This window comes from Phascolarctos cinereus, unplaced genomic scaffold (genome assembly GCF_003287225.1).
Source record: "Phascolarctos cinereus isolate Bilbo 61053 unplaced genomic scaffold, phaCin_HiC Scaffold_5;HRSCAF=322, whole genome shotgun sequence".
Lineage (NCBI taxonomy): Eukaryota > Metazoa > Chordata > Mammalia > Diprotodontia > Phascolarctidae > Phascolarctos > Phascolarctos cinereus.
The window spans coordinates 138430682-138502770 of NW_027555958.1; positions in this window are offsets into that span (position 1 = coordinate 138430682).

A 72089-nucleotide genomic window follows, 5' to 3' on the forward strand; every position below is an offset into this window, starting at 1 on the left:
TGGTTAACACCTGTCTGTCCTTGCAATAGCCAACACACTTATGGCAAGTCCACACTGAATATCTCAACATTCAACTCTAGCATTTTATTAAACTGCTGATGCTGTGCTGCATTTCGCACAAATATAGTTAATAATACTTATAACTTGTTGCAAAGTGTCACTTAAAATAGCAGCTTTACCACAGAGGTTTTGCTAATGGAAAATATGATGAAAAGAAATGAGAGCATCTAGATCTGTTAATCCTTTTTTTTTTTTATCTGTGAAATAAATCCTTCATGTTTTCCTGCCATGGAAGGTGCATTGTCTGTACATACAGTCACTAAATTTACCAAATTCAGTCCAACTTCACAACATTTATCTTGAAAGTTGTTGAAGATATCTATTTCTTGTGTTCTGTTCGCAAGAGTTCCCAAAGTAACTCTTCCTAGTAAAGAAAATCTTCTGTTATGACCCAAATGAAATGTAAAACCTGTACAGAGTCAGTAGCATCAGTTGACTCATCCAAAGTGATTGAATAATACATATTTCCCTTTTGATGTATTACATGAAGTTATTCTGTTAAGTTGAAGGCTAATTCGTGTTGTGATTGGTTGTGGTTCTCCTTGAAAGAGGCAGTTGTTTGTATTTTGAAACATTGTTGGGGTCTAAACATCCTCTAACTCTGACAATGAATTCTTTTACAATTTCTGCATCACTGAATGGCTTCCTTCCCTCCCCCTCCCCAAATATATAAGCTACTTGATAAGTTACTTGAGTGGCATTATTTCCAGAATTTACCGCTGCTTAAATGAATTGTCTTTGGTTTTACTTTTCATCTTTTAGTTTCTGCAATGCAATCTTTTGTGCCTCTCCTTCTAATTAAAAATATCTGTGGTCCTTATGAGTGTTATAATGCTGATGAACATTGAACTTTAATGTTGATATTGCAGTATCACAAAGCAAGCAAATCATCTTATCTTTAACAGAAACAAGATAATATTGCAATCCCCAATCATCATTAAAAAATCTGGTTTCTTCCTTCAGATTTTTCTTGGTCTTTTTTGACTGATGGGCTATTAAGCAGAGAATTTGAAAATGCTGTTGAGCTGCATAACTATTCACAAATTCCACTTCAAACAGAAACACAGTGTGCCATTTTCAAAAGCAGATAGCAGACTGACATAATGGACCACCATAAACTCTCGCCAACCAGCCTTGTTTGGTAGTTGTGTCACTCAGGCATGGGGAAGTTAGAACTAAATAATGAACATAGCAGCCATAAATTTAGCTCTTATGGCTTACTAATGTTCTAACTATGCTAATCAATCTGAAATTATTATTTTGTTGAAAATTATTTTATTCTTTGGTATTTAAAATACATTCACTTTAAAAATAAAATAACATATAAAAAGAACAATTAAATTAAAATAAATATTCATTAAAATAAAAGGATTTGTTATATAAAATATGGATTCAGTCAAAAGACTACACTTAAGGACCTAGAAGGCTGCATGTGGCCTTAAGGCCATAGGTTCCACACCCCTGTTCTAAAACATGAAAATTTAATAAGCTATTGTCTCTCATTTTCAAAAAGAGATGAAGATTATGTCTATACTTTATATGAAAGAAGTTATGGATAATCAAATACTGAAAACAAAAATTAATGTCTAGGTAAATTCATGAAATTAATTAGGGAATTCCTCCAAACCAAACCCTTTATAGAAAATTAAGAAGTTTTACCCTTTTCCAAAATTGCATAGAAAAGAATAAATAAGGTGTCCTAGAAATAGTGTCAATGAAGGAGAGATTCTAAAATGATAATTCACATAGGAATGAAGCTTAAATTTAGCTCACAAATAAATTTTATCAAATTAGGAGATGATTTTATAATCAACCAAGGTAAAAGGCATTGCATATCCAAAAACCCAATTTGAATTTTACACATAAAAATATTAATAACCAAAGTTAGAATATGATATGCTATAAATCAATATATATGACTTCATCCCAAATCACCTTCCAATGCCAGTTAAGCATTCTTTGAAGACAAAGGATAGTCATTTAATAACACATATGTATTTAAAATTACATAGCAATAAAAAAGGCTTAAAATAGCCTGTGATCTACCAAGAAAAACAAATAACAAAAGAGAAAAGTTGAAAAATATTTGGAAGTTATGGGTCTCAACCTAGGTGCATTAATGAATAAATAGGAAGATAATTTTAAACTGACAAACTAGTTAAAAAACAGATAATAACAAATAAAAATGTGAAAAAATAGAGTAGGGAAATGGTGTGTGTGTGTGTGTGTGTGTGTGTGTGTGTGTGTGTATGTGTGCGCGTGTTTGTGAAAATTCAAAGTAAAACTCTTAGCTTAGAAAGACTATCTTTTTAGTTAAGAGAACCTGCTCTAAAAACTTAAGAGTTCATAGTGAAGTAAGATGGGCTGTGTTTCCTCACAAAAAAAGTGAGTAGAATGATAGAGGAAAAATTTACTTATAACTTTGATTGAGAAGGAATTAAATTTTTTATATAAAAATGAGAAAAAAGTTACTGAATTGATTAAAAGATTGATTAAAAGTATAAGTTGTCTGAAGTAAACAAATTTAATTATATAAATGTGATAGGTTATATTGGAGATAATTTACAACATTGACACAACATATCAAAACTTATGGGATAAAATTAAAGCAATGCTTCAAGCAAAATTTTATCTCTGAATCAGTAAAAAGGGGGGAATTAATTACTTGAGTTTGAAGAAGGCAATGAACAGATTTAGATTTAGGGCATTTTATAGCAGTTTCTTTTTTCAAAATTAATTAATTTACTTTTAGTTGTCAACATTCACTTCCATAAGATTTTAAGCTCCAAATTTTCTCCCCGTCTTGCCCCTCCCCCAACCCAAGGCAGAGTGCATTCTGAATACCCCTTCCCCTAATCTTCTCTCCCTTTTATCACCCCTCCTTCTCTTATTCCCTTCTATTTTTCTATAGGGTAGGATAGATTTCTGTACCCCATTGCTTGTATATCTTATTTCTGAGTTGCATGCAAAAACAGTTTTTAAAACTTGTTTTTAAACTTTAGGTTCCAAATTCTCTCCCTTTCTCCTTCTCCATCCACCCTCATTGAGAAGGCAAGCAACTCAGTACAGGTTATATATGTGTGGTCATGCAAAACACTTCCATAATAGTCATGTCATGAAAAACTAACTATATTTCCCTTCATCCTATCCCCGCTCTGTTCATTCTATTCTCTCCTTTTACCCTATCCCTCCTCAAAAGTGTTTGCTTCTGATTAGCCCAATACCCAATCTGCCCTCTCTTCTATCTATTCCCCCCACTCTGATCCCCTTCTCACTTATTTTCCTGTAGGGTAAGATAGATATTCATACCCAACTGAGTATGTTATTCCCTCCTTAAACCAAATCCAATGAGAATAAGATTCACTCAATCGCTCTCACCTTCCCCCACTTCCCTTCCTCTATAAAAGTTTTTCTTGCCTCTTTTATGTAAGATACTTTACCGTATTCTATGTCTCCCTTTCTCCTTCTCCCAGTACAATCCCCTGTCACCTTTTAAATTTATTTTTTAGATATCATCCCTTCATATTCAACTCACCCTGTGCCCTCTGTCTATATCTATCTATATCAGATTTTGCATGACTACACATATATACATGTACTATAAACTTGTGCATAGGGCACCTTATAGCATTTTCAATGGTCTTGAATTGTATCATGAAAGAAAATGTTACTTTTCAATAACAGTACTTTTCTTGTGATGATGTATAGTTATGGATCTTGGAGCCCATACTATAAGAATATTATGAATCTCAAGTAATCAGACTCAAATAAAGGTTTCCATTATAAGAAAAAGGGAGTATAGTTAAGTGAAACAAGTTAACAAATTAATTACTACTGACAAATTATGCTTCTTAAAGTATCAATAGTCTGTAATATATTTGTTCAATCTTCAGAAGTTTATAGTTCAGTATCTATTTTCTAAAATAAAGATTGGCCATTATATTGTCATGAATTTTTTTTATGTTGTTTTCATTCCACAAGTTGTTACCCAAAATCTGCTCATATTCCTCTGCATTAATTCATTCCAAATATCTTCCAAATTTCTTTAAATACATAATGTATTTGATTTCTTATAATATAGTAATATTTTATTATAGTTATTCTCTAAGTAGTGGGTAGTTATTTTTTTAGTAGGACATTTTTTGACTATCACAAAAAATGCTGCTATAAAATTTTTTTGTCAATTCATCATAGAAGCCTTCCTATTTCTCTGAATTTTTCATATTCTATCTTTATACCTTCATATGATATTATAACATCTTGATAATATTTTATTTAAATTATTTTACATCAATGTTCTTTAAGAACAGTGACTTTCACTTTTCTTTCCCTGTTTTAATACTGCTTGCCTTAGATAGCAAACCATATTTCTTAGATAGAAGGAATTTGATAGGATTCTTTGCAGACAGTTTAATATTAGAATTAATTGTTCTTTACATGTTTTATGGAATCATTTATAAATCAATCTAATCCTGGGTTATTTTTCCTGTTTGGGAATTTGTTTATGAATTAATTCCCCCAAGACATTACATCTTTTAGATGGGATACATTTTTTTCATTTTATTAATCTGGGCAATTACATATTTTTATAAACATTGATAGAGTTCACTTAAGTTGACAGTATTATTGGAATGTAGTTGGGCAAAAAGCTTCTAAGAAGGTAATTTACTTCTTTTTTTGTGATTGTCTTATTTCCAATTTTAATTCTGGAAATTTTTTTTCTTCTTTCTTTTAAAAGTAGTTATTGTTTGGTTGAAAAACATTCCTAGTTGTATTTATTTATTTTTTGCTTCAATTGAAATTGTCCTTTGGTTTTCATGATTTATATTTTGGTGATTAGTCAATTTTTAAAGTTATTGGTTTTCTAGTTGCCTCTTTTTAGTTGAATGTTCATTGATTTGCTCTTCCTTTCTTTTGTTGTTGAAAATGTTTAGAGTTATGTACTTTTTCCTGTGGACTACATTGGCTGCATTTAAAAAAAAATACACATTCTGTCTCATTCTTGTTATTTTCTTTGATGAAATTAGCTATTATTTCTCCAAAGTGTTTTTTGTGCCACAATTTTTTAAAATTTAAAAGTGTCTAATTTTAATCATTTTCCACTGCCTCCATTTATATGATTTATTGACTTTTTTTGTCAGCCAAATATATTTAGTATTTATCCTTTTCTCTGTTTGTAAAGTTTTTAATGATGAAAAGCATGGTCTTTGTTTTTGAAAGCTGACATACACAGTTCAGAACAATGTCTATTTCTTCCTATTATTATTTAATAGTCAATCATCAGATAACTTTCATATTTAACATTTTTTGACATAAATTCACATTCTTAACTTTAATATTTCTTATTTTTTTCTTAGATTTCTCAAGGACTAAAAGGGCTGCATTGAGGTCTCCAATTATTATAGTTTTATTATCTATGTGTCCCTTTAACTCATTTAACTTTAAAATTTTTTTTATTAATTTATTTTGATTTATCAACAATCACTTCCATAAGCTTTTGAGTTTAAAATTTTTCTCCCTCTTCCTCCCCCATCCCTCCCCAAAATGGTTCACGATCTTATATAGGCTATACATATACATTCCTGTTAAACATATTTTCACATTAGTGATGTAAGGAAGAATTAGAACTAATAGGAAGAACCGTTAGAAAGAGGGAACAACAGAAGAAAAAAAAAGAGCAAATAGTATGCTTCGATCTGCATTCAAACTCCATAGTTCTTTCTTTGGATGTGGATAGCATTTTCCATCATGAGACCTTTGGAGATGTCTTAGATCCTTGCATTGCTGAGAAGAGTTAAGTCTATCAACCTTAGTCATCACACAACATGGCTGTTACTGTATACAGTGTTCTCCTGGTTCTGCTCACTTCACTCAGCATCAGTCCATACAAGTCTTTCCAGGTTTTTCTGAAGTCTATCTGCTCATTATTTCTTATAACATTACATTCATATACAAGAATTTCTTCACCCATTCCCCAATTGATGGACATTCCTCAATTTCCAATTCTTTGCCACCACAAAAAGAGCTTCTATAAATATTTTTGTATATGTGGGTACTTTTCCATTTGTGTGATCTCTTTGAGATACAGCAATCGAAGTGCTATTGCTGGCTCATTTAACATCTTTAAAAAAGTATTTAGGTAGGATGATATTTGCTGTCTATGTGCTAATTATTAATCCATTGTCTAGAATTCTTTTAATCATCATATATTTTCTTCTTTGTCTCTTTTAATTAAAACTATTCTTGCAGGGTTTTTTTTTTCCCCTTTATAAGACTTTGGTCACTATTTTTATTCAGGCATGTGTGTGTGTGTGTGTGTGTGTGTGTGTGTGTGTGTGTGTGTGTGTGTGTGTTTAGCATAATGGATTTTGCCCCAGCCTCTTATTTTAATTTCTGTGCAAGTCTATATTTTGATTTTTTCCTTATAAACAATATTTTCTTAGATTCATCTTTCTAATTTAATATTCTTTTTTGTGAGTGAGTTTATCTCATTCACATGTGCTATTAGGATAATTAATTATGTATTTCCTACCATCCTGTTTGCTTATACTTTTTCATCTACCCCCTCTCCCACCCTCTCTTTACAAATAAATTTATGGTGAGAAAGGAGTATGCTCAATGCAAAAGATCTATACTTGAAACATTCAATAGTTCTTAGTAGTTATTACCATTTGTGTATTTTGTGTGTACATTCTTCTAGCTTTGCTTCCTGAATTGGGACTTTTTTTTTAACAATATGGTTCTGCAAATTTCTGGAGAGAATGTCAGGCCTTCTTATCTATTTTAGCTAGGATTCTACCCCTGCTTTTATCTGTTTTTGAGTACCACATTCTCAAGAATTTCAGTTAGGGCATTACCACATTCTCTAAGAATCTCCTTTAGGGACAAGATATGTCAAATTTAAACACATCCCAAGCAGTCTTTTATTTGATCTCCCAGCCTGACTTTTGCAAGTTTCTGGATTTATTTTAGGTCAGAATGACACAGCTGCAGTTTTGCAGTTTAGCTCTAGTAGATAGCAGCTGGTCCTCATTGCAGTAAGCTAGTTGGAAGGCAATGCAGATTAAAAATGGTAGATCTGTAGGATAGCCTCAGATTCACACTCACTCCCTTGGTACCCCACTGCACACCCCAGCCTGAGTCTTTTTTGGAAGGCTTCTTCTCTGGGGTTAGCAACACAACTTTTCCTTTGCCCCTCACCCATTTTTTCCTGTCCTAACTTTAGCCCTGGCTGTATCCAAGACCCCGATCCAGGGTCTGTCTCATTCTGTATCTTGCTACCATGCCTGATCCAAACAAAGCCATAAGCTCTATCTTAGTCCCTGTACTGGATTCCTTAGCATGAAGATTTCTAGCCAAACTTTTTCTTCATGGTCTACATATCTCTGACCATCTTCCTGTGATGAGTAAGCTGTTCAAATGACAATACGTTTTCTGTCTAGCTTTCATTTCCTTATTTGATGTTCTGCCTTGGTATTTGTTAAAGGTATGGGAGAAAGCTGGGTTGTACTGTTCTTTCTTACTGTGCCATCTTTCCAATCTCATCTTCTTCACTTTCTCTTTAAACAAGATACTAATATAACACTGAGTCAGTCAATCTGCCTGTTATCACTTCTCCTTACCACATGACCAGTCTATCTTGTTTTTTGTTTATATATTTTTCTGATAACATTATTTATTTCACATTCCTAATTTTGTATATGGCACAGCCTATTGCACAAGACAAGTGCCTCTATATTGAACTGTTTATGATCCTTATGATTTTTCTAGCTTTTTCTGACTTATACAATCTAACAAAATCTGGCCTCAGAAAATGCTTAAAGAATAAATAATTGCCAACTTACATTTGTAGCAGGAATTTCTTCACTGAGCATTCTTTATAGAAATGAAATTACTTTTAGAACTACCTCCCTTAATTTTTATCTGTTTAAAATTTTTTCATGCAATTAATTTCATGTGATTAATTATGATCATTGATTTTCTAATGTTGATATATTCACATATCCTACTTGATACTTTGTGAATAATTTTTTGACATACTGCTGTAGAATTTTGACAATATTTTAATCAAAATTTTGGCATTAATATTAATTGTTAACAATGGTCTATAATTCTCTTTTTTCTTTTGTCCCTCCTAGGTTTGTGCATTAACAACACATCTTTCTAAGAAAAGGAATTTGATGGTGTGCTTTGTCTAACAACTATTAGGAATTACTTTTATAGCACAGATATTAGGGTTTTTTTTCTTTATAATGATGATAAAATTCACATACAAATCTATATGAACTAGGATTTTCTTTCCCAATGCTCTGTTACTGGTCAATAGAAAAAAGATGTCTTACTTTTTTTCCTTTACTGACTTAAATGCAAATCCTTATATACTTCATTTCTTTAATTCTCTTGTAATGTTTTTATTTCTCCATCTCCCAATTTATCCATAAAAAAACCAATTAAAATTTTGGATGAGTGGATGGGTTGTGGAGGAGGAAGAAATGTGATCTGATTTGTGCCAGTATTGTCTTAGAGTATATGTCCAAAGTCAGACTTGACCCTCATCCCTCCTGACTTCAAGACAGACCCTATACCTGTTTTACTATCTTACTTCTCTGTGATAGAGGAAAATCACTAAGCATAGACCTTGGCAATTCATAACTACTTCCACATAGTGCAATCTAGCTTTTAGGCTCCCAGGGATGTTTAGCAGAACAAGTGAAGATGTGGGCATAACAAATATCTATATTTGATAAATTCCTGGGGGAGTGATCAAGTCAAAAATGAAATTGATCCTACTAGGTCTGTGACCCAAAGAGATCAAAGGAAAATTACCAATATGTACAAACATATTTGCAGCAAATCTTTTTTTTTTTACTTTTCTACTCAATAGTATTTTATTTTTTTTCTGATTACATGTAAAGATAGTTTTCAACATTCACTTTCATAAGATTTCAAATTCCAGTTTTTAATCCTTTCTTTCCTTCCCTCCCCTATTCCTAAGACAGCAAGCAATCTGATATAGGTTATACATGTACAATTATATTAAACATATGTCCACATTAGTCATGTTGTGAAAGAAGAATCAGAACAAAAGGCAAAAACCATGAGAAAGAAAAAAAAGGTGGAAATAGTATGTTTAGATCTGCATTTAGAATTCATAGTTCTTTCTCTGGATGTGAATAGCATTTTCCATCATGAGTCTTTTGGAATCAGCAGCTCTTTTTGTGGTAGCAAAGAATTAGAAATTAAGGGAATTCTCATCAATTGAATAATGACTAAAGAGGTTGTGATATATAGTTGTGATAGAATACTATTGTGCTGTAAGGAATGATTAGCTACATAGTGTCAGAAAAACCTGGGAAGATATATATAAGATACAAAATGAAGTGAACAGAATTAGAACACCGTACACAGTAACAGCAATATTACTATGATGATCAACTGTGAAAGACTTAGCTACTTGATCAGTACAACAATCTAAGTTAATTCCAAAGGATGCATGATCAAAAATGCCATACACTTCCAAAGAGAGAATTGATGAAGTCTGAGTGCAAATTGAAGCAGACTATTTTTCACTTTCTTTTTCTTGCTTATTTTGGCAATATGGCTAATATGGAAATGGTTTGCGTGACTTAAGATTTATGATGGATATCATATTTCTTTTTTTATCAATGGTTAGAGGAGGGACTACAGGGAGGGAGACTATTTGGAACTCTAAATTTAAAAAAAAACAAAGTTAAAAATACATATTCTATCAAAAAAGTTATATAAAATAAAAAATAATCAATAAAAATTAATAGTGAATAAAAATAGGGACAGAAAAAAAGATAGTTGCTATTACTGCCACTTTATTATGCATTGAAAATTTACCTCACTGCTCTGTGATTAGGTGGGCATAATAGGGAGTGGGATAAAAAACAAAACAATCAAACTTAGGGACCAAAATATATGGTTTCCTTGCAGACACTGTCAAAGCATAATTTGAAATTCAAAATTATGGAGTTTCAAAAATTAATAATACCCAATCATCAGCTATGATCTGAGGAGACTATATCAACTCTCAAAGGACTTTATAGAAAGTTGAATTGTGAGAAGGCATATGAAAGGAGATCACTTGTAAGATGGGCATAATAAACAGAGGCAAGAATAAGACAGGGGAACAAAAGAAGTAGATAGAATATGTGCTTGAAATGAATGACAGGAGTGAGATGGATATAGTAGAGGAAAATTAGAGAAACAGTGTAGTCAGGAGCTGAATTGTGGGGATTTGGAGAGTCAGGACAAGAATACAAAAAAGTTACTAAATTATGGTTCATAGCTACAACACCTTTCTCTCCTTTTAGTGTTTTGCATATTTCTGAAGTATTGAAAGTCACTCTGAACATCACCAAAAAAGCAAATCTATACAGTATTTATAGCAGATCTAAAAGTTTTAATATAAACCTAAAAATAATAATTCTATTGTAATTCTAGCAAGGGACTTTTTCTGTGGAATCTTCTCCCATTTATATAGAACATCAGAAAAATGTTTGAATGGATGAATAGACACATACATATGTCATCATTTCAATTTCCAAATTAGTCTAAGTAATTGTTGTTCTCTCACTAAATTGCTGATGATTAACGAGATGAAAACAATAAGCTGAACATTGTGGCTGAATGACTAACCACTGTACTTATTTTGCAAAGCTAAGAAAAGTTTATATATTACAGAAAATAAATTACAGCTAAACCTTTTGGAGAAGTAATATCTTACACTTACAGTACCAAATGAATGAATTTCTGTCACATGCAGAGTTCTAAGTTTTAACAAAAGAGTGATATGTTAAGATTTCAACTTAATTTTAAAAATATTTTTCAGGGGCAGGTAGGTGGCACAGTGGATAGAGCACCGGCCCTGGATTCAGGAGGACCTGAGTTCAAATCTGGCCTCAGACACATAACACTTACTAGCTGTGTGATCCTGGGCAAGTCACTTAACCCCATTCCCTATCCAAATATATATCACTTAATCCCATTGCGTAACCAAATATATATATATATTTCAGAGTCCTGTTGAAGACATCATGTTTTTAATAGACAGAGTGCTAAAATTCAGTCTAGGATGACGATGGTTCTAATATCATTTCAGATAATTACTTGGTGTATGACACTGGTCAAGCCATTTAACCTTGCTCATACTCAGTTCCCTCTGCTATAATTAAAGGATAAAAACAGAACCTACCTTACAAAGTTGTTAGAAGGATTAAATCATGCAATATATGCAAAGTGTGAAACAATCTATTGATGTCAGCTACCATTATGATTAACACAATGTTTAACAAATTGGCACTTTGCATCAAAAGGAAAAAAAAAACTACTGCTGAAAACAAATAATTTATATTCTTAGTTGTTCAAACACCAAACTTCTTAGCTGTATAGTTTCTGATTCCTGAAAATCTGGTTGATTCTACTTTTTTAGCTTTAAACTAAATAGCTTTGATAATTAGAGTTATATAATATGGTTTGATATATAATGTAGTTTGATATCTATTTTCCCTTTCTATTTTAAAAATATTTACTAGAAACTTTAGAATTTTGTTCCTCCAATCTAATTAATCCATTTTGTCTAATTGTATAAAACAATGACTAAGTATTTTTATAGATAAAGCACTAAATTTGTGAATAAATTTAAACATAAATAGATCAACAAATATTTATTACGTACCTATACATTCAAGGCACTGTACTTAAGGGCTAGGAATACATATATACAAAGGATGAATCTCTACTAACCAAGTGCTTACATTATAATGATGGAGACAACAAGTGTGTGCGTTTACAGCAAAAAAAAAAGAATAATTACAAATACATACATATACCCCTTCACACATATATGTAATAGTTAAATCTAAGTATTTTGGGATGGACAGCATTAGCAATTGGGGGGGAATAGGGAAAGGTTTCATATCATAGACAACGTTCAAACTGTGGCTTAATGAAAGAGAAGTACTCTATAATGCAGTGATAGGTTAGTCCCAGGCATAGGAAATTACCAGCATAAAAGAACAGTGTGATGACTAAAGAAGAGAGAGAAGATGAGTTTGGTTATTCTGCAAAGTGCCAAAAGGCAAGTAACGTCCAATAAAACTAGAAAGATAGGCTGAAGAAAGATAGTGTAGTGCTTCTAAAACTAAACAGTAGAGTTTATATTTTAGACTAAAGATGATAGGAACTCTGTGGAGTTGATTAAATAGTGTAGGGACAGTCAGATTTTTGCTTCAGGAAACTTCAGGAAACACTATTTTTATAGTAGTGTTTAAAATGGATTGTAGTATGGTAAGACCTGAGGCAAGAAGAGCAGTTAGGAGGCTACTGCGATTATCTATGGAAGAAGTAATGGGGAAATGGACTGAAGTGTCGGAAGTGAGTTCAATATTTGTTCAAAGACCATTATAAATCCATTGATATATTCAACATACAGAGAATGACTAATTTGGATTTACTCTTATAAATGAAAACAACAAAAATAAACTATTGAATTAATAAGAAAGAGATTTCAACAAAATATTAGTCATTTCTGCTAAAACTTTAAAGTATTAGGAATGAGAACACCATTTTATATGGTAAAATATCTGAAAATCATTGAAAAAAACCTGAAAATTAGTATAACTTATAATGGAGAAATAGTACAAGCTTTTCCAACAAAAATGGGACAAAGGAAGCATTATTCTCTTGCTACTACTTGGTTCACCTCTCTCTTTGTGTGCCTCTGTCTTTCTGTATCTATCCTTCTCTCTCTCTCTCTCTCTCTCTCTCTCTCTCTCTCTCTCTCTCTCTCTCTCTGTATATGTGTGTGTGTATGTGTGTGTGTGTGTGTGTGTGTGTCTGTGTGTATCTTTCTCTCTAGTATTTTTTTTCAGAATTCTTACATCAGTGCTCAGTGATATTGGCCTATAGTTCTATTTTACTGATTTGTCCCTACTTATTTTAATTATTAGACACATATTTGGCTCATAAAAAGAGTTTGATATGGTGCTTTCATTGTTATTCATTGAATTTAGTTTTGGTAATGAAGATATTAACTGAGAATAATTCCCTAATTCATGAATGGTCAAAAGACACAAATAGTTTTCAAAAGAAGAATTAACTACCACAAACATGTGAATAATAATTTTAAATTACTAAGGATAAGATAAAATTAAAACTACTTTGAGGCAAAGGGCAGTTTTAGTAAATATTGGAGAGACGATGAAAATACAAGCATACTGATGAATTGGTATGATTGTGAATTGGTCTAATCACTCTAGAAAATAATTTGTAATTATGACCATACTGGTCATATATTTTGACGCAGATATGTCACTACTTGGGCACATGTTACAAGGAGTTCAAAAAATAAGTTCCTCTATATGCTAGTGTAGCAGCCCTTCTCAGGGTATTTCCCCAATCTTCATTCTGACTGGCAGACTGGGTCTCCAGAGGGAACAGCTCACTACTTCTTCCCTCAGTATTCTAGGGAGTATTCCTGAGGTAGAAGGTTTCTAATATCATCTCTTATAATCCTTCACTGCTGTGATTTCTTTTGAAATCCATAGCTTCAATTGGCTTTTACCAAAGGTATTTACTAAGGTGTTAGAGTAAGGAGAATTTTTGAGAATATTCTTCCTGAATCAGGAGTATACTCTCCCCTTGCCCACATACAAAGTCTCTAGGGACAGTAGGCTCAAATTTATAGCATTAATAATGATGTTAGTAATGTTAGTAAGATGCATGTATAAAGAATATATGTAGCAAAGTGGTAACTTACATATTCCTCTCTATCTTCTACCTCCTCTTTCCCTTTTTATGTAGCCCCAATTTTGTAATTTGCATTATATGATTTAGTCCATTATTTTTCAGGCCTGTTTTCCCATCATTATTTGTCTATCTATGTATCTATGTATCTATGTATCTATCTATCATCTATCTATCATCTATCTATTTATAATTATATTATAACAGAGCTATAACAGGAGATCCTGACCATTAGCAGTATTTTTTTTCAAAGGAAACAAGACCTTCCTTTACAGTAGTTAAAATCCATCTGGGTATTTGAACAATACAACTGGAAAATTTGGGATCTTAGCCATTCATCAGAGTTAGTACCCACCAGTACCTGACATAAACTGGCTATGTAACTGTTTAGACCTTAATTATGAGAACCCTGACCCCATGGACTATATCCTGCCAAGAATTATCTCCTAAGTGTGTTGAAAACACAAGGTTTCTTCCAAAGTTCATGGGCCATGTCATTCTCCAAAATCCAGCCTGATGGTGTGGATGATCTCTACTCTGGTAAATACTAGATTCCTTGGCATCTTCCCATCAGCCACCTTGATTCTTATGTTGATTTTTGTGATACTTATGGTAGTGTAAGGAATCCTGTGCTGTATTTACCAGATTTTCAGCTAACCACTCCAGATCAAGTTGGTCAAAACTAATGTTTTCTATGGAAAAGATTATATGAGGAAATAACACAGAGCTAGTGGTGAATTGAATATCTATGTATGGACTAGACATCAACTTTATCACTTCTCCCTGTCCTATATATATATACACATATACATATACATACACACACAGATATATATGTATATGTATGTGCATATATATGTATACACATGCACATATATGTATATGTGTCTATGTGTGTGTATGTATGTATGTATATGTATGTGTGTGTATATATACATATGTATGTATGTATGTATGTATGTATGTATGTATGTATGTATGTATTTGCCAATTGTGGAGGCCCACCCAGAGTGCTGTAACTTCCCCATTTTCTTGACTTATTGTGGAGAGGTTCAAATTCCCTGTATACTCTGCCCTTGCTGATTGTCTATGTTGATATGGGCCAATCTCACTCCATTCTATAAAGCTCCAAGGCTATAAAACCTTATCCTAGGGCCTTGGACCAAAGCATACCCTCCCTACCACTTGTTCACATTGTTTCTGGCATATTTGCCTAGTGGAACTGTGTTAAGTACAGAGGCTACATGCATTTTACACCCATTATTTTTGACAAATAAACCTTTACTTCCAAGTCCTCTAGTGTTCAGTATATATTTCTATTTTGAACTCCTACTAAGCATCTTTACTAGCATTTCACAACCTAAAGCAAAGTCATGCAGTGGAACAACTAAGAAAAGACACAGATGACAGATTTTGGTTCATATCTGCTATTGTTCCCATGCCAATCATGTGCTGATGCACATCAGCAAGTTCTGATGCAAAGGTTCACAGGCATTAACCTTTCTATATGCTAGTATTAAAATAAAGATAAAGCGAAAAATGGCATCATTAATCATATGTTATGAACCACAAAGTCACAGAATTTCAGAGTAGAAAAAACTTGAGAAGACATTGAATCCAGCCCACACCAGAAAAATAACATGGCCTGTAATATACCCAAAAACTTGGCATCTTGTTTTTGATGGGACTTTAGTGAGGAGGAATTTGCTACCTTCTAAAGCAACCCTTTATACTTTTTCATAGCATTGTTGGGATGTTTTATTTTGCTTTTTTCCTTATAGCAAACCTCAATTGACTTCTTCTACTCATTACTTCTAGTTCTACCCTCTAGTGTCAAACAGAATAAGTCTAATCCATCTTCCACAAAGTACCCTTTCAAATACTTTAAGACAGCTATCAAATGTCTTCTGAGTCTTTCCTTCTTTAGGTTACAAACCCTCCACCACTTATCTTGCCTCATTGGAGAGTAAGGAGAAGACAAGAAAAATCAGGTGTGGGCAAAGAAAATAACACAAAGCCAAACTCCAGTCAGTACAGCCGTGCCAACCAGCAGGTAGTACTTTGAGAGTTATAGTCAGATGGTCCAGAATTTAAATTAGAAACGTGATTAAAGAGACTCCAAAATATCAGCCAGATATACCACCAGGGCAAGTCAGAGTGCAAATGCCTTTAAGCAAGTCCAACCTTGTGACTAAAACCATAGTGCAAAGATACTAACAAAGCTGTGACATGGTGATATCAATTCAGGCCAATGAGAAAGAACAGTGGTCAGTGTGGATTAATGGCCAAGAGGTTCAAATTATACGGTTGTGTCTAGGAATTTGGGGAACTGCAAACAGAGAGACCTTTTATCTGGGGTTACTGCTGTACTATATAATTCAAAGAGAATGCTTTTTTATGAATTCAGGGAGCTAGAAGGAATCATCATTGGATATGAATAATTAATTCACATAATGTTCAAAAAAGAAAGTCACAGAAACATAGGGAAAAAGAGATAAAGCATTTCCTCCCAAAATAATAAAGATAATAATGATATTTGATTGAGGAAGCAGAATCAGGAGTTCAAGTAGCAGACACAAAGACATACGTGATGCTTCAATCTCTGTCTTACAGCTTCTATCATGAAGAAAAGGAAATTGAGTTTAGAGAGCCCTCTCACCTGGTCTTATTCTAGTCTACTATGTTAAATGAATTAGATGAGAGAAAAAAACAAACTAAAAATTTCTCTTTTTGAGCACTACAAATATTATCTCATTTGATTCTCACAACAATCCTAGGAAGTAGGTGCTATTATTATCCTAATTTTATTGTAGTCAAGGAAATCCACTTTGTGATTGCTGAAGATCACACAGCTAGTGTCCAAGGTCATATTTGAACTCAGTCTTCCTGATTTCAGGCCCAGTGCTCAATTCACTGAGCCATTCTATACATTTTGTGTATGTGCATATGCGTGTGTATGTGTGTATACATACATGCACATATACACACATATATGTACATATCTGTGTGTATATTATGTGTATGCATATGTATGTTTTTATGAACTTATATGCAACATTGAATAATAGATAGAGAACTGGGCTTAGAGACAACAACATCTGGGTCTGAGTCCTGCCGCTGATGACTGACAAATGCCTGGGTTGCAGTGGAAGACCTTGATGTCTTTGATGTCTGATCAACCTCTAACTGACCTCCACAATGCCTGCTTTAGCCTCTTCATAGCCATTGAACAAATTGCTCTCACATACCCATTCTGCCAGGGCAAGTTTTCATATGCTTGGGGTAGATATCCCCATAACTCACCAATAGGTTTGAGGTCTATTGGCTACCCTCAACCTGGTTTAGCCTGTCTGCCTTGCAGTTTTACTGATACAGCTTCTTGGAGCCACTGGTGACAGGTGACAGGTGGACACCAAATTTGAATGAACATCCCTGAAAAAGAGCGTGGCAAGTCCTCACATGAAAGGTGCTAGGCCTTTCTGAACACTGCTAGATGGTTCAGTACATATAGTGCTGGGCCTGAAGTCAGGAAGACTTGAATTCGAATTTGGCTTCAGACATTAACTAGCTCTGTGACTTTGTGCAAATCATTTAACCTCCGTTTGCCTTAATACACTGAAGAAGGAAATGGCAACCACTTCAGTATCTTTGCTAAGATACTGAAGACTCAGACAACTAAAACATCTGAACATGAAACCATACATTTTACTTGGAATCATGAATCTATAGAGAATCTATAGGAATCTATAGAGAAGTGAGAAAAAAAGGAGGAATGAGTTATAATCTCTAAGTCATTAATAATTAAAATGCATAAATATCAATGTGTTTATTTCTCTGTTGTATAACTGACTTTCTTATTTAGTATTATTTATGTTTATGTGTTTTGTAGATTTTTTTAAATTTAAAAATAGATATGTAATGAAAGTTCATGGACCTTCAATAAAAACAAAATCATCCTTATTTTAACTGTGTTACCATGTTACTACTGTTCACCTGGTGGCCAACTATTTTAATTACAAAGTGCTTTCCGAAGGAGAAAATAATTAGTCAGTTGACTGCTGAATTTCTAAACCTATACTAATAAAGTTATGAGACAAAATCACCACTGCTTGTATCACATTCAAAAAATTGCGACTTTTCTCCCAATGTTTTCTTCTTTCTAGTCCTTTTTTAAAACCTTATTTGTAAAAACACATGTAACTGGAGAAATAGCAAAAGGAATTTGAATATGCTGATTCATATTTTCTGGTGTCCAACAAGGTCAAATAAAGCTCCACTTCCTCAAAGAGATAAATCTTAGTTTTTAATTATTTTTCCATAACAGGTGCCAAGAGGTCCCCAGGGGGCAGTAATGGAAGAAAACTCATGAGACTATTTAAGGAAAGTACATTAGGCCACACATTTATTAAATTATCACTCAGCATAAAGCAATTATTCCCACAGGCTTATTTCCAGGCTACCTTGGCCATATGGTAATGCCAGTGCTACAAAGCCTCTTTCCCAGTAACGTATGGAGCCTGCCGATCAGAATCACAAACACATTTTCCTGAAGAGGTAACTGAACTGCTCTCCCCCTAGGGTTATCTCACATCTAGATTATATCTGGGGTCTTATCATGTATGCATAAAATATTTTTTTAAAAATTCAATTTTTTCTTCCAGTCTCTGTATGTAGAGCACTTCTTATAATTCTCTGTCTCCAGTGATCCTGGATGATTGCTCTGTATCTTTGATGTATAGGATTCTTGAAGTATAGTGGTAGAAATTTCTTATTGCCTGTTACTTGAATGTAATTGTAGAATCACTGTCCTCCCATCTAATTTAGTCATTCTGTACAATCCTGTTGATTCTTAATATTATACCTCAGTGGGGCATTACACTGAGATGACTGGTAAAAACTGACTGGGGTTGCCTCCCTCAGGACTTAAAGTCAAAGTAGCTGATTGTTGGGACAAGCTGCCTGAGAAATCAACAAATGCTGCCATACCTATTTTTTCAAGCATTCAGTCAGGTCTTGGTCCAGCTGTAGTTTGACCAGTTGAGCTTACTCTCTTCCACCCTCCACACCTCCCTCCACTACAAGAACAGTTTAGGTATTCAACTTCAGGAACTTTACCAACACAATTAATTCACTGCACTTCATTTTTGAAGTGAGCAATCAGAGCTCTGTTTTATAGGATATAGAGCAAGTAACAGTGTGAAAGACCCTTTCCATCCCACATACAACGAAGAGACTCTCAATTATAGTTTACAGGATAGAAGATGAGGTTGTGTTACTCTCAGGAAAATGGAACAGAGAAACTGGGGCTATATTTCTTTGCTTTACCAATGCTTAACACAGTGAAATACATAGTAAATATTTAACAGCTCGTTGACTGAGTTCTACTGGTGCAGGCTTCTTTGTCCATAAGTTGTCTCCTGAGACCTACAGGGATGCTATAGTCTGCTGACAAATTATAATTGCATTTGTTGAGGAAAGGGGAGGGGGAGAGGGAAGGGAGTACATAAGCATTTACCATGCTTTCTTGTTTACTATTTGATATCTACTATGTGCCAGGCACTGTTGTCGAGTACTTTTGATAGATGTTATCCTATTTGATCCTTATACAACCATTCAAGGTAAGTGCTATTATTATCACCATTTTAAAGTTGAGGAAACTAAGGCAAAAAAATAGTTAAGTAACTCTTGCAGGGTCATACAAACAGCAAGTGCATGAGGCCAAATTTGAACTCAAATCTTCTGACATGAGACCCAGCACTTGATGCATTGTGCCACCAGCTGATTCTAATGGGTTCTGGTAAGCTGTTAATAACCTTTTCAATGCTTTCTTCAATAGTTATGTTTTCTTTTTTATTTTTTTTTCCTGTAGCACTATCACTTTACTTATAAAAAAAGTTAAACTCTTAATTTTTTAAAAAAATAAACTTTTTAAAACTCTCACTTTATTTCTTTCAGCAATTCTAATTGAATTTGTTCCCGCTTTGCTTTGAGGCTTTCTTTGTAAATGTTTTGTAGTCATTCTGTTCTGGATTTGTGTGTTGAGCATCCCTGTTTCCATAATAATTTTAAATGTTGGGATTTTTGTTTTTGTTTGTGTGCCCATTCTTCCAGTTTACTTACTGACTTTAGACTTAACATTATAGTTGGTGTCTGTGCTGTTCTGGAAGGAGGGTCTGGCGGTCTTGTTGCTGTTTTCTTGGGTTATGGAGTCCAGCATTATTTCAATGCCTCAAGAATAACTCAGTCTAGTGAACTGCAAGCCTTGTTGCTTCCAAAGAGGTTTGATTTAGGGCAAATGAGGATTGTTGCTCTGCAGCTCTGAGCTCTACAAGTTCTTGACTTGGGATTTGGATCTGAATAAGGAGAGATGTTAGCTGGATTTGGTCACTTTCAACTAGCTGAGAATCTGTATTGTTTGAGTTACAAAACTGCAGGTAAACCTTTGGTCTGAGATTTCTACTCTGATAATTCCTCTACAGGCTGTAGACTCGCAAAAAAGACAGAAATGAGGCCAGACTCCACTCCCGAGGTCTGATGCACACAACTGCTCCTTGTGTCTGAACTTGTTCCTATTGGCACACTTGGCTAGGGCCTGTAATACCACCCTTTGTGCTACAGGTCCACTCTTCAGTTTGCTTTGAATCTGTGACATGGAACCAAGTGTTGATTGACAAAGTTGCTAGGTGGTGCTCATTACTGTTGCAGGGTTCTACAAGGGTTTGGTATCTCCTCTTGTTCTGATGCACAGTCTCTCCATAAATTCTGAACTGCTTTGAAATGGTGTCATGGCTAGTCCTTGTCCTCACTGTCCTTAGACCTCTCTGTCTGTCTCCCTGTGCTAACCTATGCTGGAAAAAATGACTCACTGACACTGTGAGTAAAATCTCAGCCAAAGTCACTTTGTCCTGATTAGTGAGAACCCACATTTAGATTGTCCCATATACATAACTGCATCACCTAAGCTTTTTCCTTGCACTCCCTCCCAATAACTGTTTCTAAGTCCAAGAATAATAGTCAAAAACAACACAGCCATTGCTTTATTCCCTTTTATTATTCTTTTGATTTCATGTAAAACAACTTTAACATTTTTTTGTTTAAATTTTGAGATCTAAATTCTCTCTCTCTCTCTCCTTATTTTCTTCCTCTTCCTTGAAAAGGTAAGCAATTTGTTACAGATTATATATGTGCAGTCATGGAAACCATCTTTTTTACGTTACCCATGTTGAAAGAGAAAATAGGCAAAATAAAAAGACATTTTAAAAAAAGTATGCTTCAATCTGCATTCAGTCTTTATCACTTTTTTTCTCTGGAGGGATAGCATTTGTTCATCGTAAGTCCTTCAGACTTCTCTTAGATCATTGCATTACTGAGAATAGCTGTCATTAACAATTCCTCATCATACAATGTTGCTCTTACTATGTACAATGTTCTCCTGGTTCTGCTCATTTCACTTTGCATCAGTTCCTATAAGTCTTCACAGATTTTTCTGAAACCATTCTGCTCATCATTTCTTATAGCACAATTGTATTTCATCATAATCATATACCACAACTTGTTTAGCCATTCTGCAATTGATGGGTATACCTTCGATTTTCAAGTCTTTGCCACCTCAAAAAGAACTGCTATAAATATTTTGTATATGTAGGTCCTTTCCATTTTTTCTTTGCCCTCATTGGGATATAGACTTAGCAGTGGTATTGCTGGGTCAAAAGGTATGCACAATTTTATAACCATTTGGCATAATTCCAAGTTGTTCTCCAGAATGGTTGATTCAGTTTACAATTCCACCAACAATATATTACTATCCTAATTTTCATACCTCCCTTCTATCATTTATCATTTCTGTCTTTTTTAAAAAAAACTGGTACAATTAATGCTTTTGTCCCATGTAGTTTCATTTATGATGTCTTGAACTAGAGCTCTGGAAAACCAAGATTTGATAAAGCCCATTGGGATTCACATGGAATTATTTGACTGTGCCTGAAACCCAAATCACTCTGGCATTCACTTATTGGCCAATGATTGGTCCCAGTCCAAGCCTCACTCCATCACTGTTTGGATTTTGTTGCTTCAGAGCAAGTGAAAGTAGCAATTATTTCTGTTCTGGCCAGAAACCAAGAGGATCTTTCCCTCCTAGATTGAATTTTTTTGAGTAGGCAAACTAGTCCAAGTTTGCCTCATTTCTTACCTAGACTTAAATCACTGAATCATTCAATGGATGTTGCCTCAGACAAACAAATACCTGGGAAAGACCTTAGTTTAAAAAAAACAAGGTCTCCCCACTACATCTAAGACAATCTCCAGTCATCCTGACTTATGTCTTGCCACTGGACTCAGATGACTCTGGAAGAGAGAGTGAGGCTGATGACTTTATGCAGCCCCACCTCACTTAAATTCAATTCACTTGCAAGTCAAGATTTCACCCTCCTGATGTCATTGGTCTTCCTGAAGAATGAAGGACAAACAACATTTCTGTCATATTAATTAATATGATAGATGTAAGATGGTACCTCAGGGTTGCTTTAATTTGCATTTCTTTAATCAATTGTAAATTAGAGCATGTTGTCAAATTACTTTAGATAGCTTTGATTTCTTTTTTTCCAAATATTTTTATTAATTTATTTATTTTGATTTATCAACAATCACTTCCATATGTTTTTCAGTTTAAAATTTTTCTCCCCTTTCTTCACCACACCCTCCTCAAGACAGCACCCAATCTGATATAGGCTATATATATAAACATTCTTATTAAACATATTTTCAGATTAGTGATGTGGTAAGTAAAAATTAGAACCAACAGGAAGAACCACCAGAAAGAGGAAACAAAACACAACAGAAGAGAAAAAAAAATAGCAAATAGTGTGCTTCGATCTGCATTCAAATTCCATAGTTCTTTCTTTGGATGCAGATAGCATTTTCCATCATGAAGCCTTTGGAGATGTCTTAGACCCTTGTATTGCTGGGAAGGGTTAAGTTTATCAATATTAGTCATCACACAATGTGGCTGTTATTGTGTACAATGTTCTCTTGATTCTGCTCACTTCAATCAGCATCAGACCATACAAGTCTTTCCAGGTTTTTCTGAAGTCAGCTTGTTCATCATTTCTTATAGCACAATAGTATTTCATTACATTCATATACCACAACTTGCTCAGCCATTTCCCAATCATTGGGCATCCTCTCAATTTCCAATTCTTTGCCACCACAAAAAGAGCTGCTATGAATATTTTTTTACATGTGAGTCCTTCTCCCATTTGTATGATTTCTTTGGGATATAGCCCTAGAAGTGCTATTGCTGAGTCAATAGGTATGCACATTTTTATATCCCTTTGGGCATAGTTCCAAATTGCTCTCCAAAATGGTTGGATCATTTCACAATTCCACCAACAATGCACTAGTCTTCCAATTTTCCCACATCTGCAATATTTATCATTTTCTTGTTTTGTCATCTTTGCCAATCTGATAGGTGTGATGTGGGACCTCAGAGTTGTTTTGATTTGCATTTCTCTAAACAATAGTGATTTAGAGCATATTTTTATATGATTATAGATGGCTTTAATTTCTTCATCTGAGAACTACCTGTTCATATCCTTTGACATTTATCAATTGGAGAATGACATGTATTCTTATAAATTTGACTTAATTTTCTATGTATTTTAGAAATGAGGCCCTTATCAGAGAGACTGTTTGTCAATGTTTTTTCCCCCAATTTTCTACCTTTCTTCTAATCTTAGTTGCATTGGCTTTGTTTGCGCAAAACCTTTTTTAATTTAATGTAATTGAAGTTATCCATTTTGCTTTTCATAATGTTCTCTATCTCCTGTTTGCTCATGAATTCTTCTGTTCTCCATAGATCTGATAGGTAAACTATTCCTTGTTCTCCCAGTTTGCTTATAGTATCAGCCTTTATAACTAAATCATGAACCCATTTTGACTTTATTTTGGTGTATGGTGTGAGATTTTGGTCTATGCCTAGTTCACGCCATACTCTTTTCCAGTTTTCCCAGTGGTTTTTTTCAAAGAGTGGGTTCTTATACCAGAAGCTGGGGTCTTTGGGTTGATTTCTTCTTCTAAAAACTGCCTGTTCATATTTTTTCACCACTTAGCAATTGGAGAATGACTTGCATCCTTAAAAATTTGATTCAGTTCCTTACATATTTGAGAAATGAGACCTTTTTAGAGAAACTTTCTTTAATGTTTTCCCCAGTTTCCAGCTTTTTCAATGTTGGCTGCATTAGTTTTGTTTGTGCAAAACTTTTAAAATTTAATGTAATCAAAATTATCCATTTTATATCCCACAATGCTCTTTATCTCTTGTTTGGTTATAAGTTCTCCTCTTATCCATAGATCTGACAGACAAACTATTCCATACTCCTATAATTTATTTATGTCACCTTTATGTTGAAATCATTTATCCATTTTGGCTTTATCTTGTTTTACAGTGTGATGCTGGTCTCCCTTAGTTTCTGATAAGCTGCTTTCCAGTTTTCCTAGCAATTTTTGTCAAACAGCAAGTTCTTGTTTCAATAGCTTGGGTTTTTAAATTTAATCAAACACTACATTATTATGGTTATTTACTACTGTGTGTTGTGTACCTAATCTATTTCACTATTTAACCTCTATTTCTTAGCCAGTACCAGATTGTTTTGATGATTACTGCTTTGTAATACAGTTTTAGATATGGTACAGATAAGGCTTATCTCTTTTAATTAGGTCTATTTTTGCTTTTGCTCTGACTGAGTTCAAATTGCTACACCTACTCCACCCCTACCCCCCTTGGCTGAAGCATAATAGATTCTGCTCTAATCCTTTGTTTTTACTTTGTGTCTATCTCTGTTTCAAATGTGTTTCTTTAAAACAAAAATAGTATCAGTGTCTGGTTTCTAATCCAATCTGCTGTCCACTTCCATTTTATAGGTGTTTATCCCATTGACATTCACAGTTATGGTTACTATGTACTTCTCTCCTTCCTATTTTCCCCATTTATTCTCTCTCTCTCTCTCTCTCAGCTGTCCCTCCTCAAAAATCTATTTGGCTTCTGACCACTGTCTCCTTTAACCTGCCTTCCCTTCTCTCAAGCACCTTCTATTCTCTTATCCCCTTTCCCTTTGCTTCCCTGTAAGACAAGATATGTTTCTATACCTGATAGTGCATGTTATTCCATCTTTCAGCCAATTCTGATGACAACAACATTCAAGTGTTGACTCCTACCTCTTTATTCCCCTCCACTGTAAAAAGCTCTTCCTTTCATGACTCTTTAATGTGATATAATTCTCCTCATTCTTTTTTTCCTCATTTTCCAAGTGGCTTCATTTCTTCTAAGTTTTTTTTTGTCTACATACACTGCCCTAATAATGGTAAAGTTCTTACTGAGGAGATACAAGCATGATCTTTCCATTTAAGACTGTAAACAGGTTAACTTTATTGAAGCGCTTATGATTCCTTTTTCATGTTTAATTTTCTATATTTCTCTTGAGTCTTATTTTTGAATAACATTTTTTTTTCCTGTTCAGCTCTAGTCTTTTCATCAGGAATACTTGAAAGTCCTCTACTTCATTAAATTCTCATTTTCCTCCTGAAGGATTATATTCAGTTTTCTGGGTAGGTTATTCTTAGTGGTAATCCTAGTTCCTTTACCTTCTAGAACATCATATTACATGCCTCTGATTCTTTAATACAGAAGCTGCAAAATCTTGTTTTATCCTGACTGTGGCTGCCTAGTATTCGAATTATTTCTTTTTGAGAGCTAAAAATATTTTCTCCTTAACCTGGGTACTCTGGAAATTGATTTATAATGCTCTGGAGAATTTTCATTTTGGGATTCTTTTTTTCCAGGAGGTGATTGGTGAATTCTTTCAATTTATCTTTATCCTCTGTTTCTAGGATATCAAAATATTTTCCCTTCAAATTTCATTGAAATATGATATTGAAGCTCTTTTTTTTTTCAATCATGGTCTTCAGGTAGTCCAATAATTCTTAAAATACCTTTCTTTGTTCACAGGTGTTTTTTCAATAGAATATTTCTCATTTTCTTCTATTTTGTCATTCTTTTGTTTTCTTTCTTTCTTTCTTTCTTTCTTTCTTTCTTTCTTTCTTTCTTTCTTTCTTTCTTTCTTTCTTTCTTTCTTTCTTTCTTTCTTTCTTTCTTTCTTGTTAGGCAATGGGGTTAAGTGACTTGCCCAAGGTCACACAGCTGGTAAGTGTTATGTGTCTGAGGCTGAACTTGAACTCAGGTACTCCTGAATCCAGGGCTGGTGCTTTATCCACTGAACCACCTAGCCGCCCCCTTGTTTATTGTTTCTTGATGTCCCACAGAGTCATTATCTTCCACTTGCCCAGTGTGAGCCATACAGTGAAAGATGAGGCCCCCGGAACTTAGAGTAGTCCTCAGGTGATTAAATCATGGACAACTGTGGTGGTTTCTAAACTTCTCAACCCAGATATGCCAAAAATAACTTAGAAGGTTAGTAGGAAAGGTCTGTCAGACCTAAATGAGAGAGGAGTATGGTCTGGCCCCAGCCCTGGCCCAGGCCCGAGGCACTGGTAGCAGCTGCTTCAGGAGCCCCCAGCCCAAAACATTGGGGAGATAGAGTGGCTGATCAGAGAGGGATTGCAGGATCTCTTTGCTGATGCTAAGGCAGTATTGTCTTGCTTTGTCCATGCTTGGATCTGGGTCACAGTCCTGGGTGGCAGTCCTGGGGTGAGGAGGAGCACTGTCATAGCAGAGCTTGTGGCACCAGTAGAGAGGGAACCCTCCTCACAGTTCCAAGGCAGAAAGAAGTGCTTGTGGTCACTCATAGACCACAGCACAGGCCAGGACAGAAATAAACACCTCCCCTTTGATCTTACCACCTTAGGAGAACTGAAAATTTACAGGTCCCTAGAAGTATCTTTGAAAACAGCTGCACAAAACCCCTGAAGCTTGGGACAGTACATCTTCCACACCGGAAGCAGAGCCTTACCTTAACAAAGAGTTGGAAAAATTATGTAATTGGCTGGGAACATGAGCAAACAGCAAAAAAAAAAAATCTCGGACTTTAGGGTCTTACTTTGGTGAAAAAGAAGATCAAAATATACAACCAGAAGAAGACAACAAAGTCAAAGTTCCTAAATCCAAAGCCTCCAAGAAAACAACCAGAAAGAAATAATTGAAGTATTATGGAAACACAATCAGGATAATACAAGATATAGCAGCTTTTACGTTGAGGGGTTGCAGAGCTTGGAATATGATATTCCAGAGGTCAAAGGAGCTAGGATTAAAACCAAGAATCACCTACCCAGCAAAACTGAATATAATCCTTCAGGGAGGAAAAATGAATATTCAATGAAATAGAGTACTTTCAAGCATTTGCCCAGGATCACACAGCTAGTAAGTGTCTGGTCTGAGACTGCATTTAACTCAGGTCTTCCTGACTCCAGGGTTGGTGCTCTATCCGTTATGTCACCTAGCTGCCCCTAAGCATTCTTATGAAAAGACCAGAGTTAAATATACAAGACTCAAGAGCAGCGTGAAAATGTAAACAGGAAAGAGAATTCATAAGGGACTTATTGCAGTTGAACTGTTTACTTTATTGCATGGAAAGATAATATTTGTAATTCATGAGATCTTTCTCAGTATTAGCCATAGGGTGAGTTAAATATGAAGGGATGATATCTAAAAAAGAAAGGTGTGAGAGGGTGAGAGAGGATTGTACTGAGAGAGGGAAAAGGAGGAGAAAGGGAGAAGTAGAATGGGGCAAATTATCTCATGTAAAAGAGGTAAGAAAAAGTGTTTACAGTGGAAAAGAAGAGGGGGGAGATGAGAGGGAATAAGTGAATCTTACTATCATTAAATTTTGCTTTAGGGAGGAAAAACATACCTACTCATTTGGGTATGGAAATCTTTCTTACCCTACAGGAAAATTGGGGTGAATGAGATAAAAGAGGGGGGATGATAGAAGGGAGGGCAGAATAGGGGAGGAGCTAATCAGAAGCAAACATTTTTGAGGAAGGACAGGGTCAAAGGAGAGAACAGAAAAATGGGGGAAGTGATAGGATGGAGGGAAATATAGCCTTTCACAACATGACTATTATGGAAATGTTTTACATGGCTACACATGAATAACCTATATTGAATTGATTGCTTTCTCAATGAAGGTAGGTGTGGCAGGATGGAGGGTAGAATTTAGAACTCAAAGTTTTATAAATGAATTTAAAAATTGTTTTTACATGTAACTGGGAAATGACATATACTGGCAATGAGGTGTAGAAATCCATCCTGCCCTACAGGAAAATAGAAGGAGAAGGGAATAAGAGAAGCGGTTGTGTGTGATAGAAGGGAGGGCAGATTGGGGGAAGAGGAATTCAGAATGCATTTCATCTTGGGGTTGGGGGAAGGGAGAGATAGGGAGAAAATTTGGAACTCAAAATCTTGTGGAGGTGAATGTTGAAAGCAAAATAAATTAATTAAAGAAGGGGAGATTGGTCAGAAAAAAAAGAATAGATGCTCATTTGTCAGGCACATTTTATAGGGAATTATACATGTATACATTATACATATATACATTCTTATTCACTTATGGATTGCACTAGATTGATATTTGAAGTCTCTACCAATTCTGAGATTATGGTGTTCTGTGATTCTACCACCTACTCATCCCTTCTATGATTTTCATGTTATCTTACTGGCTCATCAAACTTTAGGAAAGCTATTGCATTAGTAAGAATTTGGTCACTTCTCAAATGTGTGGATGGCAAAGAAAGATGTTATTATCCTTCTCAAATATAGAGTATTTGATCTAGAGGAAAAGAGAATATTGCAAAGCTTCCCCAATTTCCTTCTATTTACTTGAGACATGATAATTCAATTTTATGGTACCTCAAGAATTGCTATGCATCAGTCTGTAGGATATATTAAACAGTGAAGAAAGGTGGGTAAATTCATTTTACTTATATACTTGTCAGGCAGTCATTGTCTCTCTGAAGAAAAGCATGTTGTGACTTCAGTTCTGATAGAGTTATGTGAGGAAAGCTATCTTTTGTAAGTCAAAAAACCAGTGAAGCATCAAATCATACTATCTTCTCCTAAACTTACAATAAAAGCCTTCTAAAAGTTGAAGCATTATTCAAATTTTGCTTTTCAATTAATGACATCCAAGAAAGACCATGAAAGTATAATTTTCCAATGCAACTAGAAAAGGTTGAGTACATACACTATTTTCCATTTGCATTACAATTATGCATATTCATGAGAACAGTTTCATTTTTAACTGTCTTTGGCAGTAGGATGAGGATTCCTGAATTATCATTCCTGCTGCAGTATACTGTATTGTGGGAAGTTGAGATGAATGCTGGACTGCTTTAACCTTTGTAAGACTATGTTTTCCCCTTTTCTCCCTTTCCTTCCACATAGCATTTCAAAAGCTTAATCCATAAACTCAATTAAAAGGATGAAATAATTAAGGCAGAAAATTCAGGGGAACTATAATTACTAAGATGTCAAAGATATGTAATCAAATAATACATTTACAAGATAAAATAATGGAAAACAAGGTATGGGAAATCATATCACATTTATGACTTTAGTCTGAAATTCCCCTTCAGTTTGCATATAAGATTTTACAAGTTACATAGTATTGGAACTACATGATTTCAAATACACATTCATATTAATAGGATAAGGCATGGTGAAATAGGGGCTTTCAATTCTCTCTACAACCCCCTTAATGCTGATATTCTCCTTTTTCTCTTTCTACATTTTCTTCCTTAACAGTCTTCATCATTCCCATGGACATCTTTCAGATATATTTTGTTAGCCCATTATACTGGACATTTAGATACCTTCAATTTAAATTTAAAATTTATTATTATGCTTATTATTTCCTCCCTAAAATTTCCTCCTCCTAATTTATCTTTCTCTCTCCATGTCATTGCCATTCAAACATCACTTAGCTCTGGTGATTCAAATGGGGACAAATGATATTGCCATAGGGAAGCTAGAGATCATTGCTAAGGATCATGAAGTTCTGAGCAAGAAAATGAAGATTTTATTGCATAAATAATTATTTTTATCATTGCTACTATTTAAAAATAATGGCCACAAAAAAGAAACATAGATTTGAGAAAAGAACAACTAGAAACAAATTTGGTGTCTGGGGGAAAAGTAATTTCAGGACTATACACACATATGCATAAACATATATACATAGATACATGTGTTACCTGTGTACATATATACATACATCTATGATTTCATCAATTTCATTAGTTCCAGGGAAATCCTGGTGAAAATTGTCTTCTAATAAGGTAAATAAGTATGTTCTTTATAACTTCTACTCTTAGAGTGTTTTTGGAGGAACACTGACCAGAAGAGATACATTGCCAGTATGTGTCATAGGTGGAACTTGAACCCAGCTCCCTGTCACTATTTGCTGCTTCTACACTAAAACTTAAAAGAGGGAATGATGAGTCATTATGGATGGAGAGATCCCAACAAGGGCTATTAAGAATACAATTTCCTGAAAATTTGCGAGTTTCATTAAAAATGCTTTACATTGAAAATAGATGGAATGGGACAAAACTGTCTGCTTGCCTCTCTCTCTTTGTGTGTATGCATGCATGTATGTATATGTATATGTGTATGTATATGTGTGTGTGTGTATATATATATATATATATATATATATATATATATATATATATATACACATACATACATATACACACATCATTAGATAGGTAATATTTACAGTATCCTCCACCTTCAAAACTCTTGCCTCTTCCCCTTAAATCAATACATTGTTTGTAGAAAACTGAACAAAATTGAATTATCTCCCCCACCCTCCTGTCTTTATCTTTCTTCAATTATTCCCCTATTCTCCCTTTCATAGCAGTCCTTTTAAACTTTCTCTCCAAACCATCTACTACCTCCTCACTTCTCCCCATCAGCAGAAGACCTTGTCTCTTACTTCATGATAAAACAGAATCTATACATCACAAGATACTTTCTTTCCCTTACTCTACTTTTCAAAACTCTTTATCATTTCCCATTCTCTTTTCTTTAGCTTTAATCCCCCATGAAGGGTTAAGCCATCACCTTACCGCAGCTTCCTCCTCCACTAAAGCTCTTAATGCTGTCCTCCATCTTCTCCAAGAATTTGCCTTTTCAATCATTTTCTTATCTTTTATTTTTTGTTTTTCAATTAATCTCACCATCTTAAATCTCTATCTATTAATTTGCTATTTCTCCACAACCAACTAGCTGGCCTGGTGTCCTCTACCAACTGAAAACAAACAGAACTCCATGAAATCCTACAATATGTGAAATTAATGTCCTAGAACTTTTTAATATTAAACAACTAAATTTTTAGAAAGGGTCACATATTTATTTATTGTCTCCATTTCCTTGCTTCCCACCATCTTTTTAGTTTCTTACAAGATGCCTCTGAACCCTAATGTTTGACTGAAACTTCTGTCTTCAAGCTTGTATTACTTTTGCTGTGAAGGTCACTTGTCCTGCTTCCACAATTTTTGGTTCTCCTTTAAACAATTCAAGAACATACTGTTGTATTGCCAAGCCCTTTAGGGAATCCAGAGGATCTTCAGGGGCATTAGATATTGATTCATTTGTTCTTTATCTGACAATATGTAAAGCTGTGTACATTTGTTTAGCTGATACAGATGACATATTCCTTTCCATTATTAATAACTTCTTGTTTTATCTGTTTAACATCAAGATCTTTCATTGGAGCAGCTAGATGGCACAGTGCATAGAACACTGGCCCTGGAGTCAGAAGGACCTGATTCAAATCTGGCCTCAGACACATAACACTCACTAGTTGTGTGACTCTGGGCAAGTCACTTAACCTCAATTGCCTCACTGAAAAAAAAAGGAAAAACAAACAAACAAAAAAGATCGTTAGCTGAATTTTCTTCTACTCGAGATCTTTAATTTTAATCTCCTCTCCCCATCATATCCCCCTGCTGCTCACTTCGTGATTCTTATTCTTTTGATTTCAGTATCCCTTGTAGCTGGACCTTAAAGCTATCTCAGCCTTCTACTAAACTGGGTAACTCACATTTTGTTTACATTATTGTCTACCCTAAGTAGCTTTTGGAGAGATAACATTTGTCCCACTGGATGTCAGTCCACTTTACCTCAGACTTAGTGGATGGCCACACAAGGCACATATGCTGGCATCCTGCCCAAGTTCCTTCTGTTCCTCAGTTGAACTATTGCAGAACAGAGTGCTTCCATGCTACTAGCACAGCCAGAGACAACTACTACTTTTTAATTTTTTGTGCCAATAGGAGAATGCATGGATAGAAGTGAGTTCTGTTGCAAGCTGCTGGGTTAGCTTGTGCAATCCTATAAGAGTAAGGAGCCTGGTGGAATACAAATGGAGTGTGTTAGGAATTACAGATTAGCCTTCTCTACTTTCAATTAATTGAGCATTTTCCCACTTATGAGGATGCTTGGGGTCTTCAGTATTTTAAAGTATAGTTACAGCTGAAATTCCTTTTCTCATATTCCTAATTCCTATTTTGGAGATTTTTGATAGTTTGTCAGCATCTTGTTGTCACTGGCAATAGTTTCCTAATTTGCCTCATTGTCTCTATTTAGTCTGTCTTTCTAAAACACCTACCAATTTCCTTCCACACTGAAAATCTTTTACTTATTTATGTGTGCACATATTATATTGCCCTCGTGGAAAATAAGTTCCAGAGACTCTTTTTTTCCCCTAAGTATCCCCTAAATCCTAGATAGTGTCATATACATAATAAGCCCACTTATACTATGATATAGTTTTCCAAAGACATAACTAATACTCCAGCATTACTTTTTAAAAATATATATTTCTTTTTAACCCAGAATATGATTATTTTAAAAAGTTTTGAAAATCATTTAAAGTATTCCTATTAATGATGACCATGATCTATCCAATGTTTTAAAAACTAGCTGTTAATATGAAGTTGTAATTCTTTTCTTGCTAGATTTTGTTACATTTAGTTAGCTTTGTAGTTGAATGATAATGTCACCTATAGCTCATTATTGGCAACTTGACAACTAGATAATTCTTTGGTTGTTGTGACACATGATATAGAAAAACAATGCAAAATTGTCACCCATCCTTCTTAGCTCCCTTCCATTCTTGCAGTAACATTAGATCAATAGGTTGAGTCAAAATCTGTTAACACATATATAAATATTAAATTTTGGTACTTTAGATAAAAGATCAATATCCAAAAATGAATGCTATTTTGGATCTATTAAAACATATCTACATTCAAATTATTTCTATGAATGACAGCAGAAGACACAAAAAAAAATAGTAAGCAGAAAGACGATCACAGGTTTTCTTCCAAATAAAGAAGTTCATGTTGAATTGATTTGGTACCCCAAAGCAACAGGAGTCATTATTTCATGAAACATTTGTTCCTCTTACCTTGTAGTGCTCATTATGAACAGAAGGAAAAAGACAATTTTAAATTATGAGGTAACTGCAGATTACATGACAACAGCTGTTGCTGGCAATGAATAAATAGGTAAATTATATTAAAAAGTCAGCACAATCATCCAAATCATAGGTATCAACCATGCAGTCTAGAGACCCCATTCAGCTTGCAAGAATCTCATTTGTGGGATGAATCAGATTAAAATGTAATTGGGAAATATTTAACGAGATAAATAAAAAGATAATAAAACACAGATGATATTATGTTTTAAAATGAAGACAATATGCAGCCCAGAGGGATCCTTATGTATAGGTTAATAGATCCCATTTCTATTTGAGCTTGACACCACTGATCCCAACTATGTTAAAATATACCTTGACCCTTAGTCAATTCAATGTAAAGGCATGTCATGGGGAAGAGAGGAAAAGTATATTAGAAAATATTACTTGAGATAAAGACACAAATGACCAAAGATATACAAATTACCCAGAAGACTTGAATCTATAAATCATGTATACCTTCTTCAATATAAAATCTTATTGTCATTGTTATTATTAACAAAAAGAATTAGAAAATATTGAATCTGAAAAGCACAGAATATGATCACCAAAGCTGAAATTCAATCTATTATAAAAGACAGGAAAACTAACGATCAGTATAGGAGTAATTTCAGAATCAGCTGTTTCTGTGCAGTCAGATTATTGACTTCTTAAAGTAAAGATCTAAATCAGCAATAGAAAGAGGATAAATGTGATGAGATCATAGACTCAGACCTAAAATGGAACTTATACAGAAAATGAATTCCATGTATTTACACATGATCCATTCTGACCCATATAACAATGCATTATATCTGAAAAAAATAAAAAAAAATAAAGGCATAGACTTTGATTATCACCTCTTCTTAGATAAATTTCACTGATATAAAAAGCAATCATAATACAGAGGAAGAAGAAGAAGAAGAAGAAGAAGAAGAAGAAGAAGAAGAAGAAGAAGAAGAAAAGATTTCCTGAACCACCCCTAGCTTCATTCTCTTGATCTCACTACCAAAAAGAAGCCAGCTAGCCAAGGGTAATAGGAAGCATAGGTTTAGAACTCAAGTGAGTCGCAAAATATAAATGAGGTTGTTGAAAGCATAGTACCTTATACAAGTAGATACTTTTATTATTTTTATTGGATTGAATTCTAAGTACACGGAAAGGTTGCAGGCATTGCTATCAGCCAAAGAACAAAAAGATAACAGCAACTATAAACATGTACTTAACATCTCATATTTATGAAAGAAATTTAAAAGAAAAAACATGAGAACAGTCACACAATGAAGATTTTCTTGACAAAAATCAAACTAAACAACTGGTTCAGAGATACAGAATATGAGACAACCCTGTGTTTATTAAATATGACTTGGGGGAAAATTTAGATACAAGAGCTATATTCCAATGAGTTATGTTCCCATGCACTTACTTATATCAAACACAATTTCTTTATAGGTACAACCAGATATACCTTTATTTACTTATCTCTAATAGCATTTAATTCAACAAGGATTTATTAAGCACCTACTGTATGTAAGCTATATCACTTTTAAAGTTACTATTCTAAAAAGCAAGACATTTCTTTCTTTTTTTTTTCAGCCAAAGACAAGGTTTATTAGAGCATCTGTCATATTGGGCAGACTCTTAAGGAGTCTGAATGTTAGTGAGCTATTGGCTAGATTTTAAGAATCTAAGCACCTTAATGGAGACAAGATGGACCTTATATACAGAAAGACTGTGGGAGGGATCTAGGAGTGGTCAAGTAGTTTGGGATGACTGGAGGAGGGGTCTAAGGAAGACCTGAATGGGAGTGGCCAGTAAGCAGGGGTGAACAGAACTCCTGGGACCTGGTGGCCAAGAGAGAATGAAGCCTCATTAGGATTAAGGGTGGGAAATGGGGGGCCATAGGGAGCAGAAATTGGGTGTAGCCACAATGAAAGGCCAGTTGATGAGATTATAGCCTTAGGCTAACACCAGAAATTTGGCCATGCAGGAAAGACCAGTGTTTTTCCTTTGTGAGGTCCAGATACCAACCCTATTATTCCTCCCTCAAACAAATGAGACCCAAATTCTTTTGTGGTAAGAGGTGAAGGTCTTGGCTTCTGGAAATGTTTCTTGTTGGCAAGGAACATACTCTGAAATTTGGCTACAATATTCCAAGGAGTTTTCCTTTGGGGCTGTCTTTCGGGAGGTGATTGGTGGATTCTTTCCATTTCTATTTTGCTCTCTAGTTCTAAAATATCAGTGCAGTTTTCCTTGATACTTTCTTGAAAAATGATGTCTAGGCTCTTTTTTGGATCATGGCTTTCAGATAGTCCAATACTTTTTAAATTCTCTCTCCTGGATCTATTTTCCAGGTCTGTTGTTTTTCCAATGATATATTTAACATTGTTTTCTATTTTTCCATTCTTTTAAATTTATTTTACAGCATCTTGATTTCTCATAAAGTCACTAGCTTCCAATTGCTCCATTCTAATTTTTAAGGAAGTATTTTCTTCAGTAAGCTTTTGGACTTCCTTTTCCATTTGGCCAATTTTGCTTTATAAGACATTCATCTACTGATTGGCTTCTTGGACCTCTTTTGCCATTTGGGTTAAGCTCTTTTTTAAGGTGTTATTTTTTGTCAGTATTTTTTTGGGTCTCCTTTAGCAAGCTGTTGACTTGTTTTTCATGATTTTCTTGCATCACTCTCATTTCTCTTCCCAGTTTCTCCTCTACTTCTCTTGCTTGCTTCTCAGAATCCTTTTTGAGCTCTTCCATAGCCTGGGACCAATTCATATTTTCTTGGAGGCTTTGGATGTAGGAGCTTTGACTGTGTTGTCTTCTTCTGGTTGTATGTTTTGATCTTCTTTGCCACCAAAGTAAGATTCTATGATATGACTCTTTTTGCACTGTTTGCTCATGATCCCAGCCAATTACTTGAGTTATAAACTCTGTTAAGATATGGGTCTGCTTCCAATGTGGAGAATGTACTGTCCCAAGTTTCAGGGGTTTTGTGCAGCTGTTTTCAGGGACCTATAAATTTTTAGGAACTTCTAGGGACCTATAAATTTTCAGTTCTTCCAAGGTGGTATCATCTGAGGTGAGGTGTTTACTCATTTCCTGGCCTGTGCTCTGGTCTATGACTGACAACAAGCACTCTTTTCTGTCTTGGAACTGTGAGGAGGTGCACAGCCACTAACAAGCTCCACCATGCCAGCACTTCTCCTCTCCCCAAGACCGGCCCCCAGAACTCTGACCCAGATCCAAGCACAGGCAAAGTCAGAGAATCCTGCATCAGCAGAGAGATCCCTGCAATCCCCCTCTGATGAGCTACTCAATTCCCCCTCAGTCTGTGGGCCTTAAGCTCTAGCCACCACCCTGGGGCCATGCTTGGGGCCTGGGGCTGGGACCCCTTGCTTCTCTCTCACCACTACAGACACAGACTTTTCCTACTGACCTTCTAATTGTCTTCTGCATTCATGGGTTGAGGAGTCTGGAATCTGTTACAGCTGCCTGTGATTCAGTCCTCTGAAGTCTTCTCCAGCTTTGCTGAGGCCTGTGTGCCTACACCAAATTGTAAATTCCTCTCCCAACTTTCCCATCAACCATCCAGTTTGTCTTGGGCTGGAAATTTGTTTCCCTCTGTCTTTTTGTGGGTTCTGCTAGTTTAGAGCCATTTTTTACAGGTATTTGGAGGGGTTTGGGGGAGAGCTCAAGCAAGTCACTGCTTTTATTCTGTGATCTTGGCTCTGCCCCAACCAGCAATTTCCTGATGCAACTTCATTAACTCCAATTCCCTAACAGCTCTAGCTTCCTTTACAGCCTCATCTTACCTGGCACAGCATTCTGATAAAAAGGCTTGAAAAGTCCCTGCAGCATATAGTCTCTAAATCTCAGACCTTACGGATGCCTGAGATCATGTTAGTTGCCATGCCCTGATGACTTATTGCCTACACATATTTCCAGAAAAATACAAAGGAAGCTAAATCCAGAGAAGCTTAGTGCCATTGTATCTTTGTTGCACATTCTTGTTGTATTAGGGCAGAGTAAACCTCCTTTGTTAAATGTTCAGTGACGTGCAAGTACCTTCTTTCATCCTAATACAAAACTTAAACTAAGACATTGATTATCTTGTACCTTCAACACAAAAGGATATTTACTTCTAAGATATAGTAAGAACAAAGCACTAGCATTGTCTTCCTATCCTCACCCAATACCTGTGGGGACTTAGTCTTCTGTACAATTTTAGTCCTGGGGGGGGGTAGTTCTGTTCAAATTTAATGCTGTTTCTATGTAGTCTTGCCCAACTGAGTTAAAATCCAAATATACCATGGGCACTGGAAGAACCTGTCTCTGGTTGCTTAGCTGGCTGGCTGCAAAATTAAAAATGTTTTAGACTTTCGATACATTCTTTCTTTCCTAACCTATTGAAACTCAAAACATAATAATACTCATTTTCAACCTACACCAAAAAGTAGGAAAAATAAAGCAAACAGGTAAAGAGTAGGAGATTAGACAACATGATCTCAGTTAGAAAGGGCCCAAGACCTCTCTGCTACAGTACTATCTTGTTTAACCGGGACATAGAAATTTAAAAAAAATGAAGAAAGTGTGGACAGATGAAATTCTTGTGAATAACATCTTATATTATAAATAAAGATTGTATAATCTAAGATGAAGGAGATAAAAGTCTTGCTTCCTCTGCTTAACATGGACTATTGTGTTAAGATTTATTAATTATGCATTTACTTTAACATGAATTCCTTGTGATATTTCAGTATTTCTTTTGTTATTATTTTGTTAATGTTATTAAGATATTAAAGTATCATTATAATATCAAACTCTTGAGCCATTAAAGGCTTTGTATATATGTTCTTTTCTTAGTTTTTGTACTTAATCTCATAATACCTACATGTAGTTTCTTTTCTCATTTTAATATAACTTTCTTGAAAGTGGAGAATATTTTACTTGCTGTCTTTTAAAAATCATAAACACTAGAATAGTACCTCAAACAAAGTGTTTAGCAAATTCTCCCTCTTTGTCTCTCTGTCTCTCTTTGTATATCTCTGTCTCTGTCTGTCTCTCTCTCACACACACACATACACACATATACACACAAAGATATTTCCCCACTCAAAAGTTTTTCTCCTCATTTTAGTTGCATTTATTTTATGTGTGCAAAATATTTTTCATGTTTACTAATTAAAAATGGTCTATTTTGTCTTTTCTCATCTAATTTATAATGTGGTTGGTAATTTTTCCTCCTAACCATTGATGTTCAAGATACGTATTTCAGTAGTATTCCTTAAGCCTTTTTTGTAATTAATTTTTTTTATAATTAAATGTTTTATATTTTGATTGCTTATCTACTTTGTATGTATCATAACATATGGTTTAAAATAATAGTCATTTATAAATTATTATGGATAAGGCTACTGGAAGATTATGAGCAGTGTAATCTTCTAAAGGAGCTAGAAACACTGAGCAGAAACACAAGTTTACAGAAAGTTTTATGAAAGGCAAGTCAAATCATCCTTAGGACATTTATAATAATATAATAATGATGAAACTGAGAAGACAGAAAATAGAAAAATGAAAGAAATAGGAAAAGGCTATCATAACATACCTTTCCATCAATGATATGAGAGCCAATACATTTTATGTCTAGAATTACAGTTTCTGATATGTTGTATCAAAAAAGTAGAAATGACACTAAAGAGCACATAGATGGGAAAATAGTTTGTCCAACCAAATAGATACAAAGGATATAACTGCCAGAAATAATACCATTTTAAGCAATTTAATTTATAAATTCTCAAGAGATCTAAAAGAGTAGAGGCTATTAAAATCTTGGAAAATCATGGATGTTATTACTATTAAGCATGGAGTTTTGTGATGATATGAAAGTACCAATTATTTCCTATTTCCCAAAAATCCTTATGAGAATAATGTTCTGATGAAAACATGGGAAAGGAGTAGTAAATCTTTGCCACATGACATTCTTTATCAGGGCAGATACTTATAGCTACAAAGTAGACTAAAAGGTGCAAAGAATGTAAGATCTCATTACATTTATTCTGGTTGGCTACTTTCCCGTATAATTTAGTACAGCAAAATGTCCCCTTAAAATGTTTATTCCAATAAGATCTCCAAACCAGACATGCATGATTATTTGACGGATATACAGCTGACCTAACATTGTTTTACAACTATTTGTGCATAGTTTTTCATACAATGAGAGGTATTTGCTCACCAAAGACAATTGCCACCGTCAAAGAAAATGTCCAGCATAGGATTAACTTAGAAGAGTTACTCTTTAGTTGGTAAGGTCCACAAATATTCCAACTTGTAGACTTTACTGTTTTGAATGCATCAAGCCCCTCAAAATATGCAATCAGTTGCCAAATAATAGTTATTTCTACCACTGTAATATCTCTTAACTCCATCTTCTTATATTTTCTACTCTTATAGTCACAACCTTAGTTCAGGGTCTCATCACCTCTTGTCTGCACTATGGCAATAGCCTCATAATTGGTGTTCCTGCTTCAAGACTTTCTCTTCTCCAATCTGTTATTCAGAGATCTGCCAAAATTATTTCCCTAAAGTACACAATTGACAATAATACATTACTACACACTAAATTCCATTAGTTTTAATATTAAATATCATTTCATGTTTGTCTTACTTTTTTTTAAAAATTCTACTTTATATAAGTTTTATAATGGAAACGCTTATTAGAATAGCAGTTCTCATGATTGAACTTAGTCACTATGTTAAAAATCACAATATTAACAAAGTTAATATATAATTTTAATGTTACACCAATTGAATTATCAAAAGAATACTTAATAGAATTTTATAAAAGTAACAAAACAATTCAACTGAGGAAACAAAAGTTCTATAATATTGAGAGAAATAATGAAAAATGCTAGGAATTAAGAAGTAATAAAAGATATCAAGCTTTGTCATAAAGAAACCATCAGGAAAACTATTTGGTATTAGATTGAATATAAAAGTTGCCAATCAGAAGGTAATAACTAAATTTAATAATGCAAGGTTTGACATACCTCAAAACATAAATTACTTAGAAAAGAACTCCCCATTTGATAAAAATTCTCGCAAAAGTGTAAAGTAATCTGGCAGAAATGAGATTTAGACTAACATGTTATAACATATTCTATAATAACTTATATACCTATATGTCTCTAATATTAAAGATCATGCCATTAAAGTTAAATAAAAGCAGATCAATTATATTTTGCACCTATATGTGGGAAACATAATCTTCAACAAAAAAGAGGGTACATAAATTAAAAAAGATAAGAATTAATTTTGATTACATGAAATTGAAAAATCTGTGCACAAAATTAATGAATTTAGGATAAAAATGTAAGGAGCTAAATGAGTGAAAATATCTTTGTCAAGTTTCTCTAAAAAGCATACTATAGCTATGATATATAAACAAAGAACAGAATATACATTATGCATATCCACATATGCACATATATGTACATGAACATAAATATATAGATATATGCAATACATGAATGCATATCAAATGTTTGTATGTGTACATATTCACATACATATACACATGCACAAACACATGAATATGTACATGCGTGTGGGTGACCAATCATCCATTCCCAATAGAAGTGGTCAAAGTATATGAGCAAATAATTCTAAAAAGAATTTTTAATGATGAACAACCATATGAAAGAACCTTCCCAGTCACCAATAATAAGAGAAATATAAATTAAAACAACCTCATATCTAGTAAATCAGTACAGATGACAAAATGTGGAAACAATCAAAGTTGGAGACATTGTGGGAAGCTCGGCACACTAGTTTATTATGGTTAAAGCTGTGAATCAGTACAATAATTTTAGAAAGGGACTTCAATATCCATGCTTTTTGACACAACAAATTGTGTCAGATGAATGTAATGGAATATTATTGTGCCTTAAGAAATGATAAACATGATGTATATAGAGAAGCATGGAAAGACTTACATTAAATGAATCAGAGTGAAGTAAACAGGACAAAGAAAACAGTATGTGCAGTGACTAAAACAATACAAATGGAAAGATAAACAACCACCAAATCTGTAAAAATTAATGGAGCAAAATTTGTAGAATAATCATGGAACCATAAAGAAATATAAAAAAAAACCACTTGAGGCAGAGCCAGTAAAGGCAGGTACTCTCCTGTGCTCTCCCTAAACACATCCAAATTTTTTTAAAAAATTAATTCAAACAAATTCTACAGTAGCACAACCTACAAAAAGATTGAGTGAAACAAGTTTCCACCCCAAGAAAACTCGGGAATTTGGCAGGAAAAGGTCTGTTGCACCAGGGTGAACAATAAGCAGAGTGCAGCTTAGGCCTGCCAGTGCAGACTGGGCCCTAACACAACAGGAGCAGACCTTGGAGCAACTGAATCACTGGCAGCAGTGGTGGTTTCCAGGCCTTTTAGCCCACAGACACCACACACAACTTAGAAGGTCTGCAGGAAAGGTCTGTCACACATGGGCAAGAGTGGAGTACAGTCTAGTGCAAACTGAGCCAGTAGAGCTCTGGCCCGTGCAAACCAGGAGCAGGACTTGGGAGTGACTGAATTAGCAGTGGTAGTAGCAGCAGCTGCTTCCAGAGCTCTCAACCCACAGACAGTAAGAGGGTCAAATAGATGGTCCAAAGGAATTTTGCAAGGGTCTTTCTACTAGCACTAAGGCAAAACTCTGTTGTTTTGCCGAAGCTCAGATCCTGGTTACAGTCCCTGGTGGCAGTCCCAGGGCAAGGAGGAACACTGACATAGTAGAGCTTGTGGCCACAGTGGAGAGAGGAGTGTTTGTGGTCACTCACTGACCAGATCATAGGCCAGGAAATGAGTAAACACCTGTCCATAGCTCATACTGTCTTGGAAGAACTGAAAACCTAGAAGTATCTCTGAAAGTAGCTGTACAAAACCCCTGAAGCTATAGACAATGTACAGTTTACCCTGAAAACAGAGCCCTACTTTAACAAGGAATTAAAAGTCAACTAATAGGCTGGGGAAATGAGCAAACAACAGAAAAACTAATCCTCTGACTATAGAAAACTACTATAGTGACAAGGAAGATCAAAAAACACACTCCAAAGAAGACAACAAATTTAAAGCTCCAACATCCAAAACTTCTAAGAAATATATAAATTAGTGTCAAACCGTAGAAGAGCTCAAAAAGAATTTTGAAAATCAAGTAAAAGATTAAGAGGAAAAAATGGGAAGAGAAATGAGAGTGATGCAGGAAAATCATGAAAAAAGAGTCAACAGCTTGGTAACGGACACACACACACACACACATACACACACACACACACACAAATATTGAAGAAAATAATACCTTAAAAGCAGAGTAGGCCAAATGGCAAAATAGATTCAAAAAAACAATGAGGAGAATTCCTTAAAAAGCAGAATTGACCAAATGAAAAAGGAGGTACATAAGCTCACTGAAGAAAACAATTCATTAAAAATCAGAATGGCACAAATGGAAGCTAAAGAGTTATGGAAAATCAAGAAACAATTAAACAAAACAAAAAGGATGACAAAATGGAAAACAATGTTAAATATCTCATTAGAAAAACAGCTGACCTAGAAAATAGATCCAGGAGAGATAACTTAAAAATTATTGGCTACCTGAAAGTCATGCTAAAAAAAAAAAAGATCTGGATATCATCTTTCAAGAAATTATCGAGGAAAACTGTCTTGATATTCTAGAATCAGAGAATAACATAGAAATTAAAAGAATCCACCAACCACCTCCTGAAACAGATCCCAAAATGGAACCTTCAAGGATTATTATAGTGAAATGCTAGAGTTCCCAGGTGAAGGAGAAAATGTTGCAAACAGCCTGAAAGAAACAATTTAAATATCATGGAGCCATAGTCAGGATAACACAAGATTTAGCAACTTCTCCATTAAAGAACTGGAGGGCTTGGGATATCATATTCTGGAGGGCAAAGAGCTAGGATTACAAAGAAGAATGGCCTACCCAGCAAAACTGAGTACAATCCTTCAGGGGAAAAATTGGATATTCAATGAGATAGAAGACTTCCAAGCATTCTTGATGAAAAGACCAGAGCTGAATAGAAAATTTGACTTGCAAAAACAAGATCCAAAAGAAGCATAAAAAGTAAACAGGAAAGGAAAATTATAAGAGATTTAATAATGTTAAATTGTTTGCATTCCTACATGGGAAGATGATATTTGTAACTCATAAGACCTTTCTCATTATTAGAACACGTAGGAGTATATATAGCCACAGGAAACAGGTGTGAGCTGAATATGAAGCTGAATATCTAAAAAAATAAAAGTAAGGGGTGAAAGAGGAATGTACTAGGAGAAAGGGAAAGGGAGAGGTAGAATTGGATAAATTCTCTTACATAAAAGGGACATAAAAAAGCTTTTACAGTGGAGGGGAAGGGGGGTTGAGAGGGAGTGAGAGAACCTTACTCTCATCAGAATTGGCTCAAAGAGAGAATAGCAAACACACCCAATTGAAATTGATCTTATCCTATAGTAAAGTAGAAAGAAAAGGGGATAAGAGAAGGGTAGGTGATAGAAAGGAGGGCTGATTTGGGGAAAGATAGAAACAAAACACTTGAGGAGGGACAGGGTGAAAGGAGAAAGAAAATACAGTAAGTTGGATGGGGGATAGGATGGAGGGAAATACAGTTAACAAATGCAACTGTGAAAAAAAAAATCAAGGAAGTTTCCCTGATAAAAGTCTAATTTCTCAAACATATAGAGATCTGAGTCAAATTTATAAAAATAAAAGCGATTCCCCAATTGATCAAGATATAATCAGTTTTCAGATGAAGTAAACAAAGCTATGTATAACCATATTTTAAAAAATACTCTAACTCACTATTGATTGGAGAAATGCAAATTTAAACAATTCTGAGGTACTACCTTATACCTACTAAATTAGCTAATAGGATAGCAAAGAAAAATGATAAATGTTGGAAGGGATGTGGGAAAAATGAGACATTAATGCACTGTTAGAGTTGTGAACTGATCCAACCATTCTGTAAAGTAATTTGAAATATGCATACCCTTTGACCTAACAATACCACTACTAGATCTGTATCCCAAAAGAGATAAAAAAAAAAAAAAGGAAAAGGACCTATATGTACAAAATATTTATAACAGGTCTTTTCTTGGGGCAAAGAATTGGAAAATGAGGGGGTGCCCATCAATTATGGAGTGGATAAACAAGTTGTGGTATGTGATAATGATGGAATATCATTACTTGGGAAGACTTGCATGGGCTGATGCAAAGTGAAATTTACTGTGTACAAAGTAACAAGAACATTGTAAGATGATTGGCTTTGAATAACTTAGCTATTCTCAGCAATAGAAGGACTTAATGATGAAAAATGCTGCCCATCCTCAGTGAAAGAACTGATGGTGTCTGAATGTAGATTGAAGAATATTTTTTTCTTTATTTTTCTTGACTTTGTATTTCTTAGCTATGTTTTCTTTCACATGACTATTATGAATATGTTTTTCATTACTACACTTGTATAACATAAATTGAATTGCTTGCCTTCTCAATAGGAGTGGTGTGGGAATGGAGGATGGGAGATAATTTGGAACTCAAAGTTTTAAAAAAATGTAAAAATTATTTTTACATCTAAGGGGGGGGGGGAAATAAAATGCCAAATAAAAAAGAACTAATACAAAAAAAAAAAATGAAAAAACCTCCCTCTACTTCTTTGCAGAGGTGAGAGATTCACAGATGTTTAACATCGCAAATATTTTCAGGATTTTTTGATGTAAGAATTGATTTTCTTTATTTATTTTTCATCATTTCTTTTCTTAAAATAGTATTTATTATATGCTGTGACTTTCTTAGAGCGATAGGAAGAAGGATATAAGGAGAAATTTAGGAGATGTAAAACAAAGTTTAAAAAAACAAAAAGTGTAAAAAATAAAATACATAAATAAAATATATTTGAATATTTTGACTTCAGGCTGAATTTCAGATTACATTTAATAGGGATAAGAATAAAGTTTTACCATTGAGTGAAAAAAATCAATTTTACAATTAGACCATTAATGAGTCATGAATAAGAAAGTTTTCTGGGGAAAAAAAAGTTTTATTTTTCTTTTAGAGTTTTTTTTTTAATGGAGTTCATGTTTAGTACAAGTAGACAGTGTGAGAGGGTAATAAAAAAAAAAGAGGCAGCTAGGTGGTGCAGTGGATAGAGCACCAGCCCTGGAGTCAGGAGGACCTCAGTTCAAATCTGGTCTCAGACCACATACTTGACACTACTTATTAGGTGTGTGACCACAGGTAAGTCACTTAACACCAACTGCCTAGAAAAAACAAAACAAAACAAAACTAATTCATCTTGGCTGCATTAAGAAAAACAGATTCCTGGTGAATCTGTCCATAAGTCATTATGTTGTGCCCCAGGTTACTCTCTGCAGGAAGCCCTAATAAGCTAGGTAACATACAGAAGATAGAAACCAGAGTAGCAAAAGGACTCACTTCTATGTAATAAGGAGGCAAAGTGGGATGGGAGAAAGTGAATTGAACATGATGTCACAGGACTAGAGTTGGAATGTTGCTTTCACTACTTTTTTGTGCTATTTATGTATACTTAGGCAAATATGCTTGGGACACAAATTCCTCATCTATAGACTGAGGGAGTACACTAGATGACATAGGAAATCCCTTGTAGCTATTGATGTACAATCCTCTGATATTTGATTCTTGACTTGCTTGAAAGAGGCAGGCTTGATTAGCTTGGTAGCATAAGAGAGATGTGACAATTGTCTTCAAGTATTTGTAGGAGTAGCATTTGGAGGATAGTCTTGTTCCTCTTGCCTCTGTGGACAGATTTAGGAACAACACTTGGATTTTTACAAATACATGATCTAAAAAACATCTTTCTAATGATTAGAGTTGTCCAAAAGTGGAATGGGCTGCTTTGGGCCATAGTAGGTTCCCTGTTATTAGGGTTTCTCATGCAAAGGTTTGTGATTTTACCAGATATATTGTATAAGGGCTTCTTTGTTGTTACAAATAGGACTAAATGACACAAAGATCCCTTCCAATGCAGACATCTTGAGATTCTGTGAGTGTAAAAATTTCAAAGAAACATAGACAAATTGAAATTAATCTGGAGCAAAACAAAAATAAGTGAAACCAAAGAACAATCAAGACAACCACATCAAGGTGTATTAAGACACTATTGAAAGGCAAAACTGTTCAGGTGAAAGGTAATCCATTGGGGGCTTCAGATCATTGTGGTCAAAATAAACTTCCTTTTCACTAAGAAGTGGTAAACTATAAGAGTTGAATACTATAAATATTTCTAGTCACAATCTCCGTATTATATCATTTTGTTTAACTTTTTACTTGAAAATGGTTATATGTTGGAATGAAGAGTTATGAATTGGAAAGTGATTGATACGTTAAAATAAAATTTACCAAATCCTAGCATATTACCTGCCATGTAGTAGGTGCTTTGACAAATGATTGTTGATTAATCAAAAAAAATGAAGATTCTTGAGTTTATAAATTCGTGTAGTCTTCATCATATTCTTTTGGTATCCTATGCTGTCAGAAAGTTTCTAAATGTTTTCAGCTTATCACTTGTGGTAATTCAATTACATAAAATTTACTTATGAAATTAATAATGGTTGTGTCAATATCTGTTATTTTGTCTATTTTCTATTTTTCAACATCATTAGTTTGATTTCAGTTCAGGTTAGACTTTTAAAATTACTTTTAAAGATGATTAAAAATCCTATTTTTTTCTAATTTGATACTGATCTGGATCTTTGTTCCAGCAATCCATTGATCTGATTATGAATGGAAAACTGTCTTCTGATTCACATATGACTCACAGATGCAAACTTCAAAATAAACAAACAAAAAAAAGACTTCCATATGTCTATAAGATATATCTCTCACTTTTTCCAAGAATTGTAGTTTTACAAAATTCTTGCATAACATAAGGATTTGATAGTTTATTGGAGTTAGCTGCAATGGAATTTGGCATTCCTAAATCATGTGGCTTTATTCTATGCCATTGACAAATAGAATGTCACTGAGAGCAAATATACTATTTGCTTCAATAACAAAAAGCTATTCTTTGAGATTAGAAAATGAAACATAATAAATTACCAATCCTGATATTAAATTGAATTTTAGTCACCAAACAAGAAAGATATTTAATTATATTCTGTGCTGCCTCCATTTAAGGTGGTATTTTGAGCATAGGTGGCTGTGGGGGCAGAGGATCTTATTTCTAGAATCATTTGTTCATGTACTTTTTAATATGCAGAAACTGGGTATTTGCTTTAACTATCTATTTAGTGAAAATTAATGAGTCTGGTCTCCTTTAAATGAAATCCTAGTTAGTAAAAACTTTAAAGAACACATATTAAACAATTTAAATGTGTCTCAGAAGAAAATGGACATACACTTTGGATTCAATATCATTCTTAGTGCCAAGTTTAAGTAAATTATTTCAATTTTTCAGAATTCAATTTTGCCAACTCTTTAAAAACGCCAGACCTATCCCCATTCAAATTACAATTTAATACTTAAGCAGTATATATGCTTATTTTATTCATCTTGAACATGTCAGGGAGAGCTATTGGTGAGAAAAAATAATTCATTGTATCTATGTTTAGTCCTAAAGTAACTGTCTCAGTCCTAGACCATTAAAGAAAGAAGAGGAGTTAATTTATAACGAATACATTAATTGATACAATTGTAAGAAATTAACCAAATTCATGTTGACATTCCACATATAAACAAAAACAGGAGATAAAAATTTGCAACTATATGGAAGGGTAGCTCACAGTTATGGGATGAAATAGATGTTAGTGGACTTAGTTTTATTGTTATTCCAAAGGCAACAAAGACATAATTTCATTAGAACTACCTTTGATTATCTATCTCATTTTGCAATATTCATGATGAATTAAGAAAGATTGTTATGTTTGCAAAATAAAACCTAAAGGAAGTGGTTTTTTTTATCATAGGTTAAGAAGATTGTGAAATCATTTTCTGAACATATGAAGAGTTAAAATAAATAGATAATAATAAAAGAGCTCGTTCCTTTTTACTAATGTTGACAGAGAGAGAGAGAGAGAGAGAGAGAGAGGAGAGAGAGAGAGAGAGAGAGAGAGAGCGTTTACTTGCTGTCATGAAGTGTTGGGGTTTTATATATGAGAGAATTCTGTTCTATTCAATTCCTTAGATGACCCAATTTCTACTCTCCCATCAAACTCGTATTGTCTCTGTCATCCTAGACAAGTCACTTAACCTTTCCCCTTTACCCAGGTAAATTTCTGAAACTGTAATTGAAAATAGTTATCAATTTGAATTGATCCAGGAAGTTTTTTCTTTGGAGAAAACACCTCTTGTCATTAAAAATCTGAAACAATAACAAAAAACCCCATAAATCTATTAGATAATAGAATGGGTTCTGAGGGAGATTATAGATTATAGAATCTCTGTCAAAAGTAGCTAACATTGGTTGGATTCATATCTGTTTGAAGAGTAATGTTTTGACTCCCTAGCCACACTATGATCCTGTTCCACTTTGCTCTGGAATTGAAAAAAGTCAATGTATCTTCCAAAAAAAAATTGAGATATTGCTATGTGTTTTCTAAGGTTTAGAAATAATTATCTTCACTAAACAACCAGAAACAAACTTTAAATGACTTACATGAAAAATGCATATAAGGATCTTGCTTAATTAATGTACTGAACATTGACTTTTGAACAGTAGGAGTTTCTCTTAAGAGCTTTAAAGACTAAAAAAAAAGAGCTTTAAGGATAGAATGATTTGAGTGCAATAAGAGTTGTCTTTTAGCAAAAGAAAGAGAGACAGCAGGAGCATTCTTTTCGTTGGAGATGAAAGTCAAAAAGAGTATTTGAATTAAAAGGAACAGACTCATTTCTCTCTGTCTTTTTACACCTGGACAGAATGGTAAGAGCCATCTGTCAGAATTGCATGCTATGCAACAAAGGATATGTTGTGTATCTGTGTATAAATTAAATGGACCAGGATGGGATTTACCTGGAAATATGTACAGTTGAGTTTCCAAAACAATCACACTTGCCATTTCCTTCAACTAACTTTTGATGGACCCCTTCAGAGGCCAAGTCTCAGGGAGAATTCTCTTTTACTTTCTGTGTTTGAAACATGGCCTTTCAAATGCTGTCCCTCTTCAATGCTTGACACATAGAAGCTCAGTAGAAAATTAGAAAAAGAGATGCTACCAATCTCTACAAATATGATTTTGCCCTTGGGATGGATGAATACATGGTGGGAAAATATGTGACTTTATTTGAAATGCTAAAAACTGTTTTCCACCAAAATTGAAGGAAGAAAAGAGTTTATCTTTTACAGAATAACATATTGGCTAAGTAAATGACATACTTAAGCCATGTTGATATCATATCAGTGGTTAACTTCCCTCATTCAAAAATGCCTTTAATCAGACAAGATACATTCTGTTATTTGGAGTTCCTTGGGGAAGAAGAAGTTACAGTGTTCTTTCTCCCTTGCAATGCCATCATTGTTTAGAGAAAAAAGGCCCAAGGTAGAGAAAGTGGGTACTTATCAAAAAGAAAAAAAATCACAGGAAATAATAATTGGAAAGTTAGCTCTGTCTCTGTCTCTGCCTCTGTGTCTGTCTCTCTCTCTCTCTCTCTCTCACACACACACACACACACACACACACACACACACACACACACAAACACAAACACATCTCTATATCTCTTTAGCTATCTGTATCCCATATCGAAGTCATTTAGGGTGAGGGAGAGGTAGATGACTGTCCTAGAAAAAAAACTTTTCCTTGTGACATAGAGTAATAATTGAGCATCATTAAGTCATTAAATATTATTAAGATCACACAATGACATCTGAATGATTTTTTTCTTCAATTCCACTTTAACTTTCCTTTAGTGATAATTCAATGTAAATCATTTTAATCACTCTAATTTTACTTTTGGTTCTGTTTAGGCAAGTAAATTGTTCATTGCAAATAGATGGATTTAACTTTGAATAATAGAACTGATGAGTGGCTTACTATCTTATTGTCATCTGAGAAAGATGTAGGCAGGGGGAGGTGCTATTCATAGGATCACAGAATTAGAAGGGAACCTGGAGTCCCATTGTCCAACCCTCTCATTTCACAGATGAGGAAACTGAGACCCAGAGAGATTATGTGACATACCTTTGAGTGCATAGATGGTAAATGGCCAGCCTAGGATTTGAATCCAAGTCCTTTAATTCCAAATCTTGTGGGGTTTTTTTTCTCACTGTATAAGGGTCTCTTTTGTGTTCAGGAAAAAGGAGTACTATTATATGCTTGATGGTTTTGCAAAATGCTTTATGCATATGATCTCATTGGCTCTTCACAACAATGCTGTGAGGTAGGGACCTTTATAATTACCCTTTTAGAGGTTAAGAAACTAAGGATTAGAGAGGTTAAGTGACAAACTCAGAGTCAGAGTGCTCATAAATATTTGAGGTCAGATTCAAATCATCTTTCAGATTCCAGGCCTTTCTTTGTATCCACAAGACCATACTGGCTACAGTAGGCCTATGGGATTGCATATGTGTACACATTCTGTAACACATATACACAGTGCATACAAATACATATCTACAAATACATGAATATAAATGTATTTTTGCATATTCATGTATATGCATAGATAGATACTTAGGTAGTTATAAGCAGCTAGGTGGCTCAGTTTTGAACTTGGATTCAGGAAGTCCTAAAATCAAGCCTGATCTCAGACACTAGCTGTGTGACACATGTAATATTTATGTAACAACACATATATTTATATACACACACAGAAAACATATACAGATACATACAGATACATACAGACACATTCACAATATCCATGAGATATGAATGATAGACCTAATAATAGTCTCTTTCTCTCTTCTCTCTCTTTCTCTCCCTCCCTTTCTCTCTCTCTCTCTCTCTCTGTATGACCATGATTGTGTATGTATGTATGTGTCTATGTATATATATGACCATGAGGTATGAGTAATACATGTAACAACATTCTATTCCATTCTATATGCTTCATCAGCAATGATGAGTCTTCCTTGTTTCACACTGTCTACAATTGCTCATCTATATCCCATGGCTCACAAAGCTAAATGATTAGCAATGGGCAGAATGCAATCTATGAGTATTAAGAGAAATTTTACCATGAAAAGCAGACTTGCTACTTCCACTGCAAGTCAAAAGCTTTCATTTCAGAGAATTGCAACAATTAACTCACCATGGCTTGAAAGCTTATATACAAACTGTTCTATATGAAAACCAGCTTTCAAAAAAAGTCCCTTTTTGGAATCAGTTTTCTGAAATTAAGATATTCATAAATTTTAAGAGAAAATTCAAGAGCAAGTTCTAGAAACATAGCCATGTTTCACAGGTGAGAATAATGGCCAGGTCCATAGGTGAAGTAGTAAAAAAAAAATCAACCAGATAAAAAATAAATTGGCAGGGAGTATGAGGTTAGAGTATTTAAACATAAATTCAAAAGGCATTGCATTTATCCTACATTACGTTTATCCCCAAGAATATATTTTTCCTAACCTTAAAGTTGTTTTGTAATGTAGGACCAAAAAACTCTGCAACTAAAAATTTTACTAAGACAGCTAGTGTCTGAATGATCATTTAAAGTGTTAAAGGTTGTTTCTCAGGTAGACACATTCCGGTCCAGGAAAAAATGATTTTGTGTGTAAGCCCAACTGGACATGTGCCAGATCATCTGCTGCTTCAGTGATATTGGATGAGACAGTTTTGAACGTATGTTTAATTTCACATTCCACAACCATTTCAGCAGGACAGGTTATCATTCATATCACTGAGTCTGCATTGTAAACACAAATGAACGACCAGTAGAGCAGCTTCTTTCCCTCTTGCCTTCTTATACCACAAGCTTCAGATTTGTACTGGAAAGGAAATTCTGAACTGTGTTCAGGCCATTAAATATGAATATCAACAGGAAACTTTCAAGTGCGGATTGGGAAAATTGTACTGGTAGGACATTTGGAATTGTAATCCCCACAATTTAACACGTTCTTGTAATGGATTATTAATGGGGTTTCTTCTTACTTTGTCTCACATTATCATATCATATTCTAATACACTCATGACAATGATAATTCAAAAAATACACACCAACACATATGTGCATGTGTCTCTGTGTGCATGTATTTATGGGTGTATATCTAGATAGACACATAGATCTATGTATCCATGCATATATATCTTTCTATAGATAAATCTATTTATAGGCAAAATGAAAGAAAGACATGAATAATTGAAAAGGATTGTAAAAGTGGTTTAAGAAAAACTTGATTGGAGACAAAACTAAACAAAGTCATCTTGAGAGTACTTATGAATGTAGCTATAAGAATAGCAATCAGAGGAACTATGGGAAAGAGTTGCATTATTTTATAACTATCATTTTGACCAACAAGGAAAATAGGCCCATTAAATGTGGATTCTGTAAGTATAGCTGGGATAGCCCATATGTGATCACTTCATTTTCTCTGATGTTGAAAAAGTATAGATCTTTGCAAATTTTTTTGGTATCTTTTCTCCTTTTTTTGAAGCAAAACTAAAAAAAAAGCAGTTGGTTCAAATGTAATATATACGGAAGTAACACAATCATGAAGATGATAAGTGACCCCAAATCATACTTTCAAAAGTGAGTGAACATGTCAAAGTCATGGAAAAGCAACATTAGATTGCGTTAATACCTCTAAAAACATTATCAAGAGAACATTAACAACTAAATATGTTAATTTTCCCATCTATATAAAGTTTGTGAGAATAATATGTCTATTGTATCGGTAGAATTCTTGATAAAAGTATTACATAGGGAATAGACAGGTTTTCACAAGGGATATTACAAGTATACCTGGTTGGGATAGAGCCAATATGGCAGAGTAGAGAAAGCTGAGCTCTCCCAGTAGTCCCTTACAAATGACTTTAAAATAACTTCTCAAATTGTCAAAAAAAAATATATGTTAGAATGAGATATTCTTTCAGCAACATAGGAGGTTAGAAAGAGAGATCTGTGACATGGTGGAGGAGGCTAGCCTAGACCCCATGTGGGTGAAATACCAGTAGTGAGACTAGGTGGGAGAGACAGAAGAAGCAATAGTTTTAGGGCTCTCAAGCCAGAGAAGGTGAGGGATCATGGAAAATGATGAGAAAGAGATTACAGGGTAACACTGTGCTACCTTTGGAAGCAGGACCAGATATCATTTGGCAATTCCATTGCCTATGCCCAGTGCTTGGTTACAGTTCAAAGACAAAGAAGATTTTCAGTCAAGAGGAAGTGGGATCCCAGAGAGGCAGGATCACTTCAGTATCCATGAAATTGCGGACACTGAGGAGCAATATAATTCCTGGTCCCAAGACAAGAGGAGAAAAATCAATTGCAATTCCAGGTGATTAGGTCCCCTTCCTGGGAAAAGACAAGAATGCAGACCAGGAGAGCAGTGATGACACATCTCCCAAAATCATACCACCTTGGATGCATTGAAATCTTCCAAGTCCCCAGAATAGGATCTGAAAATAGAAGTGCAAAAAGGCTGAAACTTGAAACAGATCTCCACCTTCCAAACCAAAAACAAATCCAAACATTAACATAAGGTCCCAAATCAAGAAATAGGGTGGAAAAATGAGCAAAGAACAGAAAAAAAAATTGACCATAAAAAGTTTCTATGGTGACAGGGAAGATCAAGACACAAACTCATAAAACAATAAAGGCAAAACGGCTATAAACAAAGCTTAAAAGAAAAAACAAGTGAATTGGACACAAATCCAACAAGATTCCTGGAAGAACTACAAATGATTTTCAAAATCAAATAAAATTGGTCAAAAAATAGGAAAAGAGATGAAAGCAAAATAAGAAAATTATGAGAAGACAATTAAGAGTTTGGTAAAAGTGGTACAAAATGCTGAAGAAAATAATAACTTAAAAAGCAGAATTAAAGAAATAGAAAAATAGATGCAAAAGTTCAAAGAAGAAAAATAACTCCTTAAAAAATTAGAATTGGGCAACTGGAAGCTAATGACTCCATGAGACTACAAGAAATAACAAAACAACGTTAAAAAAATGAAAAAGAAAAAAAGTGAATTATATGAGAAAAACAACTTACCTAAAAATGGATTGAAAAGAGATAATTTAAAAATTATTGAATTACGTGAAAGTCATGATAAAAACAGACATCTTAATTTCCTTTTTAATTTAGTTTAATTTGTTAGTTAATTTTTAGTTTTCAACATTCACTTTCGCAAGATTTTGAGTTCCAAATTTTCTCCCCATCTCTCCCCTCCCCCTACCCCAAGATGGTGCGCATTCTGAATGCTCCTTCCCCCAATTGTCCCTCCCTTATGTCATTCCCATTCCCTCTCTCATCCCCCCCCCCCCATTTCCTGTAGGGTAAGACAGAATTCAAATTGTAGCATAATTATTTATTTATTTTTCTTGGGTGTTGTTTTTGTTGTTGTTGTTGTTGTTTTGGCTTGTTTTCTCTCAGCAGACTAATAGTTCCAGATTTCAAACTATATTACAAAGCGGTAATCATTTAAAAAAAAAATCTGGTACGGGCTAAACATAGAGGGGTAGATTAGTAGAATAGATTAGGTACACAATACACAGTAGTAAATGAAAATAGAATTCCATTATTTCATGAAATCAAAGATTCAAGGTTTTAGGGTAAGAAATCAACATTTGAACAATATTGCTGGGAAAATGGGAAAGCAGTTTGGTAAAAACTAGGCAGAGCCCAAAGCCTCACACTACATACCAAGATATGGTCACAATAGAAAAGCAATTACAACATAATGGTTGATATTGTAAATAAATTAGGGGAACATGGAAAATTTTACTTGTCAGATCTATGGATAAGGGAAGAGTTAATGAGCAAACAAGTGATAGAGATGATCACAGGAAGAAAAATAGATAATTTTGATTATATGAAATGAAAAGGTTTTTGCACAAACAGAACTAATGCAGGCAAAATTAAAAGTGAAAGGAAACTAGGGAAAATTGTAGCAAGTTTCTCTGATAAAGATCTCATTTCTAAAATATGTAGGGAATGGATCCAAATTTATTTAAATTAAAAATCTTTCTCTAGTTGATCAGTGGTAAAAATATACAAGCATGCATTTTCAAGAGAAGTCAAAGCTCTCAATAGTCACATATGAAAGATTATATATCATTACTGATTAGAGCAGTACAAATTAAAACCACTCTGAGATGCCTCCTCACATGTGTAAGATTGACTAACATGACAGAAAAGGAAAATGAGAAATGCTGAAAAGATTGTGAAAAAAAATTACACTAATGCTCTGATGGTGCAGTTGTGAACTAGTCCAAACATTCTGGAGAACAATTTGAAACTATATCCAAAGGGCTATAAAACTGTGCATACCCTTTGACCCAGCAATACTACTTCTAGGTCTGTATTCCATAGAGGTAAAAGAAAATGACATATTTGTACAAAAATATATAGCAGCTCTTTCTGTGGTGGCAAAAATTGGAAATTGAGAGGATGCCCATCAATTGGGGAATGGCTGAATATGTTATGCTATATGATTGTGATGGATACTACTGTGATATAAAAATGATAAGAGAGATGATTTCATGAAAACCTGGGAAGACTTATATGAATCCATGCAAAGCAAAGTAAGCACAATCAGGAGGACATTGTACACAGTAACTATCTACATTGTAATGATTATCAACTGTGAAAGACTTAGCTACTCTGATCAAGACAATGATCCAAGATATTTCCAAAGGTCCTATTATGAAAAGTGCTATCCACCTCCAGATAGGAAGAACTGATGAACTCTGAATGCTGATTGAAATATACTTTTTTAGCCTTATTGTTTTGTTTGTGTTTTCTTTTGAAACATGCTAATATGGAAATATGTTTTTCATTACCTCACATGTATTAATAAAAATCAAATTACTTGGCTCCTTAAGGAGACAAAAGGACACGAGAGAAGGAGAAAATTAGCAACTGAAAATTCTTTTGAATGTTTGGCTTTTTTACATGTAACTTACATGTAATTCACAAATATTTGATGAAATAAATGCTATGAAAAATAATTAGATAACATTTTTATCATTTAATTGAGTAGATGATACGAACAATTGTTCCTAACCTTGGTTCTGGGATTTTTTGTATTGAAAACATTATTCTGAGAAAGGGTCTATAATATTCACCAGAATGCCAATGCAATCCATCACATACATACAGACATACATATATACTCACACACAGTTAAAATAATGTGGTAATTGGAGTGCTTGATGGTACATTGGATAGAGTACCAGATTTTGAACCAGGAAGACCCAAGTTCAAATCTCACTTCTGACATTACCCAGGTATACGAACTTTAGCCACTCATTTTACTTCAGATTCCTCATTTGTAAAGGAGGGATAATAAGAGCAACTACTTCCCAGGGTTATTGCGAGGAACAAATGCGTAATTATTGTAAAGCATTTAAGACAATTCCCAGTACATAGTAGATGCATTATTGTTATTATCATAAATTTAACCAAAGCTTTTGATTTGGTACAGCAAAATGCAACCTTAAAGGCTCTCTTTCAAAAAGTGTCTTCTATGCACACATCAAAATTGTGTGATATATTGAAACATGTAATAGAAATATATACATTTCATTAACTGCAATCATTAACATCATTGCAATGATAATGAATGGTAGCTTTGTATTGCCAATGGAGAACAAGACTTAGAGTCAGGGATGCTCTGTTTCAGACACTTATTAGGTGTTTGACTGGGAAAGTAATTTAACCTCTCTCAGCCTCCATTTCCTAACTTGTAAAATGGGGGGGTTGATAATAATTTATTTCACAGAGTTTTAATAAGGATCAAATCAGATAATTAATGTAAAGGGTTTTGCAAATCTTAAAGCAAATATGGTATTACTGTTAATATAAACTAAGAGATATGAAGGAAAGGGGGAGGGAGAGAACACAAGCAATATAATATACATATGTTTGCTATGTCCTAATGGGATTCTTTATTTTTGCAAAGTATATTAGTTTTTACCTAACAAGTTGTGTCTTGATCATAGACAATTAACGTTCTTCAATAGATAAAATTATTATTTTTAATAAGTGCATTTCAATTTCTCATTTGAAAATCTTCATGGTAATTTTCATGCCAGTGAACCAAATTCATGACAAACCTTCTTAAGGAAAGTCTACTGATCCAGGCCTAAAATCTCACTTAAACTTATTATTATTTGGTATTCAAAACTCAAGAACAATCTGATAACTTATTATTTTTCTGTTGGACATTATTTAGCTAATATTTAATCTACTAATTCTTCTAAGAATTTATATAATATTCTACAACTTACAATTTGGTATTTCTAAATTATAAACAGTTTTATAAAAGATAGTTGGCCCATATTTTAGGCACTTTGCTTCCTTAGCCAGACTTAGAAATATCAAAATTATTTTACATCTAGTTATTTTCTACACGTTTAAAATGGGAGACAATATAACTTGTTCTACCTGCACTCATTTCTAGCCAGAATAAAAAGAATCATTTCTCTGGAAAGTAGATTTGGATATATCTACTAAGATACATAGGGCTTCCCAAAGTCTTAGGGAAGATTTAAGTTTTAATAATTCCAGAATTAAAAATGCTACAAACTAACAAAAACATCATTTGAAAATCTGATTATGTTATATCAATCTTTACTTTTGAGGTTTGAGTAATAAATATTTGCTTTTAAAAAAGATGAGGCACCATTTCTATGTTATACACAGTGTAATGCATATATAAAACAGACTTGCTTTGACACTTTCTCGGACTGATGGATCTTTAGAGGATACCTTCTTGCTTGGCCACCTTGGTCACCTCAACTACCACCATTAGATATATTCTAGCAGGGTTACATAACAAAATGTCATGGATGCATCAAAACTTCATTCTTTGGATGATCTTAAGGCTAGGATTAAAAAACAGTCCTTTCAGTCACTGAGCAGCAGCTGATGAAAATTATTATTTTTTATTTTTAAAATTAATTTATTAGTTTACTTTGAATTATCAGCAATCACTTCCATATGCTTTTGAGTTGGAAATTTTTCTCCCCCTTCCTCCCCACCCTCCCAAGGCACACACAATCTGATATAGGCTTTACATTTACATACCCATGAAACATTTTCACATTAGTGAAGTTGTAAGTAAAAATTAAAACCAATAGGAGGAACCATCAGAAAGATGAAACAAAACTCAACAGAAGGTAAAAATAAGTGACAGCGATTCAACTTCCATAGTTCTTTCTTTGGATGTGGACAGCATTTTCCATCCCGAGGCCTCTGGAGATGTCTTAGATCCTAATGCTGAGAAGGGTTCAGTTTAACAATTTAGTCATTGCATAACGTGGCTGTTATTGTGTACAAAGTCCTCTTGGTTCTGCTCACTTCACTCAGCATCAGACCATATAAGTCTTTCCAGGTTTTTCTGAAGTCAGCCTATTCATCATTTCTTATAGCACAATAGTATTCCGTTACATTCATATACCACAACTTGCTCAGCCATTCCCCAATTGATGGGCATCCTCTCAATTTCCAATTCTTTGCCACCACAAAAAGAGTTGCTATGAATATTTTTGTACATGTGGGTCCTTTTCCTATTTGTTTGATCTCTTTGGGATATAGCCCTAGAAGTGCTATTTCTGGATCAAAGGGTATGCACATTTTTGTAGCCCTTTGGGCATAGTTCCAAATTGTTCTCCAAAATGGTTGGATCATTTCACAACTCCACCAACAATGTATTAGTGTTCCAATTTTCCCACATCTTCTCCAACATTTATCATTTTCCTGTTTTGTCATGTTGGCCAATCTGATAGGTGTGATGTGGTACCTCAGAGTTGTTTTGATTTGCATTTCTCTAATCAATAAATTTAGAGCATTTTTTCATATGACTATAGATGGCTTTAATTTCTTCATCTGAGAACTGTCTGTTCATATCCTTTGACCATTTATCAATTGGGGAATGGCTTGTGTTCTTATAAATTTGTCTTAATTCTCTATATATTTTAGAAATGAGGCCTTTATCAGAGAGACTGGTTGTAAAAATTCTTTCCCAATTTTCTACCTTCCTTCTAATCTTAGTTGCATTGGCTTTGTTTGTGCAAAAACTTTTCAATTTAATGTAATCAAAATTATCCATTTTGCTTTTCATAATGTTCTCTATCTCCTGTTTGGTCATGAATTCTTCTGTTCTCCATAGATCTGATAGGTAAACTATTCCTTGTTCTCCCAGTTTACTTATGGTATCAGCCTTTATATCTAAGTCATGAACCCATTTTGACTTTATTTTGGTATATGGTGTGAGATTTGGGTCTATGCCTAGTTTCTGCCATACTCTTTTCCAGTTTTCCCAGCAGTTTTTTTCAAAGAGTGGGTTCTTATCCCAGAAGCTGGGGTCTTTGGGTTTATCAAATAATAGATTACTATAGTCATTGACTACTGTGTCTTGCATATTTAACCTATTCCACTGATCCACCTCCCTATTTCTTAGCCAGTACCAAGCAGTTTTGATGATTGCTGCTTTATAATACAATTTAAGATCTGGAATTGCTAGGCCACCTTCCCCTGCATTTCTTTTCATTAGTTCCTTTGATATTCTGGACCTTTTGTTTTTCCAAATGAATCTTGTTATTATTTTTTCTAACTCTATAAAAAATTTTTTGGTAGTTTGATTGGTATGGCACTGAATAAGTAAATTAGCTTAGGTAGGATTGTCATTTTTATTATATTAGCTCGGCCTACCCATGAGCAACTGATGTTTTTCCAATTATTTAGATCTGATTTTATTTGTGTGAAAAGTGTTTTGTAATTGTGTTCATAGAGTTCCTGGGTTTGTTTCAGGAGGTAGACTCCTAAATATTTTATAATGTCTACAGTAAGTTTAAATGGGATTTCTCTTTCTATCTCTTGCTGTTGGGCTTTGTTGGTAATATATAGAAATGCTGATGATTTATGTGGGTTTATTTTATAGCCTGCAACTTTGCTAAAGTTGTTTATTATTTCAAGTAGTTTTTTACTTGATTCTCTAGGATTCTCTAAGTATATCATCATGTCATCTGCAAAGAGTGATAGCTTTGTTTCTTCTTTGCCTATTCTAATGCCTTCAATTTCTTTTTCTTCTATTGCTAAAGCTAACATTTCCAGTACAATATTGAATAACAGTGGTGATAATGGACATCCTTGTTTCACCCCCGATCTTATTGGAAATGCTTCTAGCCTGTCCCCATTACATATAATGCTTGCTGAAGGTTTTAGATATATGCTATTTATTATTTTAAGGAAGACTCCATTTATACCTATGCTTTCTAGTGTTTTTAATAGGAATGGGTGTTGTATTTTATCAAAAGCTTTTTCTGCATCTATTGAGATGATCATGTGGTTTCTGTTGGTTTTGTTGTTGATATGCTCAATGATGCTGATAGTTTTCCTAATATTGAACCAACCCTGCATTCCTGGTATAAATCCTACCTGGTCATAGTGTATTATTCTTGTGATAAGTTGCTGCAATCTACTTGCTAGTATTTTGTTTAAAATTTTTGCATCTATATTCATTAGAGAAATTGGTCTATAATTTTCTTTCTCTATTTTGACTCTTCCTGGTTTAGGTATCAACACCATATTTGTATCATAAAAAGAATTTGGTAAGACTCCTTCTTCACCTATTTTCCCAAATAGTCTATATAGTATTGGAATTAATTGTTCTTTAAATGTTTGATAGAATTCGCATGTAAATCCATCTGGCCCTGGAGATTTTTTCCTAGGGAGTTCATCAATGGCTTGTTCAATTTCTTTTTCTGAGATGGGGTTATTTAAGTATTTTACTTCCTCTTTGGTTAATCTGGGCAATTTATATTTTTGTAAATATGTATCCATTTCACTAAGATTGTCAAATTTGTTGGCATATAGTTGGGCAAAATAATTCCTAATTATTGTTTTAATTTCCTCTTCCTTGGTGGTAGCTTCACCCTTTTCATTCTTGATACTAGTAATTTGGTTTTCTTCTTTTTTTTAAATTAAATTAACCAAAGGTTTATCTATTTTATTGGTTTTTTCATAAAACCAGCTCTTAGTTTTATTTATTAGTTCAATAGTTTTCTTAATTTTTCCTTTGGTTTTCAATATTTCTAATTTGGTGTTTAGTTGAGGATTTTTAATTTGTTCTTTTTCTAGTTTTTTTGTTGTATGCCCAATTCATTAATCTCCTCTTTTTCTATTTTATTTATGTAAGCATTTAGAGATATAAAACTTCCCCTAAGAACTGCTTTTGCTGCATCCCATAGGTTTTGGTATGTTGTCTCATTATTGTCATTCTCTTGAATGAAATTATTGATTGTTTCTATGATTTGTTGTTTGACCCAATCATTTTTTAGGATTAGATTATTTAGTTTCCAATTATTTTTTAGTCTATCTTTCCATGGCCCTTTATTACATATAATTTTTATTGCATCATGATCTGAAAAGGATGCATTTAATATTTCTGCCTTTCTGCATTGGATTGTGAGGTTTTTATGCCCTAGTACATGGTCAATTTTTGTGTATGTGCCATGTACTGCCGAGAAAAAAGTATATTCCTTTCTATCCCCATTCAGTTTTCTCCAGAGGTCTATCATACCTAACTTTTCTAATGTTCTATTCACCTCCTTAACTTCTTTCTTGTTTATTTTGTGGTTAGATTTCTAGTGCAGAGAGGGGAGGTTCAGGTCCCCACTAGTATAGTTTTGCTGTCTATTTCTTCCTGTAACTCCCTGAACTTCTCCTCTAAGAATTTGGATGCTATACCATTTGGTGCATATATGTTTAGTAATGATATTACTTCATTGTCTATGGTGCCTTTTAGCAGGATGTAGTTTTCTTCCTTATCTCTTTTGATTAGATCTATTTTTGCTTTTGCTTTGTCTGAGATCAGGATTGCTACCCCTGCTTTTTTTACTTCAGCTGATGCATAATATATTCTGCTCCAGCCTTTTACCTTTACCCTGTATGTGTCACTCTTTTTCAAATGTGTTTCCTGTAAACAACATATTGTAGGATTATGGTTTTTAATCCATTCTGCTATTCAATTCCGTTTTATGGGAGAGTTCATCCCATTCACATTCACAGTTATGATTACTATCTGTGTCTTTTTCTCCATCCTTTTCCCCCTTTTATGCTTTTCTTTCTCCTTTTTCCTTTCCCCCTTCACTAGTGTTTTGCTTTTGACCACTGCCTCCTTCAGTCCCTTCCCTTTTTTATCCCTCCCTTTTCTTCCCTTTTACTCTTACTGCTTCTTCCCTCCCTTCTTTCCCCTCCCTTTTCTTTCCCCCTCCCTTTTCTTTCCCCTTTTCCCTCCTACTGCCTATAGGGCAAGTTAGATTTCTATACCTAACTGATTATATTATGCCCTTCTTGAGCCAAATCTGGTGAGAGTAAGGTTCAAACAATGCTCCCCCTCCTTCTTTCCCTCTGCTGTAATAGGATTTTGTGCCTTTTCCTGTAATGTAATTTACCCTTGTCTGCCTCCTCCTTTCTCAGTACATTTTCTCAGATCAGATTGATCCACTTATTTGGATCCATTTAACCCACTTGATTAGATTTTTTTTTATCATTACATCAAAGTCAACTAATATCCACCCTCTTTATGTATACTCCTTTAACAAGGTGTAATAACAATACAGTTCTCAAGGGTTGCAAGTGTCATATTCCCTTGTAGGGGTTTAAAAAGCCCCCCCATTAACAATATATTGTATCCTTCTGTCCCATTTACCTTTTTAAGTCCTTCTTGAGTCCTGTACTTGAGGATCAATTTTTTTGTTGAGCTCTGGTCTTTTTATCAGGAAAGTTTGGAAGTCTCCTATTTCATTGAATATCCACCTCCCCCTTTGAAAAATGATGCTCTTTTTGCTGGGTAATTGATCCTTGGCTGCATTCCAATCTCCTTTGTCTTATGGAATATCATATTCCATGCCCTGCGGCCTTTTAATGTAGAAGCTGGAAGGTCCTGTGTAATCCTGACTGTGGTTCCATGATATTTAAATCATTTCTTTCTGGCTGCTTGCAGCACCTTCTCTTTCATCTGGTAATTTTGGAATTTTGGTATTATATTCTTTGGTGTTTCAATTTGGGATCTCTTTCAGGTGGTGATTGGTGGATTCTTTCTATAGTTATTTTCCCTTCTGGTTCTAAGACTTCTGGGCAGTTTTCCTTTATGATTTCCTGAAAGATACTGTCCAGGCTCTTTTTTTTCATCATGACCAACCGCTCACCTGGTGTTGGGTTGGAATCAGCAAGGCCAGGGCTTAGGAAATCTTTAGGTTGTTTTCTTCACCTCCTTTCAGATGAATGCCGCAGGGTATTGTCCACCTGGGGCCCCTTGTAGTTCTGCCTCCCTTATTTTTGCTGAAGCACTGGGAGACCTGTTTGCTTTGCTGCTACACTGCTGTTCTTCGTCTTTCTTCTACTTCAGGTGTTCCAGGGTTTTTTTTTCTGTGGCGATATTTTCTAGGTTTTCAGAGGTTAATAGGGGAGAGTGAGAGCGACTAACTTTTCACTCCACCATCTTGGCTCCTGTAAGCTGCCTCAGTACATTTTCTGAGAGCAGAGTAATCCACTTATTTGGATCCATTTAACCTACTTGATTAGCCTTTTTTTTTTTATCATTACATCAAAGTCCACTAATATCCACCCATGTTATGTATAGCCCTTTAACATGATGTTAATAATAATACAGTTCTCAAGAGTTTTAAGTGTCCTCTTGCCTTTGTAGGGATATAAACAGTTCACCCTTATTAACAACATTGTGTCTTTTTCTGTCCCATTTACCTTTTTATGTCTTTCTTGAATCTTTTATTGAAGATCAAATTTTTTGTTGAGCTCTGGTCTTTTTATCAGGAAGGTTCGGAAGTCCCCTATTTCATTGAATAGCTATCTCCTCCCTTGAAAAGTCATGCTCATTTTTCCAGGTAGTTGATCCTTGGAAGTAATCCAAGTTTCTTTGCCTTATGGAATATCATGTTCCGCACCCTGTGGTAATTTTTTTTTTTTGCTTTTAGACAATTGGGGTTAAGTGACTTGCCCAGGGTCACACAGCTAGTGTCAAGTGTTTAGTATGAGGCCAGATTTGAACTTAGGTCCTCCTGACTTCAGGGCCGGTGCTCTATCCGCTGCATTACCTACCTGCCCGCAAACACTTTTTATGTTTTTTTTTTTGCTAGGCAGTGAGGTTAAGTGACTTGCCCAGGGTCACACACGTGGTAAGTGTTATATGTCTAAGGCCGGATTTGAACTCCGTTCGTCCTGAATCCAGGGTAGGTGCTCTATCCTCTGCGCCACCTAGCTGCCCCCTGTGATCTTTTAATGTAGAAGCTGCAAGGTCCTGTGTAATCCTGACTGTGGTTGCATGATATTTAGATTGTTTCTTTCTGGCTGCTTGCAGCACCTTCTCTTTCATCTGGTAATTTTGGAATTTTGCTATTATATTCCTTGGCATTGTCAATTTGGGATCTCTTTCAGGTGGTTATTGGGGTGGATTCTTTCTATGGTTATTTTCCCTTCTGGTTCTAGGACTTCTGGGTAGTTTTCCTTTATGATTTCCTGAAAGATACTGTCCAGGCTCTTTTTTTCATCATGATTGTCAGGTAGTCCAATAATTTTTATATTGTCTCTCCTGAATTGATTTTCCAGGTCAGTTGTTTTACCGATGAGGTATTTTATGTTTTCATCTATTTTTTCATTTTTTTGTTTCTGTTTGATTGATTCTTGCTTTCTCATAGAGACATTAGTTTCCATTTTTCCAATTCTAGTTTTTAACAGATTGTTTTCTTCTGTTAGTTTTCATAATTCCTTCTTCAACTGGCCAATTGTATTTTTAAGGGATTTGTTTTCTTCAGAGTACTTTTTTTTTCTAGTTTGCCAATTGTGTTTTTTAGGGACTTATTTTCTTCAGTGTACTTTTTTTTCCCCAGTTGGCCAATTGTGTTTTTTAAGGACTCTTCTATGTCTCTCATTAGATTTGTAAAATCCTTCTTGAGCTCTTCTAAGAAGGCTTTTTGGGCTTCAGATCAGTTCATATTCCCTTTCTGATGTTGCATATGTGGGTTTTTTGACAATGCTGTTTCTCTTCAGAATTTCTGTCTTGATCTTCAGTCTTCTCATAATATGAACCTACAGTGTTTCTTTTTCCTCATGGTTTCTTTATTCCCTGGCCTTTAAAGAGATTGAGCTCTCCTGCTGGGGACCAGAGGGCACTGACCCAAGCTTCTTGCATTGGGAGCCTAGGTCTTAGTCACTGGCTTTGTGTGCTGGGGCCTCTTATGTTGGCAATTGGAGGCTGTAGGGTTTTGGCAGCTTACCTCATGTTGGGCTGGAATTAGCAAGGCTGGGACTTTAGGAAGACTATAGGTTGCTTTTTTCAGCTCCTGTCAGATGAATGCTATAGGGTGCTTATCTGCCTGGGACCCTTTGTAGTGCTGCTTCCCTTATTTTTGCTGAGGCACTGGGAGACCTGTTTGCTGGGCTGGTGCATTGCTGTTCCAGATCTTTTTTCTAGTTCAGCTGTTTCAGGTTTTTTTTTCTGGGGTGATATTTTCTAGGTTTTCAGAGGTTGATAGGGGAGGGTGATAGTAACTACCTTTTAACTCTGCCATCTTGGCTTCTGGAAGTGGAAAGCTGATGGAAATTATTGGAAAGAGTTATTTGACTAGTAATGTACCATAAATAAGAGAAAGTTATATTGCATTTATTTATATGTGTATATATATATATATATATATATTCATATGTATATACATACATATATAAATGTGTATCAACATTTAAAAATTAAATGTTTTTAAACATTTTTTGTGTAGTATTTACACTTCTGAGGGTATTAAAACTTAAAACCTTACCAAAATTGTAGAACATGCTCATATATTTCTCTCCAATTCAATTTAATTTATCTTGTCTTTTCAAGTAGAAATGCTTTTTCAGGCAGATTCATTTTACAAGTGTCTTATTTTCCATTACCAAAAACATTCTGAGGTAAAGAGAGTCCTTGACTTTAACGGATTTAGAAGGGAAAACCAGGTAATGCTTATAACAATGATGATGGAACAATGAGTTTTCAAAGAAAACATAAAATTATCTTAGCACATATGTTGCATATCCTGGGGATGCCATAAGATTTAATCCAACACCTAGTGAATGTCACCATTACAGGGTCTATGACAGGCATGATGGAAAAAAAATGGAGAAGGGTTCAGAGGGTATTGTCAAAGAAGCAGCCATTAAAAACCATGAAACAATCATCATCACCCAAAACCTGTGATGTTCTCTGTGTTCACGATGTTTAATGTTTATAGCACTGCATGGCGCAGAACTTGAACAACAACATACACAACAAGAAAAAAAAGGGAAAGTCAACCAGGAAAAGTACATTCCAGAAGTTGACTTTCTCTATCACTTGGAGGTTTCATTCTTTTTCTTCCTTAAGGTTAAGAATACCTGCAAATTCGTTGTAATAGGTTCACCTATTAATACTTTATAGGTTTGATCTTATTCTGATTTCACCTATTGTCCACAGGCATCTTTACAGTAGGAAGGTGGCTGTTCCCCTTCCTAGGGTCACTGAAATCAGTTCCTACCTAATCACTCTAAAAACAGCTTTTATCCTTCCCTGGTGGTTGATAATAGAGGACAATTTTTCTTTTTTTTGCCTTACTATTGCATTCCTATCTGCCTCCAGCAATTCCTGAAAGTGTCAGAAAACCCCACAGTTATTACTTACACAAGACATAATCCTGAGAAGTCTCTTTTACTTTTCATCAAATGCTAGGTGAGATCCATATTCCATATTCTATAGCCATGTGTTCCTGGATTTATGGTATTACATTCTCACAGGTAAAGCTATAACTGGAGTTGCTGTGATTGGGGGTGTATCTATTCCCAAGTTGCCATAACTCTTTCTTAGCATATGCCTCACTTTATCTGTGATAATAGTCAAATAAGCTTTTGCAGGTTGGTCTTGGAACCGTAGTATCATTTGCAAAATTGTTCCTAAGGAAAAAGTGCTTTTTACACTCCAATTAGTTCATAAATGACTTTGAGGGTATATAATTTTTATGTATATTGGAATGTTCATATTGTTTTATAAAAAGCCAAGATATATAGGGAAGGTTAAAAGAGTTAATTAAGATTATTTCAATGATACCATATCTAGTTCTTATTGATTACTTAAGTGGTAGCAATTTTTCATATAACTCAGGGTGATATAATTCATATTTTTATTTAAACATAAATTTGCATAGTACTTACTCCATAGAATTTGTAACATAATATCATGTATGACTAGCCATTTAAATCAGTTTTATCTGTGGAAACATTATATATAACACTTTAGAGTGTGATAAGAATTTACAGAGTGTAACTATGGAAATTTGAGCCAACTGCTTCTTACAATCCATTGTCTTGGACCGCAGATAAATACCCTCTCATTTCCTGTGGATTTAATGATAATGAGTCACTTTATGGTGCTCCAGAAGAAATAGTTGTGTGGGATGAAAACAGAGATGGAGTAAGGAGGAAAAAGAAGATAAGAAAAGAAATTAGAAATGGATTGAAAATGAGATCACCTTCCAAGTCAAACCCTTGTAAGATAAATATGTAGGTGATATACTATTACATTGCTGGAGTGGCTGTAGATTGATCCAACTAGCTCTGAAAAGCATTTTGTAATTATGCTAAGAAAGTAACTAATATAGAGAGATACCTTTTGACCCAGACTTTATACACCTAGGAGGTAGAAGAAAGAGAAAAGGTCATATAAACACTAAAATATTTATAGGTGCCCTTTAATAGCTAAGAAATGGAAATGAAGCATATTCCTCTCCATTGAGGATTGCTGAACAAACTGTGGTACAGGAATGTAATGGAATAGTCCTGTGCCATAAGAAATTATGAATATGAAAAATTCAGAGGGGCATGACTGAAAGAATGTAGAAAGAAATAAGCACAGGAAAATAATATGCATAATGCCAACAATATAAATAGGAGAGGAAAAAGAAGAAAAGGAGAAAAAAGTAGAGGATAAACTGAACACTGTTTAATTTTAATGAGTATGCTTGTCTTTGGAGATGAGATGATAAAATTCATTTTTCTCTTTTCTTTGCACAGAGGTGGATACTATACGCATGAACAATTTCATATAGTCAGACTCAATTGATATGTTGGTTAATTTATTTTTTTCTGTCCTGTTATTTTTCCCAATTCCTTTCTTAACTCATTGTTACAAAGAATGACTTGCTACACAGGAGATGGAAGGGACAGAATTTGTTGATTCAAAATCAAAAGAGAGCAAAAAAATTTAAAAGTTAAAAAAATGTAGGTGTTGAGGAAAGAGGAAAAGGAGGAAAAAAGACAATATCTATAGATTACACAATTTTCAGTGGTAGTTTGGTTTAGATAAAACATATGTTCACACAAACAATAGCCTACCCTGATTCTCCATCATAATGTGTGTATGATTCTGGGTTCTTCAAATATATGCCAGTTTAGTTTATGTAGGTCCTTCCAAATCAGAAATGCTTCAGGTATGGGACTGCTGTCTGTGTACCAGCTTCAGTAGCTTCAGTGGGGAGCTCACCAAGAAGTTGCCTGTAGTTGGGTGAAATTTACAGCCACAGCAACTCCCAAAAATCAGCTACTAAGTAGTGGAGAATCACAGTTCTTGAAATTCATATACAAGTATGATGAGATAGCGAGGCAAAACCCTCTAATTATTGTTTTTTTTTTTCTGAACTATACCATATGACCACATCTGTAGTCTGGCATAGCTTCACATGATTCATTTTCATGTTCAGGTGTTATTTTTTTAATTAAAAAAAAAGCTAAGTGGTTTCAGTATGTCATCTTAAATTAGGATCTTTTCATACTATATATTGCCATGTTCCAGTGGAATGAATTCACAGCTAAGCCTTGCACAGGGTAATAAAAATTGCTACATACTCGCTGATTCTGGCAAAAGAAGATTAAAACCCTAAGTCAGTGACTCTAAGTAGACTGAATGCAGATAATTGCTTCCTACTACCCAGAGATACAGTTCTGATCTTTGGTCAGCCAAAAAAAAAAATCAAGCAACTGTCAAGTGATATCAAGCATCCACTGGTGCTCAAGTTCCTAAATTTTTATATTCATAGACAAGTAGAAGGAAACTAAGTTCTTAGCTTTGGTCAAAATGAGTAAGTCCAAATCAGAAACAGTACAAGAGCTAGTATTCCCTCTGAGGGGGGTTTCCAGGCATCTTTAGTTGTCAAAATATTAATGTCTTGTAAAATAATTCTTTCTTTTAAAGAATTTGGTAAAAATAGTGCTCGTGGACTTCTAAGTCTACTTTATTTCTTTAAACATAATTCCTTTCGTATAATTTCAACACAAATTAACAAACATTTGTTAGATATCTCCTATGTGCAAGGTACTGACTTAGGAGCTAAGAACAGAAATACGCAAACAAAAACAACACCTCCTGAGTTAAACTAAACTTTCTCTTGGGAGATAACAATATGTAAAAAGGTAACTAAATAGGAAATAATTTAAGGAAGTACAAAGTACTAATCACTAATAAGATCAGGAAGGGCCACTCAGGGAAGGGGAAAGTGAACTGACACTTGAAGAATGGCAAAGATTCTGAGAGGCAAAGGTGATGAGACTTTAATTAAAGGCAAGAAAGGATTGTGAAGACAGAGATGCAAGATAGAATGTTGAACTTTGCAAAATGAAAGCAGGAATGTTTGGATCAACTGAAGGGGAATAGTATGAATAAAGCAGGTCTGCAAAGGTAAGTCAGTGTCAGATTGCTAAAGGATTTAAAGACTAAACTGAGGAGCTGTCCCTTTACAAAATTGTGCTTTATCATCTCAACTGTGTCTTGACTACAGGGAGACAATAATTTTATTCCTCCCTATTGAATCTTTATGCCATTCACCATAGAGGCTGTTCCAAACCACACCTTATTTTTTCAAGCCTCCCATTCCCTCTACCTTCTCAGAGAAGTTGTCAGCCCATACCTTACCCAGAAAAAAGAAAGCACAATGCCTATGAACTCCCTCTTCTCTTCTATTCCTTGACTTACAATTCATTAATTATATCCCTCAATATTTTATTTAGTATCTAGTCCCTAATGAAGTGCCCTTTTTTTGTCAGAGAAAGTCCCTCTACACATAATAATCCTATTCACTACTGTAATCTCTAACAGATAATCCCCACTACCAACCCTTCTAATATTCATTCTCTTTCACTACTATTTCTTGCCCTTCTTCCTATAAACACACTCATTTCTCTTCCAAAAATCAGAACACACTAAATTATACTAACTCTTTAGCTAATACCTTATTTCTTTTGTATCTATCTCAGCCAAATTCCTTGAAAAACCGTCTTTATACAATGCCTTCACTTTCTCTCCTATAATTTTCTTCTAAACCAACCGTCACGTGACTTTATTCCATTATTGAACTGAAAATACTTTCTCCAAAATTGCCCTATCTACTGCCTTTATCTTAATTCTTATCACTCTTGGCTTCTCTGTAGTTTTTGCCACTGCTTAGTGTTGTGTCACTTGGACATTCTCTTCTTTATTTATTGTGACTGCTTTCTCTTGTCTTTCCTCCTCCCTTTCCAAACCTTCCTTATGAGTCTCCTTTGCTAGATCTTCATCCATATCATTCCACTAAGTAGGTTATACCCCAAAGTTCAGTCCTCTAGTATTTTCTCTCTACTGTGACATTTAAAAATGTTCAAGAGACATAATGTCTGGGTAATTTAATCATTTTATTAATAATTCCAGCATGTTTATTAATGCCTATTGGAAGAAGGGTGCTCCTGAAGATGGCCATCAATTCTGATTGGTCAACAATTAATGAGAGAGTGAATATTACTATAAGGGGATGAACCTATCCAAATGAACTTTGATTGTGTCAATTACTTCTGAGTTAACTCCAGCCTTTGGCAATCTATTCAAAGAAAAGCACAATGGCTTCCCTACCTGGGTGGGGTCTGAACAAGAAAGTTAGTCCAATCTCATTATCAGCAATGTCTTTCAAAAGACTGAACTTTTGAAATTAGGACCTTAGAAAAAGGGAGCAACTCTGGATCTCTCCAAATCATTGGATATTGATAATCATTTCTCTCACTACAATCTTTTACTTGGTTACATCATCAGCACACTTGGAGTCAGTTATCATATATATGGCAAAGATACCCTATTTTCTATTTTGAGTTCCAATCCTGTATCACCAATGGCCTGTTGCATATTTTGAACTAGACATCCTTCAGGCATCTCAATATCAATATATCTAAAATATAACTCATTATCTTTCCTGTAAAACAGGCCCTTATCCAGAATTTTTTTTTAAGTTACTGCTGAGGACATAATCACCTTTCCAGTCATCTATGTTTACAACCTTGCTATCATTCATGGCTCCTTATTCTCAGTTATCCCTCCTAGACAATTAGTTGCCAAATCCTATAATTTATTTACTTATTTATCACAAAATTTCTGGTATCAGTCTTCTTTCTACTTTAGTCATCCTCCTAGTTCAGGTTCTCTTCTCTTCCTTCATAAACTATTGCAATACTCTTCTAAATGTTCTCCTTGTCTCACCTCCCCATCAAATTCATTCTTTACATTTCTACCAAGTTTTCTTAAACACAAGTC